Source organism: Pongo abelii, chromosome 1, assembly GCF_028885655.2.
Source record: "Pongo abelii isolate AG06213 chromosome 1, NHGRI_mPonAbe1-v2.0_pri, whole genome shotgun sequence".
NCBI classification, from domain to species: domain Eukaryota; kingdom Metazoa; phylum Chordata; class Mammalia; order Primates; family Hominidae; genus Pongo; species Pongo abelii.
In genome coordinates this window covers 232,047,275-232,099,952 of record NC_071985.2, presented here as the reverse complement: position 1 = coordinate 232,099,952, position 52,678 = coordinate 232,047,275, and the positions used below count along the sequence as shown (strand labels likewise).

The 52,678-nt window shown below is 58.9% G+C and overlaps 1 protein-coding gene and 1 long non-coding RNA gene across 3 annotated transcripts; one reads left to right on the top strand and one right to left on the bottom strand.

Moving 5' to 3' along the window:
• Window positions 1–666: 666 nt before the first annotated feature.
• On the top strand, window positions 667–12,197 carry GABRD (gamma-aminobutyric acid type A receptor subunit delta). 2 transcript variants are annotated; one of them, XM_024252003.2, is made up of 9 exons: window positions 667–813; window positions 6,252–6,364; window positions 6,644–6,711; window positions 6,828–7,048; window positions 8,853–8,935; window positions 9,458–9,595; window positions 10,551–10,706; window positions 10,991–11,202; window positions 11,422–12,197. In XM_024252003.2, the coding sequence occupies exons 1-9, from the start codon at window positions 746–748 to the stop codon at window positions 11,719–11,721; spliced, it is 1,359 nt and encodes a 452-aa protein (XP_024107771.1). In that variant the 5' UTR covers window positions 667–745; the 3' UTR covers window positions 11,722–12,197. The 2 variants fall into 2 exon arrangements, with proteins under 2 accessions (XP_024107771.1, XP_054413441.1); XM_054557466.1 differs by having other exon boundaries at window positions 709–813; window positions 12,053–12,172.
• Window positions 12,198–31,140: 18,943 nt separating this feature from the next.
• On the bottom strand, window positions 31,141–32,112 carry LOC129059934 (uncharacterized). Its single transcript, XR_008526162.1, has 2 exons — window positions 31,526–32,112; window positions 31,141–31,397 (listed from the first exon to the last, which is right to left on the bottom strand). It is a non-coding gene; the product is annotated as an uncharacterized LOC129059934 (long non-coding RNA).
• Window positions 32,113–52,678: the final 20,566 nt, after the last annotated feature.

Genomic DNA, 52,678 nt, shown 5'->3' with positions numbered 1-52,678 from the left:
GGCCCCAGCTCCCGCGAAGGCAGGAGGGTTTTGGAAGCAGCCGCTGGTGGGGGTCTCTCTCCTGACAGCTGCAGGGACTGGCCCCCTCCCCACCCACCGCCGGCGCAGCCAGAACCAGCCACGCAGACGTGCGACCCCCCACAAACCGCCTCGGGACGAGGTTCTGCCGCGCCCGTGGGCCACGGTGTCCACGCGGGGCTTATGCCGGGGTCGCCTCCCATGGAGACACGCGGGGGGTCCCGTCTGCGGCGCGCGAGGGCAGCGGTCCCGGAGAGCCAGACCCCGGCCAGGGAGAGCTGCCCGCGAGGGAGGGGGCGCGGCTGGCGGAGGAGGGCGGGGGGGCGGGGGGAGGAGAGGAGGGGAGAGGGGAGGGGACCGGGAAGCGGGAGGAGGGGGGGAGGGGAACGGGGAGGGGAGCGGCGGGCGCGGGGTGGGGAGGGGAGGGGGGAGGGGAGAAGACGGGCAGCGGGAGGGGCGCGGCGGGGGGAGGGGAGGGGAGCGGGGGGAGGGGAGGGGAGCCGGGGGAGGGGAGGGGGGAGGAGGGGGAGCGGGGGGAAGAGAGGGGAGCGGCGGGCGGGGCCGGGCTGCAGGGAGCGGCGGGCTGGGGCGGGCTCGGGGCGGGCTCCGCGCTCCGTCCGCCCCCTCGCGCCCGCGCCGCGCTCGCTCAGCTCCCGCCCGCCTGTGCCGCCTGTGCGGCCGCCGCGAGCCAAGTTTGCGCGGACCCCGTCCCGAGCCCGCCGCGGCCATGGACGCGCCCGCCCGGCTGCTGGCCCCGCTCCTGCTCCTCTGCGCGCAGCAGCTCCGCGGCACCAGGTGAGCGGGCGGGGTCCGCGCGGCGCGGGGTCGGGGGCGGTGGGGGGCCCGCGTCGGCCCGAGATAGCGGCTGGGAGAGCGGCCGGCGCGAGCCCCGGGCCCCGGACCCCAAGTCTGCGAGCCCCGCGTCCTCCCTCCCCGGGGTCTTGCCCCGCGGGCCGCTCGTTGGACTCGCCCGGACGCTGCCCTTGGGCTCGGGACGCGGCGACCCCCGCGCTGGCCGCCCCCGCCCGGTGCTGTCCGCCGTCCTGGTGCTGAACCTGGGCTGGGCGAGGGCGTCGGAGCCTCCCGGTTCCCCCGGCTCCGCGGCGCGCGTGGAGGGTCCCCGGGTCCGTGGCACTCGCGGGTCCCTGCCCGGCCGGTGCCTTGAGGAGAGGAAAGACCTGAGAACTCGGTGCGGGGAGGCTGTCCCCTTTGCGGGGGAGCCGTTCCCCGTTCCCCCAGTGAGCTTCCCCAGCCGGAGGGTCTGGGACAGACGGAGGAGGCTGTCTCGCTGTGGAGGGTGGGCCCGGCCTCCGGGGTCTCCTTTCAGAGCCCGTTTCAAATGGCGTGGACAGAACTCCTGAGGGTGTGCAGGTGGACGGCAGCCAGGTGCCCCTGGCCACAGAAAAGAGATGGTGGATTTCTTAACTATGTTGGGAGGGACTCTCCAGAGAAGGAAGAGGCTGAGAAGGAGGCCCCCCAGGGCTGGAGCCCCCTCTGGTTTACTGCCCCCACCACCTCCTCTCTGGGGATCAGAAATGGGCTCCTCAGCCACCCAGGCAACTTGGCCCCACCACTGGGTCTGGCCGCCTTCCCTAGGAGTCACGAGAGGACATTTAGGGGCGTCTTTGAAAATCACCTCAGTGCAAAGACTGCAGAAGAAACAGCAAAGAGCCATCCCCCAGCATTCGGGATCTCAGAGACCGTGAAGATGTAGATATAGAGGTGGCTGACCGTAGTAGAGATGGCAGCACCCAACACAGGGCGGTGTCAGAGTTTTCCCATTGGAGGTGCGGGGGACAGAGCCCAGAAGGCCTGGGTCCAGCTGCAGCCGTGTGCCCATTAGGAGACCGCGGGGTCGGCACTGCCTCTGGCTCTAAGCAGCCTGTGTCCTGGGAAGAGCTTTGTTCTTCCATCAATCCCAGTGGGCCTTTCTCCCCTTGTCCTTCCCCTCCTTCAAGGTGAGAGGAAGGACGAAGCTCGGGGCACAGTTGTAGATGCTGTGCTGGAGCCATGGGGACAGCTGCCAGCCCAGGCCCACGGCCACTTAGCCAAGAGGCTGAAATCCAGACGGCTCTGAAACCCCAAAGTTTTAGCCCAAGTTCGACATCAGAACTCAGTTGGCAGCAAGTCCCGTCCTGCACAGACGCAAGACTCTTCTCATCTTTATTAATCCTACTTCTGGGACAATTTATATACACTTCCTGCTGGGAAATTCTTTAGGCTGCCCCCAGCCACAGCCTCTGTGTCCACCATTTCCCTTTTCTAAAATCTGAAGATCCTTAATCCTGGCCTGCGTCTGGCTCCTGGGCTGACGGGGAAGGGATTCTGTGCCTGTTTCCTTGGGCAGGAAAGCTGGAAGGCCACGGCCCAGCCAGGAGTGGGGGGCCTGCAGTCACTCCCATCCGTGGAAGAGGGGTGCCGTCGGGGAGCACACCTTGCCTGGTGAGAGGTGCACTGCTTTGCTGAGCTCCCCTTTCGCTCTCTAGTTAAAAACAGTTACCACCTGGCTGTACGCTACAGCCTCTCCTTTGAGGTCATCCTGTCCACACACATGTGCTGGGCTCAACCTCCTGCTCTTGGCGTCTAGGGGCAGGCCTGGAGGGTCTCCCCAGGGTGGAAGCACCTGCCAGCTCAGCCCTAGGGGCCACCTTCAGACTTAGCGGGGTGCTGTCCATGAAGGGCCTCTCCTCCCATCCGTGTCTGTGCCCCTCCGCTCCAGAAACCAGGACAGCCGCCCTCCCTTTCTTCAGTCTCGGGGTCCTTGTCTTGGAGCTGTATTGGATGTCAGTGGGACCCATTCTGGCCATTACCCCAGGTCCCCATTGCAGCAGCTCCTCATGGGAAAGACTGGGTGGGATAGGGAGGGAGTGTGCTGCGTGGCGGCCGTGGGTCGGCCCAGAGTGTGAAGACCTGTGCACGCAGCAGGCACTGAGCTTGCCGACTGCATGCCCGCGTGGGTGGCCCTCCCGGGCTGCCGGCACCTCCGTCTCCCTGGAGAAGCTGTGCTGCGGCTCCTACCGTGCCAGCTCGCGGTGCGCTGGTGGCGGTGCTCCTCTTCGCCTTGGTAACTGCAATGCTGGGAGGCTTGAGCTGCTCTAAAAGCAGGGCTGTGGGATATGTGGGCTGGGTGTGCGCCGCGGAGGAGCCTGCAGGGGGAGGATCCCAGCTACACCTACCTTCCCTGTCTGTCCCCAGGGCACAGACAAGTGACAGGGATGGGTTTGTTTTTCACTGGGGCCAGGAGGGCAGGAGGCCAGGTGACCCATGGAGAGCCACCCGAGGGGGAAGCTGCCAAGTCTTCATGGTGCCCACTCTGCCCCCTGAGTTTGGAGTCCTAAATCCGAGTGTAGACTTGGAGCCTGGTGTGTAGCCCCGAGCCTCTCTGTCCATCCACCCACAGGAAACCCCAAGCTCAGGCCACCACTGGGCCCCAGGGCCACCAGGTGAGGCAGCAGCCCTCTCCCGAGATCTCCGTGACATACCAGAGTCAGGACATCCCCACCCTGTGCCCAGCTCCACTGGTGCAGGCTGTGTTCCCCCAGCCCCCGCTAGCTCTGCCTCCCTTGTACATCCTGACCTGAGGAAGTGGGGGGCCCTCCAGACCCCAGAGTCTGGCATGAAGCACACGCCCCCGCACTCTGGCCCTTCCCATCTGTTCACGGTGGGAAAACGACCGGCCGCTCTCCTAGGTGAGAAATGGCGTGGGAGTGGGAGGCTGCTTCCTTCTCGCCCCCAGGAGATGGCAAAGGTGCCTCCAGGTGAGCTTCGTGGCGGGGGCTGCTCCTGGCCTTGCCTTCGTGCCCCCCCACACGTGCCACCACCCTGAGATGGGCAAGAGACGTGGCCCAGGAAGGACGGTGTCTCCTATGGCCTCATTCCAGGCAGGCTAGATGGCAGCTGGGCTGGTCCAAAAATAAAGCCTCACTAGATCCCTTTGCGTCCAACCTTCAGGGCGACTGCCATTTGCATTTTTAATTGTCCAGGACTTAATTTGATTCCATCTTATACTTTGTTACCAAAGTGCCTGCTCCTCCTTAGCCCTGCGCCGGGCCACTCCTGGGGGTCCAGTGGGCGCGGGGTCGTGGGTCTGGGTGGATAGCAGCCCTGGATGCTGCCTTCGGCTGGCTCCTCCTGCCAGAGTTGGGCCACCACAGTGGTCCAGGACAGATTGGGGTTGGCAAAATCTCATTAGCTAAGGAACGTTTGGTTCAAAGTCCAAATCTTTAAAGGCCATTGTGTGAAACAAGAAGAAAAGTGGTTCTGATGGAAAGGGAGAGGGCCTGAGTCCCCCCTGCTGCCTCCCAAACCCCGGTGGTCCTCAAGGGGCCCAGGACGCACCTGAGGATAAAGTGTATGGAGCAGAGTCAAGGCTGGATGCAGGGAGAGGCAGGGAGAGTGTCCGCCTCCCAGCGTCCTTCCCAGTGTTTCTCTGGAACTGCGGGTTTAAGATTTGGACCTGCTCATGCAGCTCCCCGGCCGGTCTTAGCCTGAGGCACCAGACCCCTGTGCCCCGCCCCTTGCCTCTCCCTTGGGAATCCAAAGACTCAAGAGGGCTGGAGCTGGAGAGACAGACAAGCAGAGTAGGCTGCAGGTGATCTGTGTGGGGCGCTGGGAGGGGGCTGCACGGGGTGGGGCTGGTGGCCCAGCCTCAGCTTGACTGTGCCAGACAGGCAGCGTGCAGGGGTGCCTCGAGCCCAGGTCGCAGTCTCTGAGGGAGCAGGAGGCCAAGGGCTGTGGCCCCCACCGTGAGGAGGGGAGGGGCAGTCAGTTGGGTCCTTGGGAGCCAGGCGTGAAGGAGGCCTGGGACTGTGCTCTTCTCTTGGTGGCCTGGGGAGTAGCCCAGCATGGGGCACCCACTTGAGGCTGTGTCTGAACTGGGGTCAAATCTGTCTCTAGGCTTGCTGTGGGGGAGGCCACTGACTCAGGTCCTGACCCCTCATCTCTCCTGGAGGGTTCGGGCCAGGCTCAGGGGCCTGGTGACCTGGAGGCCATGTCTGGAGCCACCCCCTTGGATAGAAAGGATTCCGAGAATACAGGGGGGTTAATCTCAAGGCCTCACCCCGGGACCAATCCCCGTCCTGTGTTCAGGAGGGCAGGTGTGACAGTCGCCACAAACTGGACGGCTTGAAACAACAGACGCTTATTCTCTGGCAGCTCGGGAGGCCAGGAGCCTGAAATCAAGGTGTGGGTGGGCCTGGTTCCCCTGGAGGCTCTGAGGGAACCTCTGTCCCCGGCCTGTTGCCAGCTCCAGCAGTGGCTGGAAACCCTGGCCTCCCTTGGCCTGTGGACACCTCACCCCAATCTCTGCCTCCACTGTCACCAGGCTTCTTCCCTCTTCTCTTCTAAGGACACCAGTCCTTGGGTTTAGGGCCCACCCAATCCAGTATGGCCTCATCTTAACTAATTACCTCTGCAAAGACCTTATTCCCAAATAAGCTCACATTCTGAGGTTCTGGGTGGATGTGCATTTTGGGGGATGCTGTTCAACCCAGTGCAGGTGAGCAGATGGGGGCCGGGGGGTGCTGGGGTGCTCTGGGCTCTGTCAGCATGGTGTGTATGGGGACGAGATGCCTCCCTCAAGCCTGGGCGCCCCCATGGCCCTGCTGGCTGCCCTGAGCTGCTCCAAGGTTGAGCTAAACCCCAGAAGCACACGGCCATTTGGGGACCTGGGGCCCACCCTGGGCCTTCCTGGGAGGAGACAGAGAGTAGGAGGCTGTGTGCCTGGGTTCTGGGGCCCTGTCCTCTTCCTGTCCCTGCCCCTTGCCTCCTCCTCACATTCCTCTTCTCCAAACCATATAACGGGGGAAGCTTCGCCCTCAGAAGCCGACAGGGAGACCTCTTTGGTGAGGGACCCCGGGGCTGGAGACCCCGAGGCCGGCCTCCGCGGGCTGGTTGAGGAGGGAGGCTGTTAGCCTGGGAGCTTGGCCCACGCTGGGGGGCTCTGTCTGACCCAGGGCCACCTCCCCCAAAGCCAGGACGGCAGAGTGGGCACTGAGGTTGGAGGAGGAAGCCAGGTCAGGGCCGGTGGAAGAGGCTGAGGACCTCCCGGGGTTCCCTGTGTCCAGCCAGAGGCTTGGGGACTGGCCAGGCCCCCACCTGCCAGGGCTCCCACAGTGGCCCCCCATGCCCTGGCCCGGGTGCCCAGAACAGTGCTGCATCCCCAGGAAGGGACCTGGGCTCAGTGGAATTAAATTAAGTCCTGGCCTGTCTGACCAGTGGCTTTGCATCCCCAGAGCGATGAATGACATCGGCGACTACGTGGGCTCCAACCTGGAGATCTCCTGGCTCCCCAACCTGGACGGGCTGATAGCCGGCTACGCCCGCAACTTCCGGCCTGGCATTGGAGGTGAGGGGCGGTCCAGGCCCGGCAGGCAGGAGCCGCTGGAGCCCAGGCTAGGCCGTGGCTGTGTGGCCCACTGGGCTGTGGGCTGGCCTCTGGGCAAGGAAGCCTGGCTCTCCCCCAGGGGGCTCCATCAGAGCCAGGCCCCCACAGAGACAGCCAGGGAGGTGCAGCTTCTCAGGCCACGATGGCCGACTGCCTGTGACTGGGACCCCGGCAGAGTCCTATCCTGGCTCCCACACTGGGCCGGCCTCCGCCCTTCTTAGTTCTGCTCTTTCCTCACAGGCCCCCCCGTGAATGTGGCCCTCGCCCTGGAGGTGGCCAGCATCGACCACATCTCAGAGGCCAACATGGTAGGTGCCACCAGCCTCTGCCTCAGGCACGGTGGGTGCCCACAGCCTCTGCCCTGGGCTGCATGCCCCTGGGGGTGGAGCGAGGCTGACCCCCGGCCCCTGTGCCGCCTCCACAGGAGTACACCATGACGGTGTTCCTGCACCAGAGCTGGCGGGACAGCAGGCTCTCCTACAACCACACCAACGAGACCCTGGGCCTGGACAGCCGCTTCGTGGACAAGCTCTGGCTGCCCGACACCTTCATCGTGAACGCCAAGTCGGCCTGGTTCCACGATGTGACGGTGGAGAACAAGCTCATCCGGCTGCAGCCCGACGGCGTGATCCTGTACAGCATCCGGTGAGCGGACTGCCCACCCCGGGCTCTAGGGGAGACTGCCCGGGCCAAGCGTCGGCGCCTGGACGCTCCAAGCCTTGGAAAAGCTCGAGCGGCTTCTGCTGCCGGGAGGTGGCGGGCGGAGGGGGGCAGAAGCTGCGCAGTTATTTATATCCCCCGCAGCTGCTGGGGAAACATCCGCTCCAAGGTCGCCGACAGGAAGCCGGCAGATGTGGCTTTTTGGCCAACACAGTGCCTTTTGTTTTTTAAAATGGGGTGGAATTCACATAACATAAAATTAACCTTTTTAAAGTGAACAATTCAGTGGCATTTGGCAGATTCGCCACGTTGTGCAACCCCACCTCTGTCTGGTCCAAAATATTTCAAGACCCTAAAAGGAGACCCAGCCACTGAGCAGGTGCTCTCCACTCCGCCCTCCCTGGAGCCCCAGCAGCCACCCGTTTGCTTTCTCTCTGTGGATCTGCCCAGAGACAGAAACATCTCATCGAAAGGGAATCACATGCTGTGTGTGGGACCCTTTATGACTCCGGCTTCGTTACTCAGCATCACGTCCTCACGGTTCATCCCAGCGGAAGCCGGAGTCAGGGGCGCTGCCTTCTTCACGGCCAGGCCACACCTGCCTCCCGTCCCCTGCCGAGGGGCGTCTGGGTGGCTTCCGGCGTTGGCGAATGTGAAAACACTGCTATGAATGTGTGTGCGCGCATTCGTTTGAAAGCCTGTTTTCAGACACATGTCTCTTAAAGATGGAATTAGTTCATGACACTTAAAAAATCAGGAGGCATGTGGCCGGACGCAGTGGCTCACGCCTGTAATCCCAGCACTTTGGGAGGCCGAGGCGGGTGGATCACGAGGTCAAGAGATGGAGACCATCCTGGCCAACATGGTGAAACCCCGTCTCTACTAAAAATAGAAAAAATTCGCCGGGTGTGGTGGCAGGCGCCTGTAGTCCCAGCTACTCAGGAGGCTGAGGCAGGAGAATGGCGTGAACCTGGGAGGCAGAGCTTGCAGTGAGCCAAGATTGCGCCACTGCACTCCAGCCTGGCGACTGAGCGAGACTCTGTCTCAAAAAAAAAAAAAAAAAAAAAAACAGAAATCAGGAGGCAGCCAGGTGCAAGTGGCTCACGCTTGTAACCCCAACACTTTTTGGAGGCTGAGGTGAGAGTATACTCGAGCCTGGGAGTTTGAGACCAGCCTGGGCAACATAGGGAGATCCTGCCTCCACAAAAATAATAAAAAATATTAGCTAGGCTTCGTGGTGCACACCTGTGGTCTCAGCTACTTGGGAGGCTGAGGTGGGAGGATCACCCACCTCAAGCCCGGGGGGTTGAGGCTGTCATGAGTCAAGATTGCACCACTGTACTCCAGCTTGAGTGACAGAGTGAGACCCTGTCTCATAAACAAACAAAAAAATCAGGATATTTTACATAGGAATTTAAATATTTGACCTCTTCTAGAAAATCAAGCGCGTGGCAACTCTGGGCCTATTGCCGCGTGTTCCTCAGCCATCGCTCGGGCCAGGGCCTGGGTGCGCAGGCTGTCCCCTGCCCCGTAGGCCCCCAGCCTAGTTCAATAGTCAAGCATTTTGAAGAGAATGAATGAAATCCAGTTCTTGACAGTCCTAAAGGAAGACTTGAAGTCTATGAAGTTGAGCAGTTTCCAGGTTTACCTGGATTCTGGGCAAACACAGTCTGAGAAGTAGCTGGGGCTCCAGGCAAGTGCTCAGGGGGCATCTCTGCAGGGGAACTGCCAGGCTTCCGGGAGGGCTGGCCTCGCCCCCAAGGCCTCAGCGCCATGCTTGTCTTGGCAGAATCACCTCCACTGTGGCCTGCGACATGGACCTGGCCAAATACCCCATGGACGAGCAGGAGTGCATGCTGGACCTGGAGAGCTGTGAGTGGGTGTGCAAAGCGGGCAGGGGCTTCTCTCGGGGGGAGCCACGCTGGCTTCTCCAGCAGTGGATGGGGGCTCAGACTGTCAGCCCGGGGCCTGGACAAGGCTGGCCCGGCTCAGGGTGCAGGAAAGCACCAAACCAGCTTCTGCATGAGCAAGAAGCCTGGGCAGGAGGAGAAGGGGCCAGAAGGCCTGGAGCAGTCTGGCTTGTGGGTCTGTGCCCTGCCTGGGGAGCCGGGCCGTGGAGCCCATACATGGCACATATTGATATTGTTGAGCCAGTGCAGCAGCCCCTGTGTGTCACCTGACAACGGTGACCCCATCTGTGTCCCATCCACCTGCCCGGAGGAGCCCAACATGGTCCCAGAGCCGAAGTCCTCCTCGCTCCTGGCTGGGGTCCTGCTCGGTCCCCATCACAATGGTGTCGGCCCCGTGCAGGCTTCCTGTGTGGACGGAGCGCTCCTGCCAGGGCTCCCGGGGCGGGGCCAGGCTCTGCCGCCCACCTGTGTGCTTTTCCTCCAGACGGTTACTCATCAGAGGACATCGTCTACTACTGGTCGGAGAGCCAGGAGCACATCCATGGGCTGGACAAGCTGCAGCTGGCGCAGTTCACCATCACCAGCTACCGCTTCACCACGGAGCTGATGAACTTCAAGTCCGGTAACATGTGCCCGCCACCCCTTCCGCGTGCGCCCGCCTGTGGTTTTCATGCTTTTTAGCCAAGCCACCCGCAGGCCCCCAGGGCCCCTGGAGATGCAGCTGGGACGCTGCTGCCTTAGGAACTTGCTCATTGGCACCAGCTGCACCCGAACCAGGGCTTCCAGGCCTGCCATTGTGTGGGTGTGGGTCAGGCCTTCCCATCTCACTCCTCGGTCCTTTCTCTCTTCCCAGCACTCCAGATTTACGGGAAACCAGAGGGTGTGGGGAGCTCTCTTAGCCTCAGGTCTGCAGGTCTCAGGGGCCAAGCTTTCCTTGGCTACCTTGTCTCCCAGCCCCACTTTCCCACCCGTACGCACCCCCGTCCCCGGTCATCCAGAGCCAGTGAGCCCAGTGCTGGCTCCTTCCAGAGCCTGGCTGTGCCCGCAGGAGTGTTAGGAGAGAAAGGGGTGAGCCCTCCCCATTGGCTGCGAGGGTCCCTCAGGGCCAGTCCAGCAAACGTGAGGCCAGCAGTAACCTCAGCCTCTCTCCCTCTCCTCTGGGTGACACTGCTCAGGACCAGCCTGTCCTGTGGCCAGACCTAGGGCCAGAGGCCCCCTGACATTTCCGGCTGTGTGGTTGGTGGGGAGGGCAGGGGTCTAAGTCTCTCTTCTGAGCCCCGGTGGGCCCCGTAGCTGCCAAGCCCTGCAGCCCCTGAGTCCCATGGTTGGGCTGGGCTGGGCAGGGACGGGAGCACTGACGGTGGCTGTCCCGGCAGCCCCTGAGTCCCATGGTTGGGCTGGGCTGGGCAGGGACGGGGGCACTGACGGTGGCTGTCCCGGCAGCCCCTGAGTCCCATGGTTGGGCTGGGCTGGGCAGGGACGGGGGCACTGACGGTGGCTGTCCCGGCAGCCCCTGAGTCCCATGGTTGGGCTGGGCTGGGCAGCGACGGGGGCACTGATGGTGGCTGTCCCGGCAGCCGGCCAGTTCCCACGGCTCAGCCTGCACTTCCAGCTGCGGAGGAACCGCGGCGTGTACATCATCCAGTCCTACATGCCCTCTGTCCTGCTGGTCGCCATGTCCTGGGTCTCCTTCTGGATCAGCCAGGCGGCGGTGCCCGCCAGGGTGTCTCTAGGTACGGGGCCTCGCCGCTGCTCCGAGGGAGCTGGAAGGGCGGCCCTGGGGAGCAGGACTCCCCATCCCTTGGCTGGGGGCTCAGCCCTGGCCTCTGGACCATGCCAGCTGTCCTGGGGCAATGGCCACCCGGGCCAGGCTAGGTCAGGGAAGCAGGACCTGCTCCCTGGGGTGGACATGGGGGTGGGGGGCAGCGGACCCTCATCCGTGGGTCACAGGCACCAAGGCTGGGATGGGGCGGCGTGAGGGCAGGGCTACGATGATGGCACCACCTGTGCCCGGCAGGCATCACCACGGTGCTGACGATGACCACGCTCATGGTCAGTGCCCGCTCCTCCCTGCCGCGGGCGTCGGCCATCAAGGCACTGGACGTCTACTTCTGGATCTGCTATGTCTTCGTGTTTGCCGCCCTGGTGGAGTACGCCTTTGCGCATTTCAACGCCGACTACAGGAAGAAGCAGAAAGCCAAGGTCAAGGTCTCCAGGCCGAGGGCAGAGGTGAGGGCCTGGGGCCGAGCCAGGGACAGCACTGCTGGGGGCCCCAACCAGGACCCCTCAGCTGCCCCAGCCCACTGTGGGTCCCAGCTGTGCTCCCTGAGCATGGGGGGCTGGAGCTGCTGGCCCAGGCGGGGCCCCGCATGGGAGCACCTGTGGTCCAGGGCCTTGGGAGCTGCACCCCAGTGCTCAGCCCTGTCTCCCCCACTGGCCCCTGTGCAGATGGACGTGAGGAATGCCATTGTCCTCTTCTCCCTCTCTGCTGCCGGCGTCACGCAGGAGCTGGCCATCTCCCGCCGGCAGCGCCGCGTCCCGGGGAACCTGATGGGCTCCTACAGGTCGGTGGGGGTGGAGACAGGGGAGACGAAGAAGGAGGGGGCAGCCCGCTCGGGAGGCCAGGGGGGCATCCGTGCCCGGCTCAGGCCCATCGACGCAGACACCATTGACATTTACGCCCGCGCTGTGTTCCCTGCGGCGTTTGCCGCCGTCAATGTCATCTACTGGGCGGCGTACGCCATGTGAGCGCAGGACTCAGACCACCCTCGCTTGTCCTGGCGCCCGGCGGCGGCTGCCCAGAAACTTCCTGGGAGAAAGAGCCCTTGGGCCGCCTTCCCCTCTGCGTGTTTCAAAGTGGGATGACAGTCGGCCACAGAAAACAAGAGGAAGCCTCGGCCTCCCTGAGCTCTGACCCCAGCCTCACCCGCAAGGCCAGCCTGGGGCTCTCCGGCAGGCGGCGCGAGACTCACACAGATGAAGGAGCAGAGGGTCTGCCTGAGAGGCTGAGCCAGGCCGGGGTCTGGGCCCTTCAGAGAGCCGCGGATTTTTAGGTTCAGAAAGTGATCCTGGTTTCTAGGTCTTTGCTCTGCGGGATCGGGATCGGAGCATGGGAGGATGCGGGAGTGGACGTCCATCCGGTAAACAGTGAAGGCGTTTGTGAGGTCTTTCTGGTCCCAGCATGAAATAAAGCCTTGGCCTGGGGGCCACTTCATTCTCTCTCACTGTGCTGCCCTTCACTCCCGGGGTGCCTGGAGCCCACCCCAGCTGCCTGGAACACCCTTCTCCAGCTGCAGGCTCCCTGGGCGGTGTTTGGGTGGGAGCTGATTGTGAAAGCCCAGAGAACACTCAGGGTTGAACACACACCTTGGCCAGGGGAAACAGTGGGTCGAGGTCCTGGGAAGGAGGCTGTCCTTGTCAGCAGGGCAGGCTTTGAGGGAAGAGCTTCAGGAAGTGAGGAACCAGTTTTTGTGATGCTGGCTTCAGGCACTGGGCCTTCTCATCTATGTCCCCGCGCTGTGATGAGGCCATTTTCTCCAGGGGTGTGAGGCAGGAGCCTGCACCAACAGTGTGAGGGAGTGAGCTCAGGGTCGCTGGTCCCAAAGTCGGGAGCTTTTGAGCTGTCTTCCTGAGATCCTGGGGCTCAACACTAGACTTGGGGACAGAGACTTGGGGACACAGGGGCTCAGGGGCTGGATCCCAGATGAGCCATGTCTGGGGTACTGAGGGAAGGCTGAGGTGCAGAGGCCTGGAGGGGGCTAGAGGAACTGCCACTCCCTTGGTCCCCGAGGCCTTTGGTCCAGTGGGTGTCCAGGGCTAGGTGCCACCATGGTCCCCTCTTGGATGTGAGGATAGACACTTGGAGGCCACCGAGGCCCCACAAACACCACAGCCCTTTCCCACCTGCTGCCACTGCCACGGACATGGGGTGACCATCCTGCAGCCCAAGGACCCCCTAGGGGGCTGTCAGAGCAGCTGACAGGCAGTTCTTAACGAGGAGTCCAGCTTTCACAGGGCACCGGGTCATTACTCGTGGAAGAATCCGAAGTGAGCAGTTGGAACAGCTGCTGGGGCTCTGCCATCCGCTGTGGGACCCAGGCGTCCAGGGCTCTGCCATCCGCTGTGGGACCCAGGCGTCCGGGGCTCTGCCATCCTCTGCGGGACCCAGGCATCCGGGGCGCTGCCATCTGCTGCAGGACCCAGGTGTCCAGAGCCATCACACGGCAGCTCGCAAGGTGGCAAAGTCGGCCAGGCCAGTGCCCTGTGGAATCAGGGTGGCAGCTAGCCCTGGGTGGGCCCCATCTCCATACCACTAGGGAGCCGGGGGTGACTGTGTGAATCACCTGTCCTCAGCATGGCCTGCGGCAGCCCTGGCAGGCTGAGCAAGCCGAGAAATCAAGTAATCACTGGGGCCCAGGCATTGCACCCAGGGATGGACGCAGGCCGAGCTGCTGCCCCAAGGGCTGGGCTGTGCCCGAGAACAGATGAGGGCATTGCCTACCACGGCCCAGACCGTGGCCCCATGCACCACCTCTGTCCCCTGCTGGAAGGTCCCCCACGCCACTTCCTAACGACCACTCCTCATTCCCAGGCTGCCCTTTTGCGCCCCTGCTCTGCAGGACAAGGCTGTGAGGCTTGGCAGGGTCGTCCTGGGGGTGGGAAAGGCTGGGGATGGAGGGGGTGGGACGGACCAGGCTCTGGTGTGGCCACAAGCGGCACACAGAACAGAAGTGAGCCTTGGGGCGAGCAGAGAGCAGGTGGCCGGGGAGCAGCAGAGCCGGATCTGGGTCAGCTGGGGCTCCAGGCCACCTCCCGACACCAAGGCGAGGCGGCTGAGCCTGCCAGCTCCCTGTCCAAGGACAGAGACACCTCTGCAGGGCCGGCTCTCACCGTCCTGCCTCCTACCCTCTGCTCCCTGGGCCTCCCTGCAGGGTTACCGCTCCCTCCTCCCTGGAGCTCACCTTGCTCTGGGGATAGGGGCCCAGGCTGCAGATGGCACACACTATAGCTATGGGCTGGGTCCCAGGCTGCCCACCACCACTGCCCACCCTAGGCCCACAGGCTCCTGCCCCAAGGGCGGGCCTTCCACCCAGGACAGCCAGGGAGGGTCGGCTCCACCTCCTGGGCCTTTGGGGGAAGGGGGTTGGTTCAAGATTCTGGGAACGATTTGGGGACATCTCCTGGAACTGGAGGCTGTTGAGCCACCCCCCACACCCCTCTCTGCTGCGAGGACCCTGGCCCCCATCTCTGCCTTGTCCTCCTTGCGGCCGCAGGGTGCCCTCTTTCCCAGGCTTGTACCCACCAGGAGCTATTTAAAGCCAGCCTTTGCAACTGCCTCGGGCACCCACGCAGCCAGGCCCGCCCGGGCAGCAGCCGTGCCTGATTCTGCAACCAGCAATCACCCCCCCCAGCAGGCTGCTGTTTCTGCCCACATATTTACAGGGCCAGGAGGGACGGGAGGGCGCATGCTTTCAAACGCGACTTCTATTCTGGTAGTGAAGGCAGGAGCAGATGAAGGCGGGGGCGGGTCAGAGTTTGCAGCTGAGAGGAACCTGTTTGGGGAGGGGATGCCAGTGTTGCCCGCGACAGGGGGCACCTGTGGCAGAGATTGGTGGGCAGAGAAGCTGCCAGGGCTCCATACATCCCCATCCCAGCAGAGACAAGTCTTTGGGGGCTGGTGGCTTCCTGTTCTCCATGGAAGGCCGGACTGTGTACCGTGAGCAGTGACCCCTGAGTGCCCCCTGAGAATTGGGCCCACTCTTCCCTGAGGCTGGAGGCTGCAGGTGGAGCAAGAGGGGCCCGGACATTGGGGACAGCGTCCAGCTTCTCTGTCCTGTGGCAGAGGTGGGGCAGGCGTCGGCCGTTACCCCGCCCCTCCCCTCCAGCGAGGCAGGCGGGTGCACAGGCCAAGCGGAGCTCACACCTAGGGGCGTCCTCATGTGGGTTCCCCTACAGACAGAGCCTGAGACAAGGACTTGGGTGCTGGGAGTTTATTTGGGGCTGGGGGTATCCGCTGCCTAAACAAAGTACCACAAACCAGGTGCCTTAGAATGACAGAAATCTGTTCTCTCCTGGAGCCGAACGTCCAAAATCAAGATGCTGCAGGGCCGGTTCCCTCTGGCGGCTCCAGGGAGGACCCTCCCCCTGGCGTCCCTCCTGCTTCTGGAGTTGCCGGGAACCTCTGGCCCTCCTGGGCTGGCAGGTGCACTGCCCCGGCCTCTGCCTCCGTCTCTGAGTCATTCTGCTGTCTCTGTCTCTCCTCTTCTTCTCGGGGACCTGCCGTCGGATTTAGGGTCCACCCTACTTCAGTACGGCCTTGTCTTAACTGCACCTGCAAAGACCCTAATTTGAAACAAGGTGAACATTCTGAGGTCCTGAGTGACTTCAGGAGCCATTCGGCTCCACAGAGGCAGGAGTGAGAGCAGGGAGTGGGGACGGATGAGGAAGGAGGAAAAACAGGAATGGGCTTTACAACCTGGGACGGCCAGGTCCCAACCCCACTGGTGACCCTCTGCCCAGAGCCAAGGGGAATGTGCCTCCATATTGTCCTTTTAAATTTCTTTTTTAATTTAAAACAAAATTTTTAGTATAGACAGGGTCTCAATATGTTGCCCAGGCTGGTCTCGAACTCCTGGGGCTCAAACGATCCTCCTGCCTCAGCCTCCGAAAGCACTGGGGTTACAGACGTGAGCCACCCCGCCCAGCCTGAATTGTCCTTTTGAAGAATGAGGGGCTGAGCATTTATCCACCAACCCCCACCCAGCTCACATCCCCCAGGTCAGCCCTGCATGCAAGCGGGGCAAGCGCCCTGCAGTGCTATGGAGGGCACTAGAGGCAGCACTGACCGTGAGTTTTTTGTTTGTTTGTTTGTTTTTTGTTTTTTTTGAGATGGAGTCTTGCTCTGTTGCCCAGGCTGGAGTGCAGTGGCGTGATCTCAGCTCACTGCAACCTCTGCCTCCTGGGTTCAAGCCATTCTCCTGCCTCAGCCTCCCAAGTAGCTGGGACTACAGGTGCCCGCCACCACACCCAGCTAATTTTTGTATTTTTAGTAGAGACAGGGTTTCACCACATTGACCAGGATGGTCTCGATCTCTTGACCTCATGATCTGCCCGCCTTGATCTCCAAAAGTGCTGGGATTATAGGCATGAGCCGCCGCGCTCGGCCATGAGTGAGTTTTTGTTTATTTGTTTGTTTGTTTGTTTTTTGAGATGGAGCCTTGCTCTGTCGCCAGGCTGGAGTGCAGTGGCGCGATCTCAGCTCACTGCAACCTCCGCCTCCCGGGTTCAAGCGATTCCCCTGCCTCAGCCTCCCAAGTAGCTGGGATTACGGGCACGTGCCACCACGCCTGGCTAATTTTTGTATTTTAGTAGAGACGGGGTTTCACCATGGTAGCCAAGAAGGTCTCAATCTCCTGATCTCATGATCTGCCCGCCTCAGTCTCCCAATGTGCTGGGATTACAGGCATGAGCTACCGCGCCCAGCCATGAGTGAGTTTTATCCGCCCCCACAGCTGCTGCTTAAACCAGATGCAGCCCGAAGGGCACAGCCCAGGCCCCAGAGCAGCTGGGAGCCCTGGCACTGCTTGCATCTGTTCCGGCGGATGCCATGTTAAGCTTGTCTGCGGCTGATTCTTCAGGGTGGTGGCAGCCAAAGCAAGAGAGACAGCCATGGAAGTTGTGGGGTCTGGTGACAAGCCAGTCTGCAGGCATCTCCACGGCAGGAGGCCCTCCTCCTGCTCCACCCTGGCCCGCACTCCTGCTGGCGGAGGTTACATCTGACGCAGTGACCCAGACCCCATCCGAGGAGTGAGCCTCGGTCACCGGCTTGTCAGGTGGGTGTCAGTGTCACCGCCCACTCTGTGCCCCCGGCGTGGAAGCCACAGAGGTGAGTCCTCCGAGCTCCAGGCATTCTCCCTGGCCCTACAAGTGCCCGCTTGTGCTAACCCGGTGGGGTGACCCCTGCCTGTGCCCACAGCCCACCAGCGGGGGGGCTCCAGAGGGAGCCTGACTTCCAAACTGCTGTCCTTGCCGGGGTTGAGGGTGGTTTCAGAAGCTCTGGCTTTGCCTTCTGCGCCATGGTGGCCCTCACTCCACAGGTCAGGGAAACAGTGAGAGGATCCTGGCAGCTGCTCAGGGCCTGCAACCTGCCATGGACCTGCAGACCAGGGTGCCAGCATAGGTTGGGTCTATAAACCCACTGGATGGCCACAGGCCGGGACCCCATCGGTCCCTTGGCATCCCCAGGCCCCCATGCTGACTGGGGGCTGCTGTGACATGTTGGGTCCCTGGGTGGCATCAGACCCGAGATCCCAAAGCCCTTCCCGTTGTGGGTGTCCTTTCTCCAGGACAGGAGCTACTCTGAAGACGCAGCCACAATGGCTTTGGGGGAGTCTTCATCACACCTGTGTGTGGTTCATCACGCCTGTGTGTGGTTCATCATCACACCTGTGCACAGTTCATGACACCTGCGCACGGTCCGTCACGCCTGTGTGCGGTTCATCACACCTGTGTGATCACACCTGTGTGCAGTCCATCGCACCTGTGTGCGGTTCATCACGCCTGTGTGGGGTTCATCACGCCTGTGTGGGGTTCATCACACCTGTGTGATCACGCCTGCGTGGGGTTCATCACACCTGTGTGATCACGCCTGCGTGGGGTTCATCACGCCTGTGTGGGGTTCATCACACCTGTGTGATCACGCCTGCGTGGGGTTCATCACACCTGTGTCGGGTTCATCACATCTGTGTGATCACGCCTGTGTGTGGTTCAGCATGCCTGTGTGCGGTTCATCACACCTGTGTGCAGTCCATCACACGTGTGTGATCACGCCTGTGTGTGGTTCATCACACCTGTGTGCAGTCCATCACACCTGTGTGTGGTGCTGCAGGGCCCTTCTCCGAGGAGACCAAGGCTCTCCTCCAACCAATGGTCATGGCTGAGTTCTGGAAATGAGAGCAGGAGTCACAGTTTCCCACGGTGCCTGCAGGTCCCAGCCTTCTCCTCCCGGTGCTTGTTTATTTCTGGTTATTCAAGTCCAGTGCCTACCTCAGTTTGTTGTTCATTGCCCACTCCAGGGACACAGTGGCCTATGAGCCACAGATTGCAAGGGTCAGGCACCCTGGCTGCCCCCATCACTGCACCGACACCCACCTTGCCTCCAGCGGTTGGCGCAGCCACACGGCTCCCATGGCAGGACCTGGGGCAGCACTTCCTCCTGCTAACACCGTCCACGCAGCTCAGCTGTCCCGGAGCTTCTCGGCAGCTCCATCTTGTGCTAGCACCGTGCTGGCCGCTCCACTGTGGCTGTGTCCTCTGGGCCCTCCTGGGACCCAGGCAGGTGGCAGTCCCTGTGGTCTCATCCAGTGGACCCACCCCCTCGGCTGGGCACTGCGCAGCACTTTGGGAGGTTGAGGTGGGAGGATTTCTTGAGCTCAGGACTTCAACGCCAGCCCAGGAGACATAAGGAGACCCCATCTCTGCAAAAGAAAAATAGCCAGGTGTGGTGGTGCGTACCTGTGGTCCCAGCTACTTGGGAGGCTGAGGTGGGAGGATTGCTGGAGCCCAGGAATTCAAGGCTGTAGTGAGCTGTGACTGCACCACTGCACTCAGCCTGGGCAACAGAATGAGACCTGTCTCAAAAAAAAAATTAAAAATAAATCAATCAATAAATAAACATTAAGCCCACCCCCAGGCCCCAGACCCTGCCTGAGTCTGTTTGGCTGCCATAGATGGGTGACTGATCAACAGCAGGGTTGATCTCTCACAGTTTTGGAGGCCGCAGGTCTGAGATGATGGTGCGGGTGTGTTGGGGCCTGGTGAGGGCCCTCTTCCAGGTATAGACGCCGACTTCTTGTTGTGTCCTTATGTGGCAGAAAGCGGACAAAGCCTTCTCAGGCCTCTTATGGGGGCACTAATCCCACCAGGAGGCTCCGTCCCCCTCACCTCATCACCTCCCAGAGGCCCCACCTCCTAATACCATCACCCCTGGGGGCAGGATTTCAACCTAGGAATTTTGGGGCAACAGAGACATTCAGCCCACGGCAGACCCCTTCCTCACACTCCTCCAAGTGAATCAAGACTAGCTCTGCCTTGCTGGGATGTGAAATCCGTCATCATAAATGGGTGCTTCCATGTCCCCCCTGATCTAGCATCCTCCACACCATCCCAGCCGCGACTGCCCGTTCTCACCAGAGCCCGTCAGCCAGGACCCACGGTGACGCGAGCCGTCGCCTCCCTGCTTGGACCGTGCAGAGGCTCCAGCTTTCATCCTGGCTGCAGGGAGAGAAGGCAGGGCAGACTCTGAAGGGGACAAGTGTCACAAGTAATGTCCCCCAGGAGACACTGAAGTCCCAGCCCCTGGCACCTGTGAGTGGGACCTTACTTGGAAATAGGGCCTTTGAAGACGTAAGTTAGATGGAGTCCTATTAGATTAGGGTGAGCCCTAAATCCAAACACTGTGCCCTTCTAGAGGAGGAGGACACAGAGGCAGGGGGAAGAGGGCTGAGTGGGGACAGACAAAGATCAAGGGGACGTGCCTACAAGCCAAGGGTTGCCAGCACCAGGGGAGAGGCCTGGGACAGACCCTCCCACACAGCCGCAGAAACACCAGCACTGCCCACACCTTGGTTTTGGACTTTGGGCCTCGAGAGCTATGAGATGATACATTTCTGTTGCCTGAAGTCACCCAGTTTGTGGCCATTTGTCATGGCAGCCCCAGGAAACTGATACAACCATCATCTTGCAAGGTAAGTGCCCCAGATGAGATATTTTCAGGGACTCCGGACAGAAGCCTCCTCTGCTTTTCTCTAACAAGTGAGGTGGAATTTGGGGGCACAATATTCACAGGTGAATTCACCCACAATGACCCCAAACCAGGCCTCAGTTCTGATGCCTTCCCTTCCAGGGCCCTGTGCTTGGCATAGCCGACCTCCATGGCTATACAGCAGTCTTCTCTGGGATCTGTCGCTCTTCTGCTCAGCTATTGGGCCTGATTTTCAGCACCATCTGCTTTCTGGTTATAGGAGAAGAGGGTCTCTTTCAATGCCACCGTGGAGAACTTTCTGGCTTCCGTAGCATTCCCTGAAGCCATAGTTGCTTCCAGACTCAGCCCTGGTGAGGGCTCTGCAGGCTGGCTTTCAGCTCCCCACCTTCCACCTGCAGGAGGCCCTCGTTGTCACTGTCCTGGTGAGAGACCCAATGCCACAACCCCACCCTGGAATTGGCCACCTCCAGGACCAACCGTCTTAGCTTGGGTGATTTCCAAAGGAGAGCCTGATATGACACTTCAGTGCATGTAGTTACTTTGGGAGGTGATCCCAGGAGGTAGGAGTGAGAGGTGGGGTGAGACAGGGAGGAGGAAACGCCTGTGTTATCGCAGAAGCTGCCTTGGGGGTCAGCTCTACTGTACCCAAGTCCCTGGGACCTTCTGAGGAGCCACAGGAACGCACCTCAGAGTTGTCCTTCTAAGCACAGGATGCTGGGGCGTGGAGGAGCCGATTCGCAGCCTCGTTGCCAGAGGGGTGTCCCTGGGGAGAACTCCCCACCTTTCAGGACACCCTGCACTTGGGCTGAGCAGTTTGCTGTGGAGTCAGAGAAAGTCCCAAGGCAGAACAGCTGCGGAGACAGGAGGGCCTTTCGGATGAGACTTGCCTGGCAATGGCCCACCCCGGCTGCTCTGAAACTACAGGCAAGCAGAGGACATATGGCCCAGGGCACCAAGAGCATCTACGGCCAAGAGCCGGGGATTTCCCACAAAACAAACCTAACCATTTTGGGGAAATGAATGCGCTTTTCTCACTTGCCTTGCTGAGTACGGGGCTTCTCCGGTGTCAGTGACTAGGAGTGCGGGCTCTGGAGTGAGCCTGGCATGAGTCTCGGCCCTGACCGGTTGACCAGCTGTATGGACCGGATATGTAACCCTGGGCAAGGCATTTACCCCCCTGAGCCTCAACATCTTCATCCCTCAAATGGGGAGGGGGATGATTCTCCCCTTACCGGGTTATTTTGAGCCTCAACAGGTATCATTAGCCAGACGCAGCTAGGCCAGTGCCTGGCAGTGCTACGGCTCAGTCATTTGCTTTTATTAGTTGGTCCAAGGCAGCCGTCTGCCTAGCTTGGGCGGAGATTAGCCTTGTCAGAGAAGAAATGCAAAAAGAACACTCGTTACTATTTAGGTTTAGACACTGGAAATAGGATTTGCAGCAAGACAATAGCCTTGCAATCTGGACTATTGTGTTAAAAATTCCCTAACTGGCTGGGCGCGGTGGCTCAAGTCTGTAATCCCAACACTCTGGGAGGCTGAGGCGGGGGGATCACCTGAGGTCAGGAGTTCGAGACTAGCCTGGCCAACATAATGAAACACTGTTATCTACTGAAAATACAAAAATTAGCTAGGTATGGTGGCAGGCACCTGTAATCCCAGCTACTCCAGAGGCTGAGGCACGAGAATCACTTGAACCCAGGAGGTGGAGGTTGCAGTGAAACTCCATTTCCTAACCTCTCTCAGCTCCCAGTTACCACACCCCCAAGGGTGATCAGAGGAGATTCGGTCATTGGCCTGCTCCTCAGCATGCTGTGAATCAGGCTTTCTGCCCTACGGAGAAGGATTTGACCTAAGAAATGGGGAAAACCCACCTCTCCAGGCCCGGGATAGTTGGAAGGAGGAGGCAGGCGCAGGGTGGAGGAAAAGGACTCCTGCCGGCTTCCGGCACTCAGTAACTTCACTGGCCCCTGTGGCCCCACAGGGTGGGTTGTCTGGTCTGCCGTCTTGAGCTTCTAGAGTGGCTGGCTTGCATCCACTGAGGCTGAGGGAGACACCCTAGGAGAGAAGCTGGGGGCTCCACCGAGGCCAAGGAGCTGAATGGCAAGTTGGGGGCAAGGGGCCTGGTCGGGCACTTGCTGTCACCAGATCAAATATTTTGTTTCTGGCCGGGCACACTGGCTCATGCCTGTAATCCCAGCACTTTGAGAGGCCAAGGCAGGTGGATCACCTGAGGTCAGGAGTTTGAGACCAGCCTGGCCAACATGGAGAAACCCTGTCTCTACTAAAAATACAGAAATTAGGCAGGCGTAGTGGCATGCGCCTGTAATCCCAGCTACTCAGGAGGCTGAGGCTGGAGAATTGCTTAAAACTCTGAAGTGGAGGCCAGGCATGGTGGCTCACACCTGTAATCCTAGCACTTTGCGAGGCTGAGGTGGGCGGATCATGAGGTTAGGAGATCGAGACCATCCTGGCTAACACAGTGAAACCCTGTCTCTACTATAAAAATAAAAAATTAGCCGGGCATGGTGGCGGATGCCTGTAGTCTCAGCTACTCGGGAGGTTTAGGCAGGAGAATGGTGTGAACCTGGGAGGCGGAGCTTGCAGCGAGCCGAGATCGTGCCACTGCACTCCAGCCTGGGCGACAGAGTGAGACTCCATCTCAAAACAGAACAAAACAAAACAAAACAAAAATCTTTTGTCTCTGACCCAGGAGTCTTGTGTCTTCTGACAGCATCTGTGAGACTGGGGCCAGCTAATTTGTCCCATCTCAGGTCCTTCACAGCTCTAGACAGTTCCTCCACCACAGTGTCAGCTGTGGGTGCAAACAGAAAGCTGCCCAACCTCACCTAGCAAGCCCCAGGGCAGCCACTCTATAGCCAGGCACGGCAAGCATCTGGGGCACTTCGGGATCTGAGGAGCCCCACAAGCCTCGTCTTTGACTTCACAGGAGCCCCTTTCCCTCCACACCCAGATGTCATCTCGTGGGGGACATAAGACAGATCATCGACCGCCAAAGACTGAGGAGAACTTAAGCACTCATCCGAATGGTGGGTTCAGATGACTGGAGCTATTGCTTTTCCTGCTGCCTGGTACACGGGGGCTTGAGAAGGGATAAGACATGGAGAAGAGGTAAATGGCGACACTCTCTTCCCCTTCCAGTTCCATGGCCTCTAACCGTGCTCCCCACCCCGAGCATCCCTGGGAAGGGCTGAGGACTGCCCTGCTGGGGGCCTGAACTGGGTCCTGTGGGACTTGTTCTGGCCTTGGGGTTCCCCACTTTCCCAGTCGTGAAGCAGAGACGGGGCTGGCTGGAGCTGGCTCACAGCCCCAAGTGGGCCTGGGACCCAGTGGTAGCAGATACACCCTGGGTATCCAAGCGATGCTCAGGTCAGAAGAGCCACAGGGACACAGCTCGGCCACGAGCAAACACAGCTCGGCCATGAGCAAACACAGCTCTGCCACGCTGAGACAGTGTTGCAACAAGCCGGGCATTGGGGCTGACAGCTCGAGCCTGTGAATCGCCCCCACCCACTTGTGGTACAGTTCCCACCTCACACAGGAGGAGCCTGAGGCCCAGCAAAGTGAGGGGACCAGCTCCTGACCACAGAGCGGGAAGGATTCCAGTCCAGCTGGCTCAGATACCCACCTACATCCTCAGCCCTGCATTAGGGAGCTTCCCCGAGTGCCCCCCAGGCCAGTCCACACCCTGGTCAGCAGAAGCCTCTGCACCAGGAGAGCCCCACCCCGTTGCCCCTGCAGGGCACTCCTGACCTGGTGACAAGGTCCCCGGGGTCTGCTCCCTGCATGAGGGGCTGGGACACTTTCCAAAGAGAGAGACGCTGGTACACAGTGCAGCTGCAAGGACTTGGGTCTGGAGCCTCCCTGCTGGGCAGGGCCCTGTCCATCCATCTGCTGGCTTGTTGGGGCCAGTGCCACCTGGCAGGGGGCATGGCTCCTGTCCTAGCAGAGTTGCTTTTGCCTGGAGAGCACCAGAGTGTGTGCCTGCACATGTGCATGCATGCTGTCTGTGCATGTGTGTGCTGTGTGTGTGTGCATGTGTGTGCATGCGTGCTGTGTGTGCATGTGTGTAGGCGTGTGCATGTGTGCCTGTGTGGGTGTGTGCATGTATGCTGTGTCTGCATGTGTGCATGTGTGCCATCTGCATGTGTGTGGATGTGTGCATGCATGTGTGTGTGTGTGTGAATGTGAAACTCTCAATCTCAAAGGCCACAAAGCCACCAGCCAAGCAGAGTCCACAGTGGACCCCACTCTGCTGCTCGCCACAGCCCCCCACCTTGGCCCTGGCAGCTGACGTGGAGGAAGACTTCTGGTTCACAGTGGCGCTTGCATTTCCAGGTCTTTCCTTGAGATAGATCCCAGAAGTGGAGCTGTGAGACCAGATGACGTGGACATCTTTGAGCTTTGAGTGCCTTCTGTCAGCCTGCTTTCTAGAAGACAGTCCCAGGGCCGGGCATGGTGGCTCACGCCTGTAATCCCAGCACTTTGGGAGGCCGAGGCGGGCAGATCACAAGGTCAGGAGATCGAGACCATCCTGGCTAACACGGTGAAACCCCGTCTCTACTAAAAATACAAAAAATTAGCTGGGTGTGGTGGCGGGTGCCTGTAGTCCCAGCTACTCTGGAGGCTGAGGCAGGAGAATGGCTTGAACCCGGGAGGCAGAACTTGCAGTGAGCTGAGATCGCGCCACTGCACTCCAACCTGGGTGACAGAGCGAGACTCCATCTCAAAAAAAAAAAAAAAAAAGAAGATGGTCCCAGATGCAACTCCCACGGTGGGTGGCATACGAGTCCCCTTCTCTCACATCCTTGCCAGGCCGGGAGATCCAAAGGATGAGCCCTTGGCCATGTCTTCCCAGGGCAGCCTGGCCTTTGAGCAGTTCATAAACACCAGGCCTCAGGGCTCCAGGGGCCCTGGCACTCAGTCTTTGAGTAAAAGGCAAAGACAACTGGGGAGGGTGGGGCTCACGGGGACCTTGGCTGACAGGTCCTCCAGCCTGGTGTGGATGGGAGTGGCAGGACAGGAAGGCGCTCAGGGGAGGGTTCAGAGGCCTTTCCTGGCCCCTGCTTCGGCATCTCCCTGTGAAGGTTTGAGTGAACCGAGATTTTGTGTTTTCACGAGGCTAAAATAGCGTGTGGAGCAGTCCCACGAACAGTTCCCAGCATTGCCATGGTGACCGTGGTTCTGGTGCTGCCTCCTCAGACGCACCAGCCTCGCGCCGCGTCTGAAATAACCCCAGGCAGCCGAGGGCGGTGGAGGTGGGGGCCCACCACCCAGCAGCAACTGTTGGACCCCGCAGCGCAGGAGTGGCAGGGCCCGTCTGCAGTGCAGGAGTGGCAGGGTGTGTCCGCGGTGCTGACTGGTTGGTCTTGGGCCCTGGTGCTCTGTCCCCGCACAGGTCTCAGGAGAGGTGCTCCACTCTGAGGGCGTGTCCAGCCCAGAGAACAGGACGCGCAGCGTGTTCCCCAGTGATCTGGACCCTGAGGTCCCGCCCCATCCCTGCCCTGCCCAGGCCCTGCCCCCTGCTGGCGTGTGTCCCTGGACCAGGCATGGTGCGACCCCGGACCAGGCATGGAGCGACCCCGGACCAGGCATGGAGCGACCCCGGCCCTGGCGTCTCATCCACAGAATAGGGTCATGATTCTCACGTCCCAGGGATGGGCTGAGGGTCCCAGAGGTGATGTCGGACACAGACGGTCCTCCAGGGGAAGGCACCATGGAGCAGGGTGGGGGCCTGAAGGGAGGCTGTGCCTCCTGGTGAGACTCAGCCAGGGAAGCTGTGTGCAGAGCTCAGTCTGGCAGTGTCCAGCCCTTCCCTGCCTCCCCTGGGTGCCCTCCCAGCGCTCTATCTTCCAGACCAGCCTCCTCTTGCCTCCCCTGGCCTCTCCAGACCCTGGACACAGCAGCCCCACCTCTTCCTCACTGTGTTGGCTCTGCTGGGAGTGGCAGTGCCCAGCCCCTCTGGCAGTATGTGCACACACACACACGTACACTCAGAGAGCTCCACACACACACAGGTACACACAGAGCTACAGACACACACACATAGGTACACATAGAGAGCTCCACACAGGTACACACAAAGAGCTCCACATACACACAGGTACACATAGAACTACAGACACACACACAGGTACACACAGCTCCACACACACACAGGTAGACACAGAGCTACAGACACACACACATAGGTACACATAGAGAGCTCCACACAGGTACACACAGAGAGCTCCACAGACACACAGGTACACACAGAACTACAGACACACACACAGGTACACACAGCTCCACACACACACAGGTACATACAGCTCCACACACACACAGGTACACACAGAACTACAAACACACACAGGTACACACAGAACTACAGACACACACACAGGTACACACAGAGAGCTACACACACACACACACATATACACATGCCCCCCCCCCACAGGTACCTGTGGAGAACCACACACATATATGCAGAGACTGCATTCGTAAGGTCCCATCTGAATATTTAATTTTTTAAGTTATTATTATTATTTTTTTAGAAGCCGGGCTTCACTCTGTCGCCCAGGCTGGAGTGCAGTGGTGCCGTATCTCAGCTCACTGCAGCCTCCACCTCCTGGGCTCAGGTGATCCTCCCACCTCAGCCTCCTGAGCAGCTGGGACCACAAGCACACACCACCGCACCTAGCTAATTTTTAAACTTTTTGTAGAGACGGGGTTTCACCATGTTGCCCAGGCTTGTCTCGAACTCCAGGCCTCAAGCGATCCACCCGCCTCGGTCTTCCCAAGTGCTGGGAATGCAGGCGTGAGCCACCGCGCCCGGCCCAATCCGCAGATTTTAAGCAGGGACGACTTAAAAACAGGATTGCTGAGCTGCGACGAGGGTGGCTGCAAGGCGAAGGACACGCGGTCCCCGGGGCTGAGGGCGGCACGGAAGGACGCGGGGCTGAAAAGGGGGCAGCCGCGCCAAGCAGGAAGCGCCTCGGGGTGGGGCGGGAGGCCCGGAGGCCCCGGAGCCAGAGCGGGCAGGGCCGGCGCTGCGCGGTCGCCGAGGGACCCACGTGCGGGACGAGCTCTCCGGGCCCCCACGCGCCGCCAGCCCGAGCCCCGTCTCCCCGCGCGTCCCTCCTGCGCCCCCTCCTGGGCAAGCTCCGCATTGCGCGCGGCCGCCAGCAGCCCGGGACCCGCTCAGCTCCCCGAGGCCAGGACAGACAGCAGGAAAGTGCCCGGCCTGAAAGGCCGCCGGAGGAATGGCACCCAGAAGCTCGGGCGCTGGAGGGCGGCTGTGGAGTGAGGGGCACACGGGCGCGTGGACGCAGTTACCGACAGACACACGTGCGCCGGCACATGCACACAGACGCAGGCACACACAGACACGTGGGCACAGAAAGGCACACAGGCTGGGCCGGTGGCTCATGCCTGTAATCTCTGCACTCTGGGAGGCTGAGGCACCAGGATGGCTTGAGCCCAGGAGTTTTAAGGTCAGCCTGGGAAACGCAGTCCATGTCTACAAAAAATACAAAAATTAGCTGGGCGTGGTGGTACGTGCCCGTGGTCCCAGCTACTCAAGAAGCTGAGGTGGGAGGATCACCTGAGCCCCGGAGGTCCAGGCTCAGCGAGCGGAGATATGGCACCACTGCACTCCAGCCTGGGTGACACAGTGACACCCTGCCTAAAAAAAAAAAAAAAAAAAAAAAAAAAAAAAGCAGGAAAAAAAGACAAACGCACAGACACATCTATGCATGCATAGACACACATACGTCAACACAGACACACAAGCACAGACATATCTATACACACACACGTGGACATACATACACAGACACATGTATGCATTCACACAATGCACCCGGACACAAACACATATAGACTCAGACAAGCACACAGGCACTCACACCCCACACCCTGTCTGAGGCTCCCCTGACCCTCCTCGCTGGGGCAGCCTGGCCTCTTCACACTCCCTGCACCCTTCACTCACGGAGCCCTTGCTCCCTGGGGCCACAGAGCTGCCCCACTGCACACATCATCAGTCCCGGGGCCAGCCTCTCCCCCGGGGACCTGGTCAGCCCTGCTCAGCCATTCTGCACGTTCTCTGACAGTGGCCCGTCTCCAGCAGCGTCCCACGAGGAGACCCCGCCTGGCCAGCTCACTGCTGTATTCCTGGCTCAACTCCTGGCCCTCCATCCAGCAGGCCCTCAACACAACGTCCATCGAATGAACCCATGCAGCTGACATTGTCACTTGAGCCAGTTTTTCCAAATCCCATGATCCCTGACACAGAAAGGAAACATCTGGCCAGTCCCTCCCACGCTGCTGTGCCCAAAACCTGTGAGCAAACGCCTGGCCCTTCCTGTGACGGTGGTCCTCGCAGGACCCCACAGGGCAGCCTCACACCTGGCAGGAAGACCCACCCGGGCCCCTTGGGCTTGTGAGATGCCTGCTCCTGCCGGGCACCTTTCTGGGCAGTCCCAAGCACTGAGCCGGCACAAATGCAGTTTAAGAGGCTGATGAGGGAGGCCTCCTCCTGGGGGTGTGGTGATGGGGACCCCACGGGCCACAGCCAACCCCTCCCAGACGTCTGATGAATCACACTGAGTGTAAACTGCCTCTCTCCTAAAAGGTCTCAACATCACTCGACAGTATAATCAAAGGACTCTTCCTAAGGAAAATCACAGGGTAGGCCCGGCAGTCACACAGAGCCACCTTGGCGGGGTCAGGAGACGGCTCCCAGGTGCCCCAGCCCTACTGGGAGGCCACACTCAGCCAGACCCTGCACCCACACTGCCCTCTGCCGGTCAGCCCCCTACCCCAAGCCCCGGCGGTCACCCAGCACCTCCACCTGTGGTCCCAGGCACTGGGAGAGAGAAGGCTGCCTGCTTCACGGCCGGGGTTCTCCCAGGCACCCGGAGAGGGAAGGCTGCTTGCACCGGGAGAGGGAAGGCTGTCTACTTCACGGCCGGGGTTCTTGCTGCTCAGCTGGGGTTTTGGGAAAAGGCTTCACCTCACCCTATACCTTTCTGTGTTGCTTGAGTTTTATAAAAAGTCAGTGTGACTTTCATAACTTGTTTTTCTTCATTTAAAAAATAATAGGTGTTTATGATTATGAAAGTATATGAGAACTTTATGAAAAATTTGGGAGCTACAGAAACTGCCAAGGTGGAAAAGCCTGGCCTTTGGCCACCCAAAGGCCTTTCTCGGAGCCTGCCCCACCCACTCCAAGGGTCACCTCCACACCCCACCCGCCCCGGAGGACCCACGGCGAGTCCTTGGAAGCTTCCAGGGCTGTGCCTTCTCGGTGTGCTGGGCTCAATGGGAGATGACTCTGTCCCCAACCACTAGGGGTCTTAGGAGGCTGCCTGGCTCCAGCACTCTTGAGGGATCCTTACCCGAGTCACTCACTCATTCCTTGTGTGCCAGGTGCCTGGAGAGGCTGTGGGGACCCAGCCTAACAGGGCCCAGCCTTCAGCCAGGATCTGGATGGCAGTCGTTGGCAGATTCCAGAGCAAACACCCTGTATCTGTCACCCGGCGACACAGTGACACCACCGCCAGCCAGCGAGCCTATCTGTGTCTCAGGAAGTGCCCTCTGCCCTCAGGGGCCTCTCAGGGGCACAGGCTCAGCGCAGAGGACCTGGGAACCTCCCTGTGACCTGCCCTGTCTGCTCAGAGGCGGGTCCCAGGGCCTCCCAGGCCTTTGCTTTGCAGATCTCATTAGTGGAGGCCTCTGCCTCCTGGAAGGGAGGCCAGAGCAGGCACTGGGGGAGGTGTTTTTGGGACGTTTCGGGCAGCCCCTGTGCCCGCAGCCCTCTGCTAGAGCCTTTTGGAACCTGCATCTGTCCCGACCCCTCCTCCACCAGCGTCAGGGCTGAACAAAGTCTGACACTGGGGTTGACCGTCCACCGACGTTGCCCTCTCCCTCCCAACCCCAGAGAGAATAGAGCCCCGCCCCCCACCTTCCCTCGCTGGGACTAGGGCACTGCCACGGCCCTGGGACTGGCTTCCAGGATGGAGGCTCCCGCCTGGCAGCACAGATCACCCCAGGCAGGCCAGTGCCGAGGGCCTGACCCAGCAGGGGCGTACCTGGTTAGAAAGGGTCCTCCGGGGCCTTGGGTGGGGCAGGCCCAGGGAGAGGTGTCCAGTGACAGGGAAGGACACAACTGAGGGTCCGTCCTGCCTGCTGTGGGCAGTGGCATCAAGGACTGGGCCTTGCTGCCTCCTTGGATGAGAACGCCAGCCAGGAACTCCTGTGGGTGCCCAGTGGCCCCTTCCAGGCACCGCCCCACTGAGGCGAAAGTCTGCTCTTTCCTGCCCATCAGGAAGTGCCCAGGCCATGTTGCCAGGCCAGACTCCAGACAAGGCCACAGCCCTGGCCATGGGGCCTGGCGTGGGGGAGCTGGGTCGACGGGTGCCTGAATCCGGGGCTGCCGCAGGTACAGGTTCCCACTCATCACTGTACCCTGCCAGGCTGCCCCCTCAGCCTCTACTTTCTGCCCTCCTTCATGCCCAGCTGATGGACACGGGGCTTTGTGCCTGTGTGAGGGATAGAGGGGGTTGCCCCATGGAGATGGGGGTGAGGAGTAAATTGCTGAACTGGGCATTAGGTATGCTAGAGACTCCAAGGAAGTGTGGGTGCCAGTCCAGCAGATCGCTGCAGGCAGGTGCTCCTGGAAGAGGGAGTGGCCATGCAAAGACAGAGGCCGGGGCAGCAAGGAGGCCTGGAGGCCGGGGCAGAGGAGCTGGCCTTCCCTCCAGGAGTGATGGGAACCACTGGGGGGACTTCGATGACCCAGAAAGATGGAGTGGGCACCACCGAGTTGGGGAAAAGGTCAGCTGAGAGGCTCATTAGGAGGATGCCTGGGGGGCTGGGTGAGTGTTGGTTGGGAGCTCAGGGGGACCATCTGAGCTGGGGATGCAAAGCGGGCCAAAGGCTGAGGCCGGGGCTCCACAGTTTTAAAAGCTGCAGACCAGGAGGGCGAGGGATGGGAGATTTAGGGAGCTGGAACCCGGGGCCGGGGATGTGTGAGCCTTCCCAGGAGGAGTCTGATGCCAAACGCCAAGTTAAGAAAACGTCTGAGGCCAGGCACAGTGGCTCGCGCCTGTAATGCCAGCACTTTGGGAAGCCAAGGCAGGTGGATCACCTGAGGTCAGGAGTTAGAGACCAGCCTGGCCAATATGGAAAAACCCCGTCTCTACTAAAAATACAAAAATTAGCTGGGCATGGTGGCAGACGCCTGTAATCCCAGCTACTTGGGAGACTGAGGCAGGAGAATCGCTTGAACCCGGGAGACAGAGGTTGCAGTGAGCCGACATCATGCCATTGCACTCAGCCTGGGCAACAAGAGCGAAACTTCATCTCAAAAAAAAGAAAAAGAAAGAAAAAAAAAGAAAACGTCTGAGAACCGACCCTTGTATTTAAAACGTGGGAGTGGGTGGTGGCAGGAGAGGCAGACAGGGAGCAGGGCCGGCTTGGCAGAAGCTTTGCTCTAGAGAGGGGCAGAGATGGGTCGGTGGGCGGAGGGACGGGCAAAGAAGAAAGAACGACAGCTTCTTCGTAAGAGAGGGGCGTGCTGTCCACCTCTAGGGAGAACACGTGTTTTGTGGCCACGGGTCTCCCCAGGGCCTGGCATCAAGGAGGCGCCAGGCACGACCTGCGGGATGAAAGCACGTGGTTGAAGTCCTGGTGGCTGTGTCTGGTGAGAGGTGTGAGGGCGTGGCCTGAGCAGGTCCACTCTCAGGGGCGAGGGGCCGAGGCCAGGAACTGGGTCTGGGTGTCCACCTGGTGCCTGGGTGAGGTCCTGCAGGCAGCAGGTCTGGGCTTCAGTGGATGCAGCCAGTAAGGGATGGGCTGATCAGGGAAAACCGCATTTTCAGGGGAGGAGCCCAGGAGGCAGGGAGCTGGGCGGTGGTGGAGGGGCCTGGAGGGCGATTGTCCAGATCAAGCCCTTCGAGTACGGCCCGAGAGGCTGTGGCTTCAGAAATGAAGGTCATGGGCGACTCGGGCCAATGCCGCGTCCTTGACCTGGGCGGAGTGAGCGGTTGCACTCGCGAGAGTGGACGGCCCTTCCCTACAGGAGACCTTGGATTCGCTGGGGGCGGAGCGGGGGCTGGGGCCCAGAGAACCCGAGTCCGGACCCTCCCGTCCGTGACCCTGGCCAGGTTCCCGCTCCTCGCAGCTTCAGTCCGCATGTGTGAGATGTCAGAGGACCCCTGGACGGCGGGGCCCTCGGGCTGGCAGCGCGCGCCGCAGGAGTTTCGATTCGGAGGGTCTGGGCTAGGGCCGAGAACTCGCGTTTCCAGCGAGTTCCCGGGGCGCCCCTCGGTCCCCCAGGCCGGGGCCCCTCTGGTTGCCGGGCAGAGCCGCGCCGCGCGCGGTCCCATTGGCGCAGGTGCGCCGCGCCCCGCCCGACAGGTAGCCCCCCTCCCGCCCCGCGCCTCGCCATTGGGCCGCGGCCGGGGGTCCCCCGAGGATTGGCCCAGGTGGCGGCCCCGCCTCGTCCTCATTGGCCGCAGGTGCCACCGCCCGCCCCGGGACCGCCCGCCCCGCGGATTGGCCGCCGGCTCCACCTCGGTCCGCCATGTTCGGACACCGCCCCCCGCCCCCGCCGGACGGTCCCGCCCCGCGCGCCCCCCGCTCCCGCCCCGCGCGCCGCTGGAGTTCCGCGGAGTTGAGCGGGTCGGCGCCGTCGGTCCTGAGCGCTGCCTTCCGCGTTCCGCCGCGGCCCTACCTGGCGCCCCCGCCCCGCGCCATGGCCGGAGCTCCCGGGGCGCAGCGCTGACCGCGGCCGGGGGAGCGCGCCATGCCCAGCAGGACTGGCCCCAAGATGGAAGGGAGCGGCGGCCGCGTCCGCCTCAAGGCGCATTACGGGGGGTGAGCGGCGGAGAGGGCGGGGAGCGGCGCGGGTGAGGCAGGGAGGGCGGGGAGGGCGCAGCCGTCGGGGCTCCTGCGCCAGGGGGAGGGAGGGAAGGGGCGGCGAGGTCGCTGCGGGCCCGGGGCTGTCGCGGGAGGTCCTCGGTCCCCGCCCGTGAGCGTCACCCGCGGACACCTCGTGGGCAGCGCGGGCTCCTTCCCCGAGACCGGGTTTCCCTGGGGTCGGCCCCGCGCCGCGAGCTTCTCCGCCCGGTCACTGTGGTTGACGTTTTCGCTGGAAAGTTGGGCGGGGACATTCCGGCGGCAAACCTGTAAGGACTGAAAGTTTTCATCAAGTTGTGAAAACTCCTGGCGGGTTTCTTAAAATCAGCGTTTCCTAAACGTTCTCCACGTTTACCCGGCCGGGGGTCTCGCTTTAGCGAAAATCCGGAGACCCGGGGCGCGGGCGCGGTGGCTCCAATGCAGCCCCCGGCAGGGCTCGGGGCGGTCGGTCGGGGACAGGGGTTTCTGGAGGCGACGGCGGGGCCGAGACTGACCCTGGGGCTTGCGTCGCACCCGCCCCCCGGAGGCCCTTGCCTGGCTGTGGGAGGGGGCGCGGTCAGGGGCCGGAGCCGAGGGGTCCTGGACGCTTGGCCGCCGCCTCGGGGCAGCGCTGGTGGGGTTGGCGGGGGCTGCACCAGGTGGCCGGGCTCACAGGCACAGCGGAGAGGTCGCTGTCCCCCGAAGTGTGGGCGGTGGAGAAGGGAGGACCCGTGGGATTGTTCTTCCACCTGCGCGCGTCTCCAGGAGCCCCGAACTGGGATCTCCCCTCCCGCGAGGGTGGCTGCTGCTGCGGAGAGAGAGGGGAGTGGAATGCGGGCTCCGGACTTGCACTGGGTGGTCCTTGGGATCTCGAAAAGCTGCTCCTGCCCCTGTGCGTCCTCACCTCCCGCGGTGGCAACCTGAGCCCCAGAGGCAGAGACTGCCGGCAGGGTTAGGCGGTTGGCATCTTCCCCGGGCCACGTCCTCTCAGGACAGTGCCCCGGGGGTCTCTATGGTTCCCTGCGAGTCTAAGCAGGTTCAGCTCCTTGTGAACCTTGTCTTGGGGTCTCGGGTCAGCCATCTGGGGCTGCTTGGCCCCGGGTTTGTTGAGGAGGCTCAGTTGTCTCTTCTTTGGGAAGGTTGGGGCCTCTGCAGCTCCCCTCTGGCAAGCACCTGGAACCTTCAGGGTGCAGTGGGGGCGGGTTTGGTGCCAGAACCAGAAGAAAGGGATTTCTGCGGGACTGACCGTCCAGCCCTACGCGAAGAGGTAGGGCAGCCATGTCTTTTGGCCTGGAGGTCAGCAGGTTAAAACTTGGTATGGTTGAGGTCCTTGCTATTGGACTTTCCCAGGGACCTGGGCTTGCTGTCTCCTTCCCAGCCTGGAACCACCACACTGGGCAACAGGTGATGGTGCGGAGGTCAGGGGAGTCCTGCGAGAGGGAGGTCCACACCCGCGGGGCTGCAGGGGCCCAGAACCTCCTGCATTCCGGCGTCCAATTCCTGGGACCAAGGCTCGGAGGCAATGCCACTGGAGTTCTGGACCGCCCCGTCCTCCCTCTGCCCTGCTTCGGCCCCTGGGAGCACTTTGGTGGTGGGGCGGGTGTAATTCCACCCGGTGACTCTGGTTTCCCAGGCTGGAGAGACCAGGCTCCCACCCCTTCCTCTTCCCTCCCTTCCCGGACTCTCTCCCCTCTCTCCCCACCCCTTCCTCTTCCTCCCTCCTTCCCTGTTGTTTTCCCTCCTCTTCCCGCTCTCCCCTCTCTCCCTTCCCTGCCACACCTCTTCCTTCACCTTCCTCCCCCTTCTAGGGCATGTCTCCCCTCTGGCTCTTCCCTGCTCCTGCCATTCCATCTCTCCTCTCTCCCCTCCCAGGTCCTTTCCCCTCTCTGCTGCAGAGTGGGAAGTACCCTTCTCTCCGTTCTGGCTCCTCGTCCCTCTGGGCACCCGGTGCCTCTCTTAGAGGACTGGCTGTGGGGTGGGACACTCAGGCCTTAGGGCAATGACGCAGTTCCAGAAAGCGGCTGTCAGGATGAGTACTGGGTTATTGAAAGCCCTAGAAACTCTGTCCCTGGGGTGAGACTCTGCTGTCCGTGGGGGTAGCTGAGCGTGGACACGTGGAAGACTAGTCTTTAGAAAAAGGAAGAGCACTTCAGTCACCCCCATGGGGCATGGCCACCCCGTCATCCTTGCCTGTCCTCCCAGGGCCCTCTGAGCACACTTGAGATCCAATCTTCGCCCCCCCACCCCACCCCCTGTGGGCCTGAGGGGTCCCCAGGGAGTCCCAGGTGGCCTGGGCCAGGCTCCCAGGCTGAGCCTCAGATGCCCGCTCTTCTAGGGCCACAAACACTGGTGCTGGCTCTTCCTTCTTCCAGCTCAGACTTTTTTTTTTTTTTTTTTTTTTTTTGAGATGGAGTCTTGCTCTGTTGCCCAGGCTGCAGTGGTGTGGTCTCGGCTCACTGCATCCTCCACCTCCCGGGTTCAAGCGATTCTCCTGCCTCAGCCTCTCTAGTATCTAGGACTACAGACGCCTGCCACCACGCCCGGTTAATTTTTTGTAGTTTTAGTAGAGATGAGGTTTCACTTTGTTGGCCAGGCTGGTCTCGAACCCCTGACCTCGTGATCCGCCCGCCTTGGCCTCCCAAAGCGCTGGGATTAAAGGCGTGAGCCACCACACCTGGCCCAGCTCAGACAACTTTTGTGTTCAGGGAGCTTCTGTGTGCAAAGCCCAGGGCTTGGTGCTGAGGCCCACAGAGACGCAAGAGGCCAGGGCGGGTGGTAGCTCAGGGCTTGGTGCTGGGCCCTGCTGAGACGCAGGAGTCTCTCCTGGGTGGCCCAGCTGGCTGCTGGGTGCTGGGTCCTGGACGCCCCTGCTAAGGGGCACAGAGCAGCTGTTTGATTCAGGTTTGGGATAGGGTTGGAGGTGGTGGCCCGACACTTCCCAAGCCCTGGGGTTTTACTGGAGCCACCCACCTGGCCTCTAGATTGGCAGGAAACTGGCTTCCACTGGAGGCAGGACTGTAGGGGGAGGGGCATGGGGCAGGAAGAGGTCAAAGGTGAAGTGATAGCCGACTCCCACTCTGGAGTTCCTGGTGGTCGGACTGTTGGATGCCAGGTCAGGCAGCAGGCGTGGATGTCAGCTTGGGGCGACCCCAGGGTGATGGGTGTGTGACCCCTCCATTCCTTACTTTCCTACTCTGCCATGATGCTGTGGGCTGTGGCGAAGACCAGCCAGGTTGGTTCTTGTGGGGTGCTCGGGCACTGGGGGCACGTGCTGGGTGGCCAGTTCCAGCAGGAAGGGGTGGGTAGCTGGGGCGTCTGTCCCCCAGCCCCAGGTGGCCCAGGGTGACTGGGTGAGGCCTGTGGGGCAGGTGGGCCCTGGACCGCTGTGCCAGGGCCACGGCTGTGGACGGATCCTGTGTTCTGTTTGCACTGGAGTTCTTGTCTGGGACGAGAACTTTGTTTCTTGAAACTTGTCTGATGAATTCGGATAATCTTGATGGGGAGCCAGCAGTGTCAGCGAAGAGCAGAGCCTGTATCTCTGTGGTTTGGGCCGTCTCACACCCCTCAGGCTTCTTTTTATAGGCCCTGTGCTCTTGCCCCGCGCTCTTGTGGGTGTCAGAAAGCTGTAGATGTTTCTGAAATTTCAGTGTGTTCACAAGAGTGTGATTCCCGCTCTGAGTTTCAGGAAACACCAGCTGGGCCCTGTGGTGGTCCCTCCCCTCCACGCAGGGTGAGACCAGCTCTTGCTCAGTGCAGGAGGTGATGGGGGGACCTCGGGTCCCTATCAGCAGGGAAGCGCCAGCCTTCAAAGGGTGCCTGGGAGTCCCTGAGCTTCCCCAGCCCCCAGAGTTCAGGTCCTGTCTGAGGCTGAAAAGATAAAACACACTGACTCTGTGTGACTCGGTTTTAAAAAAAAAATCTGCCTGGGCTTCTGTCGTAGCTGCAGCAACGGACCCAGTTACCACTCCAGGGTCTAAAGAGCGGCCTTTCATTATGGAATTATTTAATCCCCCGCCCCTTCACCGCTGGCACCGTGGAGGTCTTGGGGCAGGTCTGACTGGTTTCCTTTACCTTACCGAAGCTGGCGGCCTGCACCGACCTGGCTCGTGTCCACCCCGGGGGCACCCACGTTTGGGTGAACTTGAACGGATGCCCGACCAGGTACCGTTGCCGGGCCTCCCACAAGAGGGCACTTTCTTTTCTCCCATTTTGACCTCATTCTTTCCAGCCAGATAGCTCGCACTTTTTTCTCTGTGCAAGGAAGTTGATGGTGGTCTTTTTTTTTTTTTTTTTTTTGAGACGGAGTCTCACTCTGTCGCCCAGGCTGGAGTGCAGTGGCACGATCTTGGCTCACTGCAAGATCCACCTCCTGGGTTCACACCCTTCTCCCACCTCAGCCTCCCGAGTAGCTGGGACTACAGGCGCTCGCCACCGCGCCCGGCTATTTTTTTGTATTTTTAGTAGAGACAGGGTTTCACCGTGTTAGCCAGGATGATCTCGATCTCCTGACCTCGTGATCCACCTGCCTCGGCCTCCCAAAGTGCTGGGATTACAGGCGTGAGCCACCGTGCCTGGCAGTGATGGTCATTTTTTAAACTATGGTTATGGTTAATGGTTCTCTTTTGTGTGTGTGTGTGTGTGAGGATAGGGCTGTCATATTGTCTTTGGGGAAAGTTTCATTTATCTAATCAATGATTTGGTTAATTGGTAATGATTTTTTAATTTGATTCAAATATGCCCCATGGTAACAGATGCCCATGTCCCCTCTGCCCCAGGGACATCTTCATCACCAGCGTGGACGCCGCCACGACCTTCGAGGAGCTCTGCGAGGAAGTGAGAGACATGTGTCGTCTGCACCAGCAGCACCCGCTCACCCTCAAGTGGGTGGACAGTGAAGGTAGCCCTTGTTCCATGTCGGCCAGAATCCTCAGCCTCAGGGGACTTCGCCAGGGAAGCCTCTGTGTGCGGAGTGTGCTCAGCCTCTTCTGTGGGGAGACTTAAAACCGTGGAATTAAACTTGTTGGAGCCAACTTTTCCCCAGTGGGGATGGTGGGAAAGAGGTTGGCCGCAGATGCTTAACGAGGACCTGGGCCCAGATGCCCCTAGGAAGGGCTCTGGTCTTGAAGTGCCTGCAGGGGGTCTTCCTGCCTCACCCTGGGCAGGTCCTCACGTCTTCCTCTGACCTCCTTTCTCATGTCCTGGCCTTTTTCAGTAGGTGCTTCTGGAAGGATGGGCTCTTCATATTCTAGGGACCATGGGGAGGGCGCATGCAGCCAGGGCCTGCCGTGTCCACCTCCTCTCTCTTAGACACACATCCTGAAAAACAAGGGGATTGGGAGACGTCCAGAGAGACCCCTTTCTCCCAGGGACTGGTGGGCAGCTGTTGGCCAAGGACACAGCCATGCAGGTGGAGCCTGATGCCGCCCCCGTTGGGTTGGGTACAGCCCTGCAGGGCCCGGGTTCTGTACACCTCCATGTCCCTTTCCAGCCATAGAGGACAAGGAGCTTTCCCTCCCGCCAGGACTGACCTCAGGAGAGTGTCCTCAGCCCCACTCACTGCTTAGCCCTCCAAGTGGTGCCCAGGGCTGCAGGTGCACTGACTTCCCTTCCCGGGTGGCTCTGACGCAGCACCAGGGGCCAGGGGACTCCCTAGTGTAGACGGCCATCCTTGGACCTCCCAACCCTGCCAGGAGGTGGCCGATCTGAGCAGCGGGACTTTGCCCCCTACCAGACCCTTGTCTGGTGTGCCAAGTGGGCCCTTCACAGCCCCCTTTGCCTCGGGCCTTCAGCGACGTCAGCACTGTCTCCTGCCCCACCCAGGTGACCCTTGCACGGTATCCTCCCAGATGGAGCTGGAAGAGGCTTTCCGCCTGGCCCGTCAGTGCAGGGACGAAGGCCTCATCATTCATGGTTAGTGGCGGGGTCTGTGGTGGGCAGCTCCGGGGGGCTGTTCCTGGCTGTGGGTGTCTGCCAGACCAGCTGGGGGATTTAAAATGGTTTAAAATCCTATGATGCCAGAGAATTTAGGGATGTCTAATATAATGCCATTTGGGTTTTTTTTCCTTGACTTTTTTTTTTTTGAAATGGAGTCTTGCTGTTTTGCCCAGGCTGGAGTGCAGTGGCGCAGTCTCAGCTCACTGCAAGCTCCGCCTCCCGGGTTCACGCCGTTCTCCTGCCTCAGCCTCCTGAGTAGCTGGGACTACAGGCACCCGCCACCACACCCGGCTAATTTTTTTGTATTTTTTGTAGAGACGGGGTTTCACCGTGTTAGCCAGGATGGTCTCAGTCTCCTGACCTCGTGATCTGCCCGCCTCGGCCTCCCAAAGTGCTGGGATTACAGATGTGAGCCACCACGCCCGGCCTTTTCTTTGACATTTTATTAACTCAAATGAAAACTGCTCTTACAAAGAACCTGTAAACCGCTCAGAGGCTCCAGTGGCCAGCGTAGGGCCTGTGGCGCATGTGGACAGAGGGGACAGCCCCACCAGCCACCTCACCTGCCCGGTGCCCCCTGGGTCCGGCTCCAGGCTCACAGCTGTCCTCAGCTTTAAGTTCAAAGCCCCGTGATGAGCTGACGCATGGCAGATGTGACTTGTGATCATTTCCACTTTGTCTTTAGGTGGGCATAGGCTCCTCCCCGGTATTGCTGGGGGTCTGCAGGGCGTCTGGGGCCTGCGAATGTGGTTCCAGCGCTGTGGCCAGCCAGCCACATCTTTGTGTCCATTTCTGGCGTAGCTTGGGCTCCTTGCCAGGCGTCTGGCCATGGACGATTGAGTCCAAGATGGGACCAAAGCTCGAAACCACCCATGGTTTTCTGACAGATCCATCAGTCTCCTGGATACGGGGCTACTGGGTTACAACACTTAATTTTCGTAGCCCTTTATATCAATGTGGCTTTAACTTTAAAGAGTAGGCCGGGTGCGGTGGCTCACAACTGTAATCCCAGCACTTTGGGAGGTCGAGGTGGGAGGGTCACTTCAGTCCAGGAGTTCAAGACCAACCTGGGCAACATAGTGAGACCCCCATCTCTCCAAAATTTGTTTTGTTTTGTTTTGTTTTTTTGAGACAGAGTCTGGCTCTGTCCCCAGGCTGGAGTGCAGTGGCACTATCTGTGCTCACTGCAACCTCCACCTCCCAGATATAAGCGATTGTCCTGCCTCAGCCTCCCGAGTAGCTGGGACTACAGGAGTGTGCCAGCACGCCTGGCTAATTTTTTTTTTTTTTAGATGAAGTCTCGCTCTGTCGCCCAGGCTGGAGTGCAGTGGCGTGATCTCAGCTCACTGCAACCTCCGCCTCCCGGGTTCAAGCGATTCTTCTGCCTCACCCTCCCAAGTAGCTGGGACTACAGGCATGTGCCATCACGCCCGGCTAATGTTTTGTATTTTTAGTAGAGACGGGGTTTCACTGTGTTAGCCAGGATGGTCTCGATCTCCTGACCTCGTGATCCACCCGCCTTGGCCTCCCAAAGTGCTGGGATTACAGGTGTGAGCCACTGTGCCCAGCCTAATTTTTGTATTTTTAGTAGAGATGGGGTCTTGCCATGTTGGCCAGGCTGGTCTCGAACTCCTGACCTCAGGTGATCTGCCCACCTCAGCTTCCCAAAGTTTTGGGATCACGGGCATCAGCCACCGTGCCCGGCCCCAATTTTTTTTTTTTTTTTTTTTTTTTTTTGATATTCAGACGTGGTGGTGCACACCTGTAGTCTCAGCTACTCAGGAGGCTGAGGTGGGAGGATTCCTTGAGCACAGGAGGTAGAGGCTACAGTGAACTGTGATTGTGCCATTGCACTCTAGCCTGGGTGATGGAGCGAAACCCTGTGTCAAATAAATTCATAGATATGCCTAATCTAGTCCATTTTATTGTGGTTGTGATAGTAAGCACATTTTGCCTCTACATGGAAAGATATGGTGCTTTAAAAATTCACATTATTTTCTAGATAAAAGGAAAATAGTTAGGGCCGGGTTCAGTGGCACACACTTGTAATCCCAGCACTTCGGGAGGCCGAGGCAGGTGGATCACTTGAGGTCAGGAGTTCAAGACCAGCCTGACCAACATGGTGAAACCCCATCTCTACTACAAATACAAAAATTAGCCAGGCATGGTGGTGCGCACTTGTAATCCCAGCTACTTGGGAGGCTGAGGCAGGAGAATTGCTGGAACCCGGGAGGCGGAGGTCGCAGTGAGCCGAGATCGTGCCACTGAACTCCAGCCTCGGCACAGAGTAAGACTCCATCTGGAAAAAAAAAAAAAATGTTTATTTTATTAAGGTTTTAATACTTTTATGTGTGTATATATATGTACACACACACACAATTAGAGATGGAGTTTCGTCATGTTGGCCGGGCTGGTCTTGAACTCCTGGCCTGAAGCCATCCTCTCATCTCAGCCTCCCAAAGTGCTGGGATTACAGGCATGAGCCATCGTGTCCGGCCAAGTTTTAATACTTTCTAAGCACCTATTTTAATAATTTATTGTGGAAGCCCAGGATATATGTTAAACTAATTTTGAACTCTGTCTTGAGTATGAAGAAATGGAATCTAAAGTGCTTTTAAAAGTCAGTTTTCAAAGTAATTGCAGTTCTTCCCCATTTTTATATAGTTTAAAAATACAAATCAGTAGCTTCCTCTGATGGCTTTGCTGTCCAGGTCCCTCTGATTGCCTTTTACTCTAAATTTTTCCGTGAGTTTTAAAGTCCTACCTAACGGAGCCTGGCCTACGTAGACGCACGGGGTTTCGCGTCTCCCAGAAGCGGGCTCTCGTTGGCAACGCCACCTGCTCCTTGCCTGGAGTCCATGTGCTCAGCCTAACTGAGGCAGGACTTCCTCCGTGAGACTGTTGAGTGGCAGCCGCGGGGTCTTGACGCTGTCTCTTTCTCTCTCTCGTCCAGTTTTCCCGAGCACCCCCGAGCAGCCTGGCCTGCCGTGTCCGGGAGAAGACAGTGAGTACTGGGGTTTCCTCCGCCGGTCTTGCGTGTTATGGGGTTAAACTGTTGATCCGTTGTGCCACGGAGGTGGCAGTGGTGCCGTTTTCGGAGGTTCACCCTCGTGGAGCGTCAGGGCACGAGCAGCCGTGGTGACTGCGGGTGGGGTTTTTGCTGCAGCTGCTGCCTGTGCGTGTTCTGGCTGACAGCACCGCGTGGCGGGGGACTCGCTTGGCTGGTTGGTGGCATGAGAAGTCCAGGGGTGCCCTGCTGTCTCCCTAGGAGGGAGAGGCCGGGTGGGAGGCTGGACACTACTCCCTTGTGGCTGCCTCAGCTCACAACCACCCCCAGGCCAGCCGTCTGCTCCTCCTGGTCCCTGCTGGCCCCTGAGCTGGGGTGGGGGCTCCGTTCATTCCACACTGGCTGCATTGAGGGGAGAGGAAGGAGAGTGAGTCCCCGGGGGCTGTGGCTTCAGAGGGAAGCTTCTGACCTCACTTCCTACCGCATCCCGGAGACTGTTGCGCCCTGAGCAGGTGGCTACGCTGCTCTCAGGCTGCGCATCCCATGGCTGTGTTTGGTGGGTTCCACCCGCACTCTCCAGACCCCACACTGCCTCCAGCATCCGTGCCATGCCTTGTTCGTTGTGTGGGCAGGAGCTCCTGGACCGAGGCCGCTGCCTGTCCAGCGCAGGGCACGTGGCTCAGTGCCCTTCGGGCTGGGCATCCCCTACCCCTGCTTCCAGGGGACACACCTTGCTGGCCTCAGGCTGGATGCCGGGTGTTGGCGGTGCCCTATGTTGGGTGGGAACCGGCGGTGGGAGCAGATTCAGGCCAAGAGGGTGAGTGGGCAGTTGGGGCGAGAGTCTCGGCTTCCAGTGAGAAGTTGGGCTGAATAGAGGTTTGGCAGCGCTTAGCGTAGGGGAGGCCCCAGGAGCCACGGGATTTCCATGATCTGCCCGGGGAGAGGGCAGTGCGGCATCCCGGTTCCAGGCCCTCAGCCAACCGGGGTCCCTGAACCGTGGCCAGCAAGGCCGAGGAGACATCCGGAGGTGGGCCCTGGCAGGAATGGAGTGAGTGGTCTGGGGCTGGACCTGCCCAGGGGCCGGCGGGAGGAGATGGGGCATGTCCGTGGCAGGCGGACACCACCGGGCGGTTTTGGCAGTGTGGGGCGAGTGTGAGGAGGCAGGGGGCGGGGAGGCTTTGGAGGCAGGTGGCCAGACGGTGGGCGTCAGGGCCCTGATCACCTGGGCAGCTGCCCTGGTGGTGACCTTTCCCGGGACCCTCCCTCTGGGTGCCCACGCCTCACGGACCCTGGAGCACGCACCCTGGGAGGGCACGGTTCACTGCGTTTTTATGAATTCGTAAACACATAAATAAGACAGATACTCCCCGTGGGTGAGACGATGGTTGTCCCCTCCACAGCGCCCTGCAGCCTCATGCTGCTGCTTTATAGGAGGGGACCCACGGGCCATGTTTATTTGCCACCTGGATGATTTTTTGACTTGGTGACAGGACTGTGCTCATTTGTCCCATGTGTGCTGAGACTGTGCACTCCCAAAGGCATCCACGTGCGGCCAGCGTAGCCCCTGGGCGCGGGGGAAGCCCGCCGTATTTCTCCGACGTGTCTGCCTCTTGTCTCAGCCCTGCCTGGGGGCCTGGGGTCTGCTCTTTCTGTCTATGACCTCGGCGGCGCCTCTCTGCCCGCGTGGACAGCCTGCCAGCCTCGTGTGGGGAAGGGACGCCCGCATTTGCTCGGCCACTGCAGCGGAGGAAAGGAAAGCTGGGGGGGGTCACAGGATGTCCAGAGGCCTGAGCTCTGAAGGGGAGTGTGTCGTGGGGGTGGCGGCCGAGTCACCGTGGGGAACGCGGAGAATGTGGCCAAGCCCCGAGGAAGGACCTCCTGGGACACATGAGTAGCTCCTTGAGATGTTTACCAGGGGTGGCTCCACGGCTTCGGGGACCACTCAGCCTGGTTGGGGACATTCCGCCAGAGCCTCTGGGGCAGCCTTTGCCGAGGAGGTCTGAGGCGGGTGCCGGGGGTGGGGAACCCTGCCCTGCCCTGCCCTGTGTGCTGATGTCCACCTGGACGTGGGGTGGGTTTCATGGCGCTAGTGTCAGGAGTGTGTGAGAACACACTGCCCACTCGGGGTCCCAGGCCACCAGGGCTTAGGGGGCTGGCGCTCTCCCTGATGTCCTACGCTTTCTTTCACTCTGACTTCGGTGCTTATCTCAGACAGGACACCCTGCTCTGGTTGCCAGTGGCCGCCGCCTGGGGCTCTGTGGTTTTAGCGCCTGTGGGGGGTGTTCACAGGTATTTTTGACCTCAGGCAGCACTGCCCAGGCTGAGGGTCAGTGAGGAGGGTCAGACTGGGAGGTGTGGACAGTGGATAGAGCACGCCAGAGGTGGACGAGGGCAGGACTGCGGCTGTACCGTGGGCCTGGTTCAGACGGCTGGACGTGCCTGTCTCACCGTCAGCAGAGGACCTTCCGGCACATTCTATGTGTGTCTATATGAAGTTAATTGGTTTTATAGATTTTTTTTAAAATTCTGAACTATACTTACAACTATCATCTCTATGTAGTTCCAAACCCAAAATATATTCAAAAAAGGAACCCCGTGCCCGTCAGCGGTCATTCCCTGTTCCGTCCCAGCCCCACCTCCGCTCAGCCTCTGCCTCTGTGGCCCTGCAGATTCTGGATGTTTGGTGTCCGTGGAATCTTGCATGTTTGTCCTTCTGCCTCTAGTGGCGTTCACCCGCCTGACCTTCCCAAGGTTCATCCATGATGGGGCATTCTTAGCGCTGCAGATCTTTTTTCTATTCTGGTAAAATGCACATAACATGTATTTTTACCATCTTAACTTTTTTTTTTTTTTTTTTTTGGCAGAGGGGGGACGGAGGTTTGCTCTGTCACCCAGGCTGGAGTGCATGATACAATCTTGGCTTACTACATCCTCTGCCTCTCAGGCTCAAGCAGTCCTCATGCCTCAGCCTCCTGAGTAGCTGGGATTACAGGTGCGCGTCACCACACTTGGCTGAGTTTTTTTTTTGTAGAGTTGGGGTTTTACCATGTTGCCCAGGCTAGTCTCCAACTCCTGGGCTCAAGTGACCTACCCATTTTGGCCTCCCAAAGTGCTGGGATTACAGATGTGAGCCACCGAGCCCGGCCTCATCTTAGCCATTTTTTAAAGGTTCAATTCACTGGTATTCAATATTCACATTGCTGTCCAGTCATCATCACCGCCCATCTCCAGAACTCTCTTCATCTTCCCAGACTCAGCCTCTGTCCCCATGAAACACTCACTCCCCATTCTGCCTCCCCCAGCCCCCGACACCCACCCCCCCGCTTTCTGTTTCTGTGAGTTTGGTGACTCCAGGGGCCTCCTGTGAGTGGAATCGCACAGGATCTGTCCTTTTGTGACAGCTTATTTCACTCAGCACCATGTCCTCAAGGTGCAGCCATGCGTAGCCTGTGTCACAGTCTCCTTCCTTCTCAAGACTGAACTGTAGGCTGTGGTATGGATGTATTTTGTTTACCCATTTCTGTCAGTGGACCCATAGGTGACTTCCACAGTTTAGCTGTCGTGAACGATGCTGCTGTGAGCACGGGTGCACAGTGACCTCTGGAGACCCTGCCTTCATTTCTGGATGTAGACCCGGAAGTGAGATTGCTGGATCATTGATCATTCTATTTTTATTTATTTATTTTTGAGACAGCGTCTCGCTCTGTCGCCCAGGCTGGAGTGCAGTGGCACGATCTCGGCTCACTGCAGCCTCCACCTCCTGGGCTCAAGTGATTCTCCTGTCTCAGCCTCCCAAGTAGCTGGGACTAAAGGCATGTGCCACCATGCCCGGCTAATTTTTGTACTTTTTGTAGAGACAGGTTTTCATCATGTTGCCCAGACTGGTCTTGAACTCCTGGGCTCAAGCAGTCTGCCCACCTCGGTCTCCCAAAGTGTTGGGATTACAGGCGTGAGCCACTGCGCCTGGCCGATAATTCTGTTTAAAGAGCCGCCGTGCCATTTCCCATGGTGGCTGCAGCATTTTCCACCCCCTGTAATAGTGCACGAGCGCCACTGTCTCCACGTCCTCTCCAGCTCTTGTTTTCTGTTTTTTGACAGTAGCTGTCCTAATGGGCGTGAGGTGACATGTCATTGTGGTTTTGGTTCTCATTTCCCGGGTGATAAGTGATGTTGAGCATTTTTTCATGTGCCTGTTGGCCATTTATTTTCTTTTCTTTTTTTTTTGAGTTGGAGTCTTGCTCTGTTGCCCAGGTTGGAGTGCAGTGGCATGATCACGGCTCACTGCAACCTCCGCCTCCCGGATTCAAACGATTCTCCTGTCTCAGCCTCCTGAGTAGCTGGGATTACAGGCACCCACCACCATGTCCAGCTAATTTTTGTATTTTTAGTAGAGTTGGGGGTTTCACCATGTTGGCCAGGTTAGTCTCGACCTCCTGACCTCAAGTGATCCACCCACCTCGGCCTCCCAAAGTGCTGGGATTATAGGTGTGAGCTGCCGCGCCCGGCTTTGTTGGCCATTTCTGTGTCTTCTTTGGTGAAATGTCTTTTTGCGTCCTGTGTCCATTTTTGAATGGGTTGTTTGGTTTTTTTGTTGGTGAGTGTTAGTAATTCTCTGTCCTGGATATTAATCCTGTATCAGATATATGATTAGCAAATATCTTCTCCTGTTCTGTGGGTTGTTTTTTTACTTTGTTGATAGTGCCTTTTGATGGACAAAGTTTTAAAATTTTCCTGAAATCCTGCTTAATGTTTTTTTCTTTTGTTGCCTGTGTATTTGGTGTCACATTCAAGAAATCAGTGCCAAATCCAATGTTGTGAAGTTTTTCCCCTTCTTTTTCATCTAAGGATTTTATAATTTTAGGTTTTATGTTTAGGTCATGGATCTATCCTGAGTTAATTTTTGTATGTGGTGTAAGATAAGCGTCTAACTTCATTCCTTTGCATGTGGAGGTCCAGTTTTCTTAGCACCATTGGTAAAAAGACTCCCCATTGGACTGCATTGGCACACTTGTTGAAAATCATTTCACCATATATGGGAGGGTTCATTTGTGGAGTCTCTTCTAGTCCATTGGTCTCTGTGTCTCTCTTTGAGCCAGTGCCACACTGTTTTGATCACTGTAGCTTTGTAGGAAGTTTTGACATCAAGAAGTGTGAGCCCTCCAGCTTTGTTCTTCCTTTTCAAGATTGTTTTGGGGTCCCCTGAGATTCCAGATGAATTTTAGGACAGGCTTTTCCATTTCTGCAAAAAACATTATTGTGATTTTTGCAGGGATTGCATTGGCTCTGTAGATCACTTTGGGTAGTCCTGACATCTTAACAGTATGAAGTCTTCCAATCCATGATCTGAAGTGTGTTTCCGTTTGTTTATGTTTTCTTTGATTTCTTTCAGCAGTGTTTTATAGTTTTCCTTGTACAAGTCTTTCACCTCCTTGGTTAATTCCTAAACGTTTTATTCTTTTTGATGCTGTTGCAAGTGGAGTTGTTTCCTTGATTTCCCTTTTGGGTTGTTCATTGTGAGTGTATAGAAGTGCAGTTGATTTTTGTGTGTTGACTTTTTTGCCTGCTGTTTTGCTGAATTTATCAGTTCTAACAACTTTCTGTGGAATCTTCAGGGCTTTCTTACATGTAAGATCATATCATCTGTGTACAGAGATAATTTTACTTTTTCCTTCCTAATTTGGGTGCCTTGTATTTCTTTTTCTTGCCTAATTTTTCTGGCTAGAATTCCACTACTCTGTTGAATAAAAGTGGTGTGATCAATCATCCTTGCCTTTGTCCTGATCATCAAAGAAAAGCTTTCAGGTTTTCGTCACTGAGTGTGATGTCTGCTGTGGGTTTTTCATACATGGTTTTTATTATGTCGAGATAGTTTCCTTCTATTCCAAGTTTGTCAATTGTTTTTATCAGGAAAGGGCTTTGAATTTTGTCACATGCTTCTTCTGCATCAGTTGAGACGATCATGTGTTTTTTTTCCCCTTCATTTTGTTATTGTGGTATATTACTTTAATTTTCATTCGTTGAACCATCCTTACATCCCATGAAAAAATCCTGCTTGCTCTTGGTGTGTAATTTTCTTGATATGCTGCCGAATTCATTTTACTAGTATTTTGTTGAGGATTTTTACATCTGTGTTTATAAGGGACAATTATATCCGTGTTCATAAAGGATAATTATGTCCATGTTCATAAGACTCAATGGTTGGAGGCTTTCTTGTCATGACTTTGTTGGGCTTTGGTGTCAGAATAGTGCTAGCCTCACAGAATGAGTGAGGAAGTGTTCCTTCCTCTTCAATTTTTTTGGAAAAGTTTGAGAAAAACTGGTGTTAGTTCTTCAAGTGTTTGGTAGAATTTGCCTATGAAGCTGTCAGTCCCTGGGCTTTGCTTTGTTGGGAGGTTCTCTCTCTTTCTCTCTCTCTCTCTCTCTCTGTCTGTCTCTCTGACGGAGAGAGTACAGTGGCTCGATCTCAGCTCATGTCACCCTCTGCCTCCTGGATTCAAGTGATTCTTCTGCCTCAGCCTCCTGAGTAGCTGGCATTACAGGCACATGCCATCACGCCCAGCTGATTTTTGTAATTTTAGCAGAGATGTGGTTTCACATGTTGGCCAGGCTGGTCCCGGACTCCTGACCTCAGATGATCCGCTCACCTCGGCTTCCCAAAGTGTAGGGATTTCAGGCATGAGCTGCTGCGCCAGGCCCTGCTCTCATCTTTATTATTCCCATCCTTCTGCCAGCTTTTGGTTTGTTCTTTTTCTGGTTCCTTAAAGTGTAAAATTCCGTTGTTAATTTGAGATCTTTCTTGTTTTTTTGTTTCAAATATTTATCACCATAGCCAGGCGCCATGGCTCACACCTATAATCTCAGTGCTTTGGGAGGCTGAAGAGGGAGGATCACTTGAGGCCAGGAGTTGGAGACCAGCCTTGGGCCACATGGCAAAACTGTGTTTCACACACACAAAAAGTTCATCACTATAAATTTTCTCCTTAGCATTGCTTTCTCTGCATCCCTGAAATTTTGATGTGTTGTGTTGCTGTTTTCATTCATCTCTCAGCATTTTTCTGATTTTCTTTGTGGTTTCATCTTCTATCCATTGGTTGAGTGTGTAGTGTTATTTTTGTGAATTCTTCTGTTTTCTTTCTGTTAACTGATTTCTAAGTTCATCTTGATGTGGTTGGAGAATATACTTTGGATAATGTCTATTTTTTCACATCTACTGCGGCTGAGTCTGTGGCTCACTTGTGTTCTGTCCTGGAAAACGTCCCGTGTGCGTTGAGGATGTGCAGCCGTTGTGGGTACAGCGCTGTGCTGTGTCTGTCAGAGCTATGTGGTTTACTGTGTTGTTCAAGTTCTCTGTTTCTTTACGTGTCTTCTCCCTAGTTGCTTTTTCATTCCTTTTTATGGCTGGGTGAATTCTGTGATGCGATTCACCCTGTCTGTCTGTCCGTTCCTCTGCTGATGGCGCTGGTGGGGGCTGGGGCGTTCGGGGCTGAGCGTGTGCTGAGATCAGGAGCACCTGGGTTTTTGGGGGAGGTGAGGGCTGGTCACACCCCGGTCGAGTGGGGATCCCCTGTGTGCATCTGTGGCGTCCTCAGTGGTGTTGAGGCGGAGTAATCAGGTGGTGGAGCTGGGGCCTGTGGGCTCCACCTGCTGCCACGTGTGCCGGGCTGCCCAGGGCCCAGGAGGGTGGCGGCATGGGGGTCCGCATGAGGGGCCGCAGGTGCCTCGGGCCCCTCTGCCGCTTGTTTCTCCGTCTTCACTGTCCGTTCTCTGCAGCGCTGGGTGAGGCCAGTGTGTGGCCAATAGATTCCCGGGTGCCTCTTCTTTGCCCCTCCTTGCTGTGTCTGGTCACACAGAAATGGTATGTGTGATTTTTGTTTCAATACTCAAATCTGTTAATATTTTCCCTTCTGGCCTCCCCTAGTGATACAAATATATTTTCTTGCATTTTGGTCTTTGAGCCGCTTTGCGTGTCTGTGTCTGAGGTGGCATCGGCTGGCACCTGGGCCGACCTGGGACGGGGCCCTTCTCTTGGACTTGAGCAGATGAGACTCACAGCCCGAAATGCAGCAGATCCCTCAGGCAGATCCTCAACGCAGATCCCTCAGGCCACGGGACTCTGGACGTGTGGCGGCTCTGTCGGCCTGAGCCACATCTGCCGTGAGAGGCAGCAGTACGTTCCTCAGGGCAGCGACAAGAGCAAGGCTGGGTCCAAAGACCTCCGAGCAGCTCCTCTGGGGCAGATCCCAGCTGCAAGCCACAGCCCGGCCCTGGTAACAGGAGAGCATCGCTAGGGAGGGGTGGGCGGCCCGGCTTCGATGCAGCCACGTGTGAGGGCCACTCTCAGAGACCCCCCTCCTTCCTTGCCACCCCCACCCCAGAGGGGAAGCTGGAGCTGGGAGGCTGCAGACCCGGAGCCAAGGTGTGGCCAGGGCTGGTTGTCCTAGGAGGCTCTGAGCATCCTGCTTCCTGGCCACCCAGCTCTGGGGCTGCTGTCAGCTCTTGGCTTGTAGACATCACTCCAGCCTCTGGCCTGTCACGCTGAGCCTCCCCCATGTCTGTGTCTTTTCTCACTGGAACACCGGTGGTCGGCTTTGGGGCCCACCAGGGCAGTCCAGGACATTCACCTTGAGACCTGGACTTAATCACATGTGCAGGAACCCTTTTCCAAAGGAGGGTTATGCTCACAGGTTCTGGAGTAGGACATGGACTTGTCTTTTTGGGGGCCCATCTTCAACGCACCACAGTTGACTACACCAAGGTCTGCCTCTGATCTGGTGGGAGTGCTGGGTGGTCTGTCTCCACCAGCACTTTGTGGGTGGGCTCTGTCCCCAGGAAACGCTCTCTGCCCAGGCCCCCGCCCCATGAGAGGTTCGTGCTGCCAATGGCGCTGGTCATTGGGACCATGTGCTGGGCCGGCGCCTGGCAGGACAGATGGCAGGTGGCTCTTCTGTAGGTTCTTCTGGCTGGGACAGGCCCAGCCAGCACTCAGTGGAACTGAGACTGACGCCCCTTTCGGACCCCTCTAAGCAGGGAGGCCTGGGTGGGCAGCTTCCCCTCAGAGTTGGGGAAACGTGGCCTGGTTCCCACCAGTCCACCACTCTGCCAGCCACCACCAGGACACGTGGCCCAATTCCCGCCAGTCACCACCCTGCTGCCACCACAGGGACATGTGGCCTGGTTCCTGCTGGTCACCACCCCGCCGGCCACATGAATGGCGTCCTATCTGCAGTCGCTTGTCCTTAGTGTTCCAGCAACACCCCAACCAATGCGACCCCGAGAACCTCCGTCAGCCCCGCCCGGGAGAGCCCTCCCCTGCATCCGTGCTGTGCTCGTTGAAACTGAGATCCTCCAGCCTTTGGCCTCTCCGGACCCAGCCCCAGCTGCAGGCCCCAGCCATGGTGGTCCCTTTGGGAGGCGTGGTCCAGGAGGTGATGGGCAGCTGGAGAACCCCCGTGGGTGGAGGCTGCTGCACCTGGCAGGGAGGGTCCTGGGCAAGGGGGCATGGAGTGGAAAGGGAGTGGGTGTCCAGAAAGTTCCTGGGGCTCCACCAACCAGAACGTTGCCATTACCTTGAGCAAATGACCTGTTTAGTGGTGCCTTTTCTTTACCTGTAAAACGGGGTGACTGTAAATAAAATCATGTGTGTAAAAGTGCTTAGGACCAGACCCTTCTTAGAGCGAGTGTTGATACCTGTCTCAAAGGACAGTAGGTGGACGTGGCAGGGAGGGAGACGTCAAGGCAACAGCCAGGGCCCTTTCTGCCACTTCCCCTGGTGGGTGGTGGGCGGTCCCCTGAACCCTGGCAGTAAGCGAGGGACCTCCCGACACCCTGGCCCCTCTGTGTTGGCTCCAGGGGCTTCCTGGAGGAGAAGGTGCTGTTTCTAGATGGCCGGGCCCATCATGTGGAGGGAGGGGTGGACGCTATAGGCAGCAGCCCCAGTCTTCCTTTGGTTGGGGTTATTTCTGCTGCTGCTCCAGTCCAGAGGCTCTGGGGCTCCTCGGTGGGTAGCCTCAGGCCTGGGCAGCGTCCATGGGACAGGGTGGTCCCCAGTCAGGCCCCATTGGCCTCCCTGTGGTGTGTGGTGGAGACTCAGGGTGCCCACCCTGTGGAGGAGGTGCCAGAGGAAGCCTGGCTTTGCACCCAGACCCTGCTGAGGGCAGCGCTGGATGGTCAGCTGGACCAGGCCTCCGAGGTCCTTAGAGTCCATGGAGGAAATACAAAGTCCTCCGGGCTGGGCAGCCGCAGACCCCACTTAGCAGCGGGTGGTATCCTCGGGGTCATCAGAGCCAGTGCTGGCTGCCCTGTGCATTTCATGTTGTTGGTTCCTGCCTGTCCACAGCACAGACGGCATCCCTGGGCAGTGGGACCCTGCTCCAGCCTGTACCCTGGGGAGAGGTGTCCTACATTCCACATTCTGCCCGTAGCAGGCAGCCCCACCCCACTGTAGCCCATCTTGTCACTTAGGGTGGTCCCGGTAGTGGGTTCTGGAGCCTGGAACGCTTGGGTCAGGCCCCAGACAGCTGGGACCCTCCCGAGCCTCACCCCTTGGGTCTGGTGGGGCCCCTGGGGTTTGGCCGGGAGGACACCGTGACTACTGTCTTTGCCTCTGGGTATATTCCCTGCTTAGCCCCTGAACCCAGCCCCAAGGCCATTTCCACTTGGCAAGAAGGAGGTTTTCATGGCCAGGGATGTTAATAGCAGGTCCCTGGATGCAAGGGTGGCAAAGTCACCTTGGTCTGTGTAGGGGAAGTGGAGGAGCCTGGGCTCTCCTGGGCCAGTGGTCCTGGGGCAGATAGCTGGGGAAGGGGCTGGAGCCACATGGGTGGAGCCATGGGGGACGTGGAGGGGCCCTTCTTGACCCCACAGTGGGGGCCGGGGTGAGGCTGGCGGGGGACAGTCCTCAGCTTCAGGGGCCAGGGTGGGGCTGGTGGGGGACAGTCCTCAGCTGCAGGGGCCAGGGTAGGGCTGGTGGGGGACAGTCCTCAGCTGCAGGGGCCAGGGTAGGGCTGGCAGGGGACAGTCCTCAGCTTCAGGGGCCGGGGTGGGGCTGGAAGGGGAAGGGGCTCTTGAGGCTCCGGGGCCTTCTGGCTGTAGTGTCTCAC

What these genes read in the sequence shown, in the direction of transcription:
- GABRD (XM_024252003.2), top strand. Translation starts at nt 746, where the DNA reads ATGGACGCGCCCGCCCGGCTGCTGGCCCCGCTCCTGCTCCTCTGCGCG. An exon ending in GTGATCCTGTACAGCATCCG is followed by an intron (nt 7,049 to 8,852) that starts GTGAGCGGACTG and finishes TTGTCTTGGCAG; the next exon opens with AATCACCTCCACTGTGGCCT. An exon ending in TCTCCAGGCCGAGGGCAGAG is followed by an intron (nt 11,203 to 11,421) that starts GTGAGGGCCTGG and finishes GCCCCTGTGCAG; the next exon opens with ATGGACGTGAGGAATGCCAT.